We start from the raw sequence: 72,089 nt of genomic DNA on the forward strand, positions 1-72,089 counted from the left end.
AGTTTGCTTAGTTAATTCTATTAGCAAAGTTTTTATCCCGTGAGTGTTAAAATGGCACTTTGTCCAATAGAACAAGCAACATTTACAATCAACCAACAGTAGTACAAGGGCCCGGATTACAGAATAGAGATAAGAGAGGAGTACTGCCACAATGTGACTGCACCAGAATAGAGAAGGTGCTTAGAGAATGAACAGCAGGATTCTGTTCTGTTGTAATCTTTCAGGTGACCTTTGTAGTAGGTCTCTCATCATAAATACATTCATCATTATATTAATAAACCTCCCTTCTCCCAACATTTATGTCAGTAAAACCATGAACAGTAACAGTTGAAGAATGAACTGAATCAGAGACGTAGACTTTTAAACGTAAGCCTTGGAGCTGCCGGTCTCTGACATAGGAGCTGCTCTGTAGATCTTGTGGTCGGTGGTGCTGTAGTTGTAAGAGAAGTTCCTGGGACAGGAAACAACACAAACATAACAGGTTGTATAAAATATATACATATTATTTTATTTCCTTTTGTCCTCCCCCCGAATGTAGTCGTTATGCTAATATCCCCCCACGTTCGTGTGTCACTGCTAACCCCTACAGTTGGTCATGTGGCAGGGTGTAGACAACCATGTGTCTCCGATACACGTGAAGTCGCCTGACAGTGAAGAGTTTCACCGGGAGGACGTAACGCATGCAGAAGAATACGCTATTCATCCTCGTTCTGTTCCCCACTGAACAGGCGTCCCGACCAGCCTGTATCAGCGATAGAGAAAGTTCTCCCGGCCTAATGTTGAACCCCATCCATATTCTGGGGGGAATATTCACCCAAAATTGGCAGGTCCACAAGCATGTGAGCTTGTAGATGGAATTTAAGTGATTTAAGTTAAGACTGTTTAAGTGTTACAAGAAGCTCCTGGAGAAGACTCAACACAACACGCAATAGAACCACAAACAACATGCAAAAGAAACGTGTCTCTAGAACAGAATGTGGAGTTTGTCAACCTTTATCCAGGGACGGTTTACTGACCAGCACACAGATGATTTATTTGACTGCTGTCCATATTTATGGTTGTATTATTATTGATTTTACTCTATACATGAATAATATCAGACTAACCATTCAACCAAAACATGATTCTTATCGTGGTACCACCATTTGTTCTTGTTTTTAAAAGCGTACAGGCTAATTCTTAATGTAAAATCAATCGCACGAGTGTCACTTATACCTAAAATAACCAATGTGATATTCAAGCCAACAAGCCTTAGCCTGTAGATCAGTTCTTCATGGAGTTTAAATGAGTGATGTCAGTGTTCATTACCCTGCTGGGGGTCCTGAGGGGTCTCTCTTACAGGAACAACACAGCATGGAACCACCCAGCATGGCCAGAGCAGACGCTCCCCAACCCAGATACAGACCTGTTCCCAACTCAAACCTAAACACACACAATAAATACACTCTTTGTTAGTATTACCAGGGTTGGATTTGCTAGGGAGGATGGGGTATAGGATCCATTCCTCTGTTTTTGATATCCTACCGCCTGATCATTCATTTTTTTCTGGCCGGTGGGGATATGTTTTTAGGCTATCCCTGTTTCTGGATGGACTAAATCAAATAGATGCTTTTCCTTTTGGAGAATGTAAACTGTCGAATCCTGAGTATTATTATATAAAGTAGATTGAATTGAATATTAGCCAAATACTTACTTGACTCCTCCATAGAAGGGATCATAGAATTCCTCGACAACTCGAGCTGCATACCACGACACTGCTATCAAGGTGCATAGACCTGTTGTAAAAACCAAACACAACTGTCAACATACACACACCTGTTAGACAACACAACACAACACAACACAACACAACACAACACAACACAACACAACACAACACAACACAACACAACACAACTCTCAGCATGCACACACCTGTTACACAACACAGCTGTCAGTGACTGTGTTTACATGGACCCTAACACACTTATCTTCAGAATGACATCTCTATCAGAAAAAAAAACGCTTCATGTAAACACCTCATTTGGAAGAGAATATTCCGATCCAGTCTGATTGGAATGAATGTCCATTCTGGTTGAGAGGGGTGGTATAAACCTTTTGGTATTCAGATCAACAGGAAATATCAGCATGTAAACACTTATTCCGATCGTTTCACTCTAGAGTAAAAAATAAAATAACATTCCCATTAAATGCTTTGAAGCATGAAAACAAGGAATAACTTTATTTAGCGTCCATGTAAACAATTACGTTCTGTGATCGTAATGATTTCATTCTGAATTAATAAACTATTATTGTCCATGTAAATACAGTCAGCATGCACACACCTGTTTTGACAACTTTTCACATTTGTGGTGCCCCGTATGAGCAGAAGTGAAAGTGCTTTTAGGTTGAAGTGCTGTATAGAGATCTCTCAACATGCGATTCCAAGTTGGGGATGATTGGATGTTGCGTTCATGCTATACGGCGATAAAAAAGAAGAAAATAAATAGGCCCCTCCCAGTAATTTTGGCCCTATGGGTCTAAGTAAAAAACCCTCTTGGCTCTGCAACGTTTAGAGGCCTTTAATGTGTGATTAAAATTTGGTGTCAATCGGACGATGTGTATTTTTCTTTGTAGACAGCTGAGAGCTAATCGGTGTGGAATATAAAAATCTGCATGATGCATGTTTATCACATGACTCCAGAGATGATGTATACCTATGTGTGAGTTTTGGACAAAATGTGAAGGAGTAGTAGGAAAAAGAATGTTTTGAAGAATATGCTTAAATGGTGGAGAATCTAGAATCTAGAAATTGATCATATTACCTATGGTTCAAGACAAGTGTTATAGCTGGAATGGCCTACTGGCAATGTGCAGTGCACAAAAAGTTGAATGTTTGGAAAATTAGCTCCCGACACGCACGCACGCACGCACGCACGCACGCACGCACAGCTCTTTTAAATTGACCTGTTGGCAGGTCGGCACAGTTTTGGTAATGTTCTAAGTGGAAAGTTGTCTGACTGGGCTTTCCAGTACTTCTCTTAGTAACCTTAACTGTTGTGCCGTCCCTGGCAACTGAATTCCCCCGCCAGGGCGGGATCAATAAAACTGAATCTATCTATGTTACAACAACAAAAGCTCCACCTCCATTTTAAATGATATAATCACAGTGCTGCTCAGTTGTCTTCACCTGACAGGATAAACAGCACGCCTCCAGTGAGGGCTATCTTGCCCTTGGCGAGTTCCGACGTCCTGCCGATCTTCGTACATTTGAGTCCGAGAGATGAGACCACGATAGAAGCCAGACCCACTAGGAGAGACATGATCATCAGAGCTCTGCAGGCCTGGATGTGACCTGCACGGGACACAAAACAACATTTTAGTGTACATATAGTGGGTCATTTGATCAGGACATACCTACTGAATTTAACATTTAATATCCTGTGTGTGTACGGGCTAAGAGAAGAGCGTCTCTTTTCTCTTATTCACACACCAATGCAACCGTGCACGTATGCACTTACGCACGCACACAGGTCTTAGGTCTCTGTCCTGAGACTATGCTGGCATGGTCTGTCACCTTTCATATATAGGTTAGTTTAGTTCTGTTTGTCTTGTTTTATTGCTCACTATCCGTGGGGCAGACCTGTATACATTTCACTGCATTTTAGAGATACTACTTTTTTTTAATTGTATGTGACGAATAAAGGTCGATTTATAGCTGTACATCTCTTACATGCCATGGCTTTTCAGTGCCATGTACAATTGACTGTTAACTTATGTAGCCGTATTACAGATCTTACTTCCTCCTGTAAAAGTACTCGCAATGCCCCTGTGTGGGCCAGTGCAAACCTAATACTAGTGCAATTCTCAACCTTTGATTGACATAAACATAATTCATATAACAATCAGACTTTTGGGGATTGCAAAGACATTTGAATGACAGAAATCTGACCAAAAAGTGGAGAGAGGTAGACAATGAACGTGTACGACAGAGAGAAGAATGAAGACACAGGTACTACAGGTAATCATGTCACACTACTTTCATCGTTGTAGGTATACAATTCACTGCATACTACTACGAAGGACTCGACTGAGCGCACCTTTCTACTGATAAACCTATTACATTATGTTAAGTATAAACCATCTTACTAATTATATTGCTATATGTTCTTATATATTATCAGAATCAGAATCAGAATCAGGTTTATTGTCACATCACAGGTTTACAAGGTAAAAAAGTGGGTGAAATTCGTTTTTGTACATCACTCCCATCGCAACGTTAGATTCCGTAGAAAGAAGAGTGGGGAGAGAGAAGAAGAAGAGGGGTAGGGGGCAAGTGGGAAGGAGATCAACAAGAGAACAATAGAAGGCCAAAAACAAGTTATCTACATATTTACAAAGTACCTGAGATAAGAGACAAACTAAGGTGCCTGAGCATAGCAGCAATGTATGTATACTGTGCATGATATACTTATAGACGCTAAGGTGCTTAGAGAGAAAAAAGAGCACAATAATATGAAATAAAAAAAACAAAAAATGTTTGTGCGTTATACATGGGGATTAAGGTGCAGAGGGTCAGTGCGTGTTCACCTAAGGGTGGACTGACCCTGGTATAATCCGCAAGTAGCTATATATTTCCCAGCAGTTTTAAGAAACATATTCAAATAATAGACATTTAGAAAGCACATGTATTATATTATATTATATTATATTATACCCAGTACAGCACAACAAGCAACTTCCTCCACTCGTGATGTCATTACTGTGATGTCTGTGATGCTACCCATACCGCTGCACTTTCAGAACTTTTCCCAATTTAAGTAATATCCATATAATTACATAAAAATATGCAACTGGTATTGTTGTATAGATTTTCTGTAGTATGTACTGTAAATATCTGAAGGTATCATTTAATCTGTTGCCCTAAACTATTTCCCTGTGAGAGAGAGAAGCTGACAAACAGCTAAAAGACATCCCACACCTTCTAGGGCTGGGTGCTGGATCAAAAAAAGTTTAACAGTAGCCTATGTAAGAATCCACACACCAGTATTGCTGCTCCCATAATGCAATTTAACTTACTACGCTTCGAGCCACCAGGTCTGAGGAAGAGCCTGGTGGCTCGAAACCTTACCAAGTAAAATTGCATTATGGAAGCAGCAATACTGGTGTGCAGATTTCTAAACTATTTCTCTCCCATTAAGTCACGTACCGGGTAAGGCCAGCAGGGATTCAAACTCGCGACAGTTCTTGACACCGGTGCTGTCCTCAGCACAGGACCGCCACAGGTTCTGGAACTGTCTTGTGGAGATGATAACGCTCCCTGACACGGAGGAGAGCTTCCAGTACTCGTTGGTCAGGCTCATACCCGTTAGCAACCAGCTCCCCACACCCAACATAAACCCTGTTAACTCCAACGATGTTGTCATGGTTACAGTACAGATATGTACGTCTGTCTGTCTGTCTGTCTGTCTGTCTGTCTATCTATCTATCTATTCCCTCTCACACGCAGACCTCGCTGTCTTTTTCTCTCTTAGCGTATTCTCTATCTGACACTGCCCTGGTGTGGAAAGAAAACCATTCAGCCCTTTATACAGTTTTTCTGACTCTCTCTTTCTCTCTCTCTCTCTCTCTCTCTCTCTCTCTCTCCAGCAGTAACAGCGTTTCGATACTTCCCCCACCTTGTTCTTTTTTTATATGGCACTACTCTGTGTTACTACACCTAGTTTCAGGTGTAGGGGAACTTTACTCTTTGTTCAGGGCTCATAAAACAAGCGCGCCTCCTCTGAAGCCATCATCATAATCATGAGGACACAGGAAGTGTTGGCTGGTGACTTACAGTACAGTAGGTCTGCTCTACATAAATGACACACAATCCTACTGGTCGTGTTGGTCCCTCAGTCCTGTTCCACTGCCGTTTCTAAGTAACCGGCTGAGTTTATGCCAGCTTAGGCTTTAGAATGTTATTGTAACAGGCTCAATTGTAGGACAGACGACAGCCAAGGTTTTGAGATCACAAAGTTCTTTATTCCGTGAGCTATACAGAGTCACAGTGCTGTTTGCTATGTGCCACTAGTTGGAATAAACTGTACAGCTAGGTGCATTTGGGGTCCCAGGGGGATTGCAATTGCCACTACCACTCACGTTCACATTTAACCTCAACTAGGTTTGTCTAGTTTGATTCAGGCCAAGTGTTACCATATTTATGTTGTATTATTTGTACAGTATATATTTGTAGATATATTATTTGGTATTTTGTATTATTCTGTGTTCTATGAGGTGGAGAGTTGGTGGAGGTGGAGGGTTACATGGCGGCTTTCCGACATGTCGCCTTTCCGACGTTAACGAACCCTATACCTAACCCTCACCCTAACCCTAACCGCACGCGGAAGCCACTAGTCGGAGTGGCGAGATGTCGGCATGGAAGACGGTTACCGAGGTGGAGACAGGGTTAATTGCCAAATGGACACTGACAGCGTTTCTGCCAGTGGCAAATTGATAGATGTCAGATTGATGATCACCGGAGCTCGCCCCTGCCTGTGGGGAATTGGTCTCTGTCGTTGGTTGGCTCTCTCCGCTAATGCTCCAATGACACCGACGCCGCGGGTTGGCTGGGGCTGCTCACCGTTTCCTACAAAGACCACACTTGGACTTGACAGCGTGGGAGGACTGACAGCTCAGGCCGTGGAGAATCGATCCCTCCGTCCTCCCACCCAAACCAAACCTCGTCTTTTGTTCACTTGTGTCTTTGGAAAAGACTTTGAGACTAATGTGTTAGCCTGTGTGACAAACTTGCATACCCTGATTGCTGCCAGAATACTTATTAAAACCAGTACATTTGATCATATCACTCCGGTCCTTAAATCCCTTCACCGGCTCCCTTGACTTCAAGGACTTCCTGTTAGCCTATAAATCACTACATGGGCTATAGCTCCACCATACACCTCTCAGAACCACATCATCCCTTACTCTCCCTCCCTCTTCCTCCAATCACAAAAAAAAGCGCCCCATCCTACATGAAGGCCTCCCACTCACTGGCCCAGGCCCCTCCCAACATAATCCCCCCCATTCCCTCTACCCCCAACTCCCCCACATCCATACCACCCCACTCCCACAGCCCCCATACCCCCAAACCCTACCCCACCCAGTACCCCATACACTCATACCCCCCAACTCTACCCCACTCCCAAACCCTCATGAGACACCTCTCACGTCATTAAGTACTGTATAGCCTATTATATTCATCTACGGTGGGAATAGTCACATGATGTGATATCTTTCCCAATGTGTTAATTTTGTTCCCAGCAATGTAAACACAGCTACATGACAGTACTGTTTGGTGATTTGTTGTTTCACCTGGTGGTCAGTGTCTCACCTGGTAGTCCCAGGATGGTCTTGTATTTGTTGCACTGAATGGCGCCCATGGAGGTGGCAGCGCAGCTCATCCACAGCCCCTCAAACTGCCACTGGCTGGTGGTCACCGAGTCCGCGTGGCTCCGGACCTTCCACACCTGGGAGCTGGTGCAGCTGGATTGGAGACACCAGGACAGCACACCCAGAACCAGACCCACCACCTGGATGGCTAGAGCCATGCTGCTGCTTTGGACTGGGCTTTGACCTATGAGAACAGGAAGACGTGGTGGTGTCATCAAAATGGGACCAGTTCTTAAGGTCTTTATACACCCTGGAGTGTGATGAATAAACAATCTGATAATACACCAGTGAAATATTTAGCATCACATTATTAATATAGTTGATGCTTTAATTTGTGCTTTATCGATGCATATATATTATGTGGATGTACTCTAGAAGAGGACTATCTAAATGAGACCAGATCTTAGACATGATCTACAGTTAATAATAACAACAACAACCCATTTATTAAACTTTAATGTAATTTTATCCACTTTGAGTATGTTAATACAATATAACTTATACAATTGGGGTGGTTGTATTTTGTCTCCCTGCTCTATCGTGTCAAACGTCATGTCTCACCTAGACACAGGATCTGACACGAATTATGACCTGATGGTCAAGATTCAATTTATCCAGCAACCGGGTTCAAATCCAGGGTGGAAGAAGAAAGTTACATGCTGCTTTAAGGTGCTCAAAAGTGCACTAAATTAAAAAGGACATGTTCCTTCTGTTGCAAAAACAAACAAACAAAACTCAATTATCACCCTTCTGCTGCAATGTCCCTTCCCGCGTGTTGCTACCTTGTCGCGGTGTGGAGGCTTGTGTGCCTCTGTGACTCTGAGGGCTATACCGGCAGGGGTCATGCCCCTGGCACAGGTTCAACCAAGCCGGGCAGGTCTCAGGGGAGAGAGGCTCGACGAAACGCAACACCTGGTCCTCCAGGTTGGAGGTTGGGCGTGGGGCTAACAATTCCAACCCGTAAAAAACACCTTGTTACGGAAATGCGAACAAGAGGCTCAGAGCACTTGTCCGGGGCCTATGCCCAAAGTTGGGCTGTGATAAAAGAAAGCAACCTATCATTGTAGATGAGTTGTGGTCTGTTCTTGTTCCTGTGGAGACTGAACACCGCACACAAACTAAAGTACTAAATCACAGGTACAACGGCCCAAATTCTGATCTTGGACACTAGATCATAAGGCATAGGGAGTTTCAAACACGATATATAATGAATACTGTATAACATGTAATAAGCACTCAAGCCCTATACTTTGTCATACGACGACTAGCAAAAATAGTAGATCTAAAAGCTCACCACACGACACATCATGACCTGTGGTGATCTTGCAGATCTTCTACTTACGCTGTTTTTGCTAACTTTGAACAACTTTGAAAAAGTTTCAGAAATGTTTGAAACTTTTGGGGGAGGGAATAATTTCCTATAATGATGTGCCCGTTATAGTTAAGTCACAGAATGACATATTTGCTCAGATCAATACATTATTTTAGGAGCAGTGAACATATAGCAGATCTTACCAAACGTTCCTGGACCAGCCTGGATCTTTGACGCTGAATCTCTGCAATTTGTGTTTTATAATGTGTTCTCCTCCTTGGTCTAGTTTTTTGTTTTTAAGTTCCTCTGAACTGGTTTTCTGAATTGGAGATGTGTCTCTCTGTTGGTTCCTGTGAAACTGACTCTGTGAGGGGGGGATTCGGGGAGAGGGGGGGGTCAACGAACTCTGCAAATGAGCAAACTAATGTCTGACATACAGAAACCCACGGTGAGATCTGTCACGTAAAAATGTTCAGGGTTGAAAACGAATTACAGCGTGTTTTTAACGCAGTCAGCGGGTGATACCGGCAGATGAAAACGTACATTAATTTCTACTTTGATTGTTCGCCTATTTTTGCCGAATGTTCACCTATGCTATTATTATGACATGCCCAGAATAGGGGTGCTGGGGTTCATGTGGTTAAGACATAAACAACAGGTGGGGTTGTTTCTGTCCTACAGTCAAACAAACAGCAGATACTTTGTGTATGTTTTAAAGGTCACAGATCATAATGATAGGGTTTAGATTTGATTTCAACAAAAAAATAGGAAATGTGGATCTCAGGATGTCAAGGATCTCTGACTTCATGTGGCCAGTCTGTGACATCAGCCATCTATGATGTCAATTATCTATGACATCAGTAATCTATGACATCAGTCATCTATATGACGTCAGTCGTCTGACATATCTATGACTCCAAATTTGGGCAAGGTTTCAGCCCGATCAGAGCCCCATTATGAACTTGAAGTTATTTCAAAAAGCATAAAACAAGCAATCTGGGAACCCATCGGCAAAAAAAAAAGAAAAAACCCCGCCCAAATTCCCTGTGTAGAGACCGGATGTCGGTCTGTTGACTCTCCTTCAGCCCTCCTCTTCCGGTGGTGCGCCTTTGCTTTCATTCCTAATAACAACAACTCTACACGTTGTAAAGGGAGTTGTCAACAGATTCAGCTGCGGATCTCTGAATCTGTCTTGAGAGATTATAAAACACGTGACAAAATAGTGCCGGTACTTCTGTGGCCTATACTGGCAGCATGGATACAAAGTAGAGTCATAAAAACTGTAGAACGTTCATTATCAGATGTTGTGAGGAAAGAACGTCTGTTCCAGGAAACTGAGGAGGATGATGTCACACTATAGTATCATCATATCATACCACCTTGTGTCACACTTGTTAAGCCTCACTACTTCCTGTTGTGCAGTGTCACCTGACCACTGCACTTGCTCAGTAAGTGCTCGCTGGTAGGAATGGAAGCTGAAATTCAGTTTAAAGAAGAAATGTATAGAGCTTTATAAAAGTGATAGATTTTATTTATTTATTTACATTTTATTTTATTAGCATTTTGTTGAATTGTGAAAATAGCAGATTTACAAAGTTTCACTACTTTTGAAATAGGGTTTAAGTAGAAACTTTTATTGCCAACCCCCTAGTCTTTTTTGTGAAATAACGCCTTTGGACAAGCATTTGGTGAATGAAGTAGAAGGTCTGCTGGTTTTTGTGTGGGACAGTGAACAGTTACTGGACTTTACACTTCAACTACAGAGAGATGTTTGTTTTCAAGCAGTCGATCAGTATCACTGTTCTACAATCAATACTGTCCTATACAGGCAAACAGCAGGAATGCTTTCTCTGTCTCAGTGCTTCTGAAACGTTTTTACGCGGACACCCAAATTGATAAAATATATTTGGCTGCGGACTCCCATCAGAAAATATTTTTTCAAGATTTCTAGAAACAGCCGAAATACAAGCTCACAACGTGCCGCATAGCGGTGCCTTGTGAACTTGTACAGATATGCCATTTCAAAACTTCACATGTCCTGCCATCGCCAAGACAGTACATTTTCAGGGGATTCCCAGGGCAATAAGAGGGACAAAGAAGGGCATTTAAAATGATGAATTATTTTGAGGATCACTGCTTTTATGATGCTAATTAATTTGAGCAACTGGTCAAGGACCTCTTCAAATCACCTTTCGCCTCATAATGAGTCTGACACCTTCAACACACATTCTTTTGTTCTCATGTATATGGGTGTCTGTTGAAGGGAAAAACGGGGGTGTGTAGTGACAACTTCTTTTCAGGGGCAAAACAGTGCAATTTTAAGGGCAGAACAGGGAGGAAAACATGCCTTTTCAGTGCACTTTCAGGGAAAGAACAGTAACGTGTGAAGTTTTGAAGTGGCACATCTGTAGATCGGCTATTTTCAAATAGCCCATGTATAGGTTTAAAGTGGTTAATCTGATTGTTTGATGTTATAATAAGTATAATTTTGCTGCGGACCCCCTGGAACCCCTCAAGGACCCCTAGGGGGTCCCCAGACCCCACTCTGAGAACCACTGCTATATCTCATTTCTATCATGTGGTACGACAAACCTCATGAGCCGTTTTTCCTTAACCATTTAACTAACCATGCACATTAAACTGTGACTTCATCCTTGCTGCATTTCCGCCTTCTGTAGTGTCATCTATCCAGTGATATTTTTTAATCCTTACTTATATTGGACTTTGTGTATTTGATTTGACTGCGTCTTCCTGTTATTCTGTGTTCTGTGTTCTTTCTTTTCTTCTCTATTCTATCTTTCCCTAATTCAAACTCTTCCTGTAACTGCGATGTTGAGAGCTCAGCCGGCATGAAAACAATAATTTCACGCGCTCTTGAATGATTCTGTTGATTCTGGTTCTGCTGTCTTTAAAACCCAGTTTCTGTTAACCTTTACGGAAAAGCATCTGAATAATGAAACTGATAAATGAAACTGATAAACTTTAGTCTTCACCTGTGACATTTATGTATACAATACACACTATAACTACTCAAACCCTATCTTCATTTACTGGAGTCCCTCTATGAAAGACCCTTTCCCCTACATGTACACCAAATCTTGTCTTGTCTATTAAGATCACAGGAGATTGTAGATCTGTTATTTTCTCCAAATGAAAAGAAAGTCGTAGAAAGCCGTAATAGGGACGCTAGGAATCATGTGGTTAAGAGTGGTTCCATGTGTTCTAAATGTTCATCTCACAACTGAAACTCAGATCTTGGTTGATGTGTTTGGAGGTCAGAGAGCTCTATGTTTCCTGCTGCTGAACAATAAAGTGCTGGTGGTGTTTTTTTTACAGCTGGTTAATGGTCAACCGGCACACATCAGATACAAAGACGGACAAAGTCCACATGCTACCGTCGGACAGGACTATAAAAAGATCAAATGTAAAACACCACTCCAAAAAACCACTGGATGCACTTTTGTCAGGTTAGAAAACCAAAAGACCGCCCAGGACAATCTGGGTGGGGAAATGGATGGATGTCCTCGAACAAGGAACTTCATCAGCAAAACTATAGTCCAGTGAGCTGCCCAGTGGTTTAATGAAAGTTGTACAACAGGTAGTTCCTACCAAATCTGATCGGTTGAAATAGGCTCTCCGGCTGTGCTCAAATGAGCATGACAGCACACCCAGAGCTATTGAGATAGTTCCAACACTCCCATAGACTTCCGTTTTTCTTGACTTGACTTTATGTGCTTATTGGGAAGGGCATTTATTAATGGACAATACATGCATGATAATATATCACCTTCTCAATGAAGACACAGTTGGCTGATTCTATGGAGTGGAGGGCACTCACAAACTGCATGGGATGCAGCACTGAGATGTTTAATGATCGGTTTAGCTATGTATCCACTCCTCTGCCACCGTTGATACAACAGGACGGATGCTGATGATAAGTGCCTGTGTCAAATGTGGAGCAAGATTATTATTATTTTTTATGTGTAACCGTGGCCGCCTTCCACGTTGACGGTAGTCTACTACAGTGGTTCTCAACCTTTTCAGGCTGTGATGCCCAAAATAATCATATTTGAACCGGGGACCCCCCAAAATAATCATATTTCATTTTGAACTAGGGACCCCCCAAAATTATCACATTTGAACTGGGGACCTGAACTGGGGACCCCCCAAAATAATCATATTTGAACTGGGGACCTCCCACCCTGTCAAGCACTTGGAATGTAGGAGTTGAGGCATTACATTTAGTTTGACTATAGGTTCCCCAATAATTATTGTGAAAATAGCAAATCTACAAGCTCACAGATCGGGGGTTGTAGATCAGCTATTTTCAAAGAAATGTGCCTCTTTCTTATATTATTTGACATTGACAATTTGATCAATGTTTGACCAGTTTTTATAGTATAGTTTATTGATTACTTTTGATGCAGTATGTACTTTTTTCTTTTCTTTTTTGGTATTCAAAAGGTCTTAAAAGTCCTTAAATTGTCACTTTACTGTCATTTGAGGACCCTCCCAAAAAAGTGGGGGGTCCAGACCCACAGGCTGAGAACCCCTAGTCAACTATATTGTGTCTAATCGACAGGTTAAGCAGATGTGTAATTGGTTGCTATATTGATTCCACATAAATAAATAAAAAAGTTTGTATCAAGAGATTCAAGCCCATACACATGTTTGGCTTTAGAGCATTTTAAATAATGCTACAATACTTTTTGCTACTCAATTCAGCCTCTGAGAAAAAAATATGTAAAGTGCTAGCAAGGGCATAGGGATCCTTCACCAGTACATCATGCATTTTTGGTTCTAATTATTCTGTCTGTCTTTATTGATGTAGCCTACTAGTGTACTGCCAAACCCTTTTCCCCATTCCCCTTACGCTCTCAATAACACTGATAAAGAATTTTGCTTTGGCCTTTCTTATGAACTGTATTACTTGTATGGGTACATTTCTGAGACTAATGATTGTTTCAGTAGCTCATCTCTCCTTTTCATTAGGCTTCTACAGTCACCTTCTAGCCAAGGCAAGGAAAGTCGTTGCCCTTTCCTTCGGTTCCCTCTCGTGGTGGGGTGAAGGATTTCATGACCTCGTTAACTTTAGTTAAATCATTTGGCAACCAATCTCGGTGTCATAGATATCACTCCAGTCAAGCCATTTTAGGGCTGTTGCAAAGTTGTTGTTGTTTTTTTTGGTATAACACATGCATGGGGTCTAAAATATTTGTTGACACGTTGTTTTATTCATGATATAATACTTAATATTCAATCATTTATTGCCAAAACCATCTAACAGTTTTCGAGACATTGACGCAGGCAAATGTGAGAGCGGCCCCTAAGGGACACGCTTCAATGGCGTCAACAAGCCACAAGGGGACACTCCACCCCTTTGCTCCCATAGAGTGGAAGAGTGAACATTGAACATTGTTATAAAATAGGAAGAAATGGAAGACACATGAGAAATACAGGAGGATCCATAAGCAGAAGTGTCCAGACCAAAGTTATCATTAAATATCTTGAAGTCATGTGTATTCTACTGTAATTCATATAGCACAATGCCTCAGGAGGACTATTAGGCCACAGTGCCAGGTGAGCAAGTTTGGCATAGATTTGGCAAAAAAGGCACCTTGTGCAGTTCTTGCCTGAATTGGGCGTGTGGGTGTCGCACAAATTGCAAATCTACAAGCTTACAATGTTTTGCATTGTGATACAGAGGTGTCATCTGATTTCATCAAAAAAAGTGATCACTTGAGTCCTATATTTCAAAAATAAGACGGCAGCTGCCGTGTTAAGTGGGTCAGATGGGTAGGTTGAGAACACTCAAGGGGCCCTAATCCAGAAAAGGTTGAGAACCACAGCAATACATGAAGGCACACTCCTTCATGAGAATATCTATCTATATGTATACAATATTCATGGTTTCTGAACTTGAATATTTCTCATTGAAGAGAACAGTACCAGAGGAAGCCATCTTACGTAAACTTCTTGATGAAGCGTAGTTTCAGGTAGGCGATGATAAGGAAGATGACAGCCATGACAATCAGAGCCACCAGATTTGCCAACAGATCCCATGTGGTGTATTCAACTCCTAGATAGTCCAGGTACTGTTCTCCTGTGCATATTAGGCCAGCTAGGCTCTCATTGCAGTTGGTGGAGTCAGGAGACATGGTGGCGGTGGGCATCACAAGGTCCTCACAGAACTTCAAACCCACAAACTCGTTGATCTGGAGGACAGCCAGACCATAGCGAGGAATACTGAGGTACTGGGCCCAGGCCAGCCAGTACTTGACGCTGGGGAGGTGCACCAGTAGACCAGAAAAGATCATCATGGAGGCGAAGGTGATCATGATCAAAATGTTTGCTAGTGTGATCACGCTCAGGTCTGCTGACATGGCCATGGTCATGGCTGCGGCAGTGTACCCCACCCCCATCACTGTCAGTGTGAAGGTGATAAAGGCGGAAGCTGTGGCTTTCAGACCAATCATGAAGTAGACGATGCAACAGAAGATGATGGTGGGGATGGTGCGCAAAGTGATGACGTCAGCCAGGATCCTAGACAGGAAGTAAACAGACACTCTGTAGTAGCCACTGATGTATTCATGCACGAAGAGCTTCCGCCCAGTAATGAAGAGTTCAGCTGCAGTCACAGTACTGAAACACTGGAAGGTGGAGATGAAGAAGAGGACTCCCATCCTGTTCTGGATCCCACTCTGGTCATCTTTGACGTCCAAAAAAATAGCACCCACAACGAGAGCCAGGAAAATGTTTGTTACCAGCTGGGCCACTGCGGTCTGTGGATTCCGCACAAGATCCTTTATGGTTCTCTTGAGCACCCAGTGGAGCTGGTGAAAGGAAGAGGTGTTATAGGTGAAGGTGTGGGACGTTGGTGGGGTGATGGACTGTTTACACTGGCTGATATGCTCCAGCTGGGACTGCGTATCCCTAAAGTAGGAACTGTTCCTGTACTGCTCCACCAGGCACTCTTCAATGCTCTGTTCAGGGCTGCTCGGCTCCTTAGACAAGCCCAGTTCTTCAGAGCCCTGCATCTTGGTGATAGTGGTGCCAGTAGAGTCTCCATTGATGACATCTAGAAAGAAATCTGCTGGGTTGTTGTGAGGTTCACAGGAATAGCCAATGTTGGTGAAGTAGTCCAAGGCATTTAGTGCAGGCCCATGGTACACCATTTGGCCACCAACCAGCAAGGTCAGGCTGTCAAAAAGTCTGTAGATGGAATACCGGGGTTGGTGGATGGTCATGATGATGGTGCGTCCATGACTGGCCATCTTTCTCAGCAGTAGCAGGACAGAGTTGGCAGTGCTGGCGTCCAGGCCTGTGGTGGGTTCATCCAGAAAGAGAACAGAGGGGTCGGTGATGAGTTCCATGCAAATGCTGGTCCTCTTCCTCTCCCCGCCTGAGATCCCCCGGATCAGCTGTGTGCCCACCTTGGAGTCGGCCACCTTGGTGAGTCCCAGCTCTCTGATCAGGTGATTCACACGAGCCTCCTTCTCCCCCTGAGGCACTGAGCTTGGGAGACGCAGCGCTGCAGAGAAACTGAGGTTTTCCCGCACCGTCAGTGTGCCCATCACCACATCATCTTGAACCACATAGCCTGAGAGACACTTGAAGTTGGGAGGCTGTGGAGCTCCGTCTATGAGAACCTCCCCAGAGAGACCTGCCGGGTCCTTCCTTGCGGCGAGGATATCCAGGAAAGAGGACTTTCCGCTTCCTGTCGGTCCAAGAATAGCGTGCAGACCAGGTCTCATGACTCCATTGAGGTCCACCAGTACTTTCCTGGGTGTGGTTTTCTTGCAGAGGAAGCCAGACTTAAGCAGCACTTTGTACTGGACGTTGTGAAAGCTCACAGTGGAGCCAGGCGGCTGATTGGCCAGCTCCACATCTGTCACAACCTTTGACAGGGCTGTCTCATTGGTGTTAAGATCTTCCACCATGGCAATGTGCACGTGATTGGCTGTATCCATCACCCTCTCTGTAGAGAGAACCCCAATTTAGAAAGACTTGGGGAAAGCCACAACCAATGGGGTGGATGTGTAGCTTGGAGGCAATAAATGTATCTCTGAATTTAGATATATATAAGAGTGCAAGAAGGGCCACGCCACTATCTAAAACACCTTTCACATAATTATGTTCTTCCTTGAAATATTGTACATAAACTTATAAGTCAATAGAGATCTTTAATCAGGTTGAAATCTTGTTTAAATATGGAGTCATATGTCATAGATATGTCATGCGGAAATGACATCACAGGCTATACACGTGAAGTCCGAGATCCACAAGATTTGTCCTTTTTGAGGGGTTGTCTGTGTGTATTTCAATGTGTTTCATGAGCTAATCTTGCATACTGCTAGACTGATAAGCTGTTTCTTCACGTAATATGTTATATACTTTTTTGAAATATTTAAAGGGTCTACACCATGAATTTTAACTTTTTCTTCATTTTTGTGTGTTTTTGGTCTCCCCCACCTCTCTTCTGTTCCAACAAATACCCGACTTCGAGCATGCAGGCTTTCATAGGCTATCTGTGGTTTTTATGTAAATTGGTCTGAAAACAGTCCGTCAGATTTGTTCCCCCACCCTACGTCACGTCTGGGAACAATTCCTCCCGTTTTTCAGTTCTAAAAAAAAAAAAAAAATCCAAAAAAAAAATATATATTTTTTTTTTCTTTTTTTTTTTTACTTTTTCCACACAGAACCAGGACATAACATGCATACAAACTGGCTCAATAGCGCCCCGTGCCAAACAGGACAATGTGGTATTGCAGGTGAAAGTGCTTTATAAGCCAGAGAGAAGTTAGTTGGAATGAGTATATCTGAGGCTTGATTTAGGCTCAAACCTTTTGAAAAACATTTGAGGGACATAAACAATGTGATATCAAATATTATTATTATTTTTTAAATTCATGGTGTAGCTCCTTTAACTGAAATTTTATCATGGTTTCCAGGTTCCTCTTTTCCTCTGCACACACGTCATGCGAAGTCCGGCCATTCAGATTTCAACCACTAGGGATCTGGCAGTACCAGGTCTCCTGGTTGTAGTTATTTATTTAACAGGGACAATACAAAAAAACTACTGTATGTATCAAGTGAAAAATCATGAAACAGTTGCATGGTATTTAGGGTTTCTAGTCGAAGCTATTTTTCAACCCCTGTGCCTGGTTAGGCCTTTCTATAACAGAAGACATGTACAGTACATTGCAATCTGTTGTGTGGTTATCTTGCAGACAGAATATTAATAGAATATTAATATATCTATATAATACAAGTCATTATTCATGACTTGTGTATGACAAAGAGAAAGCTGAGTGTTTCTTTGTCCAGGTAATTTGATATTGTGGAGTGCGCTTATGTTTTGTTCGGGCCACTACACGGCCCTCACATTTACGTCACCCTGCCAATCTGACCGATATGCCCATATATGAGCATATATATGGGCATAATGGAGATCCAGTTCTCCAGAATCGCTGCTCCGGCCGACTTCAAAGACGGCATGCGTATTGTCGAGGATGCAAGGGAGTGATGTTCCCAGTGGGAAGTCAGTCAGATCGGCAGTCTTTCTACAAAGAATCGGGAGGACCGGCCGGCCGGCGGACCTCTGATGTCACACTCATGTCACCATGACTCAGCGATAAGCATTAAAAGGAGTTCCCAATGCAGCTACGCCCAAATATGGGCATATATGTCTAATATATGGGCAATTATTACATTAGACAAGACTCTAATGATAACCTTACTCAACCGTAGTCATTTATAAGTCAAAACATGTTTAATTAACACTGCTTATATCCAATGATGGCTGGAACAGCTAGGTCTTGCCTTGGCTTCAGTTGAGCAGTGCTGTTTTAAATTTTAATTTTTGCATCAAGGGTGGGAGTTATTGCTTTGCTCTTTTATCTTTCGTATAGTAGTATTTAATTTGTATCCATTTAAATTTCATGTAGGTGTGTCTGGATGGTCGCGGTGGACGGATGGTGATGATGTTGAGTACAGTTTAGTGTAAAGTCTTTTCGAGTCAAGACTCAAGACAAGCTGCTGTCAGGAAGGAAAACGTCGACCAGACTTCACAGTGTCTTATTGGAGAGCCATACACGAGGAACTTATTGGAGAGCTATACGAATGTAAGATCATGACAATATCACGTGTGTGTGTGTGGAGGCAGCAAAGTTCCTACCATGATTATGAATTAAGTTGCATCGTCTGAGGACGACCTAGAGAGAGATTGTGCTCATGTAGGCTAATGAGCCTACTTATCAACTTATCGTCTAAGTTCAACTGAAAAGTTGAAATATATGGACATACACGTCTCTGCCAGACATAGACGATATGTAACATTATTTTGGAGCCAAAGACCCATTTAATGAATCAATGCAAAAGTACCAGAGAGACATCAGTCCCATGGACAGCACCTACTGCTGGTAAACTGATGAATGGACGTTATGTTCAGCACCAGTGTATTATACAAATATAGTATGAGTCAGTAGAGCAGTGGCTTTACATTAAGCTTTTATTTGGTTCAAATAAGAAACATACTTTACATCACCTCTATATTAAACTTTACAACCAGCTCCCGTCTTTCAGCTGAAAATAATTTGGAAAACGTGTTCAAAGTGATGATGACAAACGTAAGCAAATCAACGCTGTGACATCACTGCACAACAACAAACAAAGACAACTTCTCCACTCTGGAGAAATAACATTTCACATGTTTCAAAATCCACCAAAAAATACCAAAGATTCATTCAATAATATATTTGGGCTGAACCTTTCCACAATTACATCTTCTGCCATGTAGGGGCATCCAAAATATATTATTTGGCCACTTCAGGTAGATTTTGAAACATGAGGTATATATTCCTGTATACTGTATAGTAGGCCTATTGGTTCCTGTGCTTAATTAATTAACTACGTTGCTTCCTAGCATGTGTGTGCATCCATGGCTACGTACTTTGTTAGATTTTGAAACATGAAGTATACACATACAGTATAAGTACAAATACACATGTGTGTGTGTGTGTATATATATATACTGTATATCGTTGCTGTCCGGCAGGAAGCATCTAACTCCATTTTTCCGCTTTTGCATTTTTTTCCATAAATCAGGGCCATTGAACACCCTTTACGTCTGTGTGTTGATTAAAAAAAATATTGAACTAATGAAAAGTATTAAAAAGTGCTTCTGACAAAACCAGCTAACTCCATTGGATCCTCAAACTTTCTGCTAAAACAGCTAAGTTCACCGAAGGGGGATGGAGTTACCTGGTTTAGCTGACTCAAGGCTCCACCCCCTTTTGACCTCAAACTTCATTGTGAGCTTGGAGGTCCATTCAGCTGTTCTTATCAATTATGAACAAAACCTCCTAACACACAGAGAGAGAGAGAGAGAGAGAGAGAGAGAGAGAATATGCAGTACATACTTTTATATAATATGGTTTTGCTTGAATTGACAATGTTGCTTCCTAGCATGTACTGTATGCATCAATGTCCACATTAAACAAAAGTTGCTTAATTGGTATTTCTCTTTTTATATTCAATTTGTCCCACGAGCCTACCCACAACTGGCATGAAGCGCGTTGGGACTTTATGGCAGTGGGTCGGCTGTGGGTCGGGACCCCTAGGGGTCCCCCACATGATGGGGGGGGGGTTGATAGGCTATTTTCAGAATATTTACCAAGTCAAACTAAATGCATGCCTCCATTCCAAGTGCTCATCAGGGTGGGGGGTCCCCAGATTAAATATGATTATTATTTTGGGGGGTCATGACCTGAAAAGGTTGAGAACCACGAAAAATCTCGCCTGCCCTAAATGTAAATCCTAGGGACGCCACTGTTATGGGGACATTTCTCTGGTCTCCTTGAGGGAAAAGGACATTTTCATAGCCAACAAAGGTCTTTCAAGGCAAGGTTAACTTTAAAGGTTAGTAAAGGTTGTGTCTGTGTGTGTGTGTTTGGTTGTCATATATTCCTACATGTATTTCTATATACAGCAATATGAGTGAGATGAGATCACAGGCCAGTCCAACAGAGAAATCATTCAGAGAAATTATTCATCAACACATTTTTTAAATATACAAATACACACATAGAAATATATGATCTAAATCCAAAATGTGCGAGTGAACCCTCAGGACATTTTGTATTTGATTAAACCTAGAATCCGCAAATGTCTTTTTTTTGTGAATTGTTATTTTGTCTCATTTGAATGGTAGAGCACAACTGCTCTTCTAGTTGAAACATTTATATTCTGTGGTCAAGTAGGACACCTACTGGTTGACAAGTGCTATTGCATGAATCTCAAAAGCTCAATATATCCTCAGTCCACACAGAAGACCCTGATTCAGTACCTAGTTATTTGCACATTAACATAACAGTCTGCAGCTTTACAGTGCAGGTTGCATTTTTTACTTTTCTCTGCTTCTACCCAACCAGTCAAATGCTCAGTATTAATTTAACTATGAGACTCTACAAATAGAACCAAATGGACCCATGAGGGTTAAATCTCATATCTACACATTTTCTGGACAGTACTTTAATGAGACTGTATTCTTGCGAATTATATAGTAACTTAACTTATAGTAAAATTACTAATAACATTTCAGTTACCCTTCCCCAAAAAGTAACTTATTACAATTTTCACGCACCTTGTTGGAACGGCAGACCGAGATGTGTGATTTACGTCGTGTTGTTAGGATTTTGATTTTGTCGGGTGACAGACCGGCAACAGCGCAATCATTACAAGACTTCTGTCTAACCCCCCCCCCCCCCCCCCCAACGGCCCACTTCCATCTCGGCATTAAAACTTTGAGCATCTCGCTCACCCCTCGCCCCACCCCCCCCTTATTTAATTTAAATGAATCTGTTAAGCTCCGGTCACAAATCTGCATCAGACGCGCCAGCTTCCCCGTTCACCTCCATTAGGAAGGAGAAAGGGGTGGAGCCTCCCATTGCGGTGCGCTGTAGGCACTGAAGCGTCTGACGTGTTTGAAGCATCGGTTCAACACTGGTGAACCTTGACCTGGCACCAACCAATAGAAGCGCTGCGTGTCCCGGCACTGCAAGAGACTGCATGGGAAATGGATGCATCTGACACATCGGCGTGCGTTTCAGATGCGCTGACTCTGATGCAGATGGGTAACCGGGCCTTAAAAAGTCCATTTGGTTCCATTTGTGCAGTCTCCGAGTTAAGGGGAACCGTCATCGATTTTTTTTTGCCTGAATCCTGTTCATCATGACGTGAGGAGAACATACCTGTATAATACAGTGTGGGAAAATATACCCTTATGTCTTCTTCTCCCGTGAAATACATAGGTGTACAGTATGCCTGAGACATCAAATGCATCGCCTGGCGTCATTGGGCATGTGAAACCATGTGTTTTGACGTCACAGACGCACACTTCCGCATTTGACAGGAGCAAATACAGGTTAGACATATGGCATTATTTCCCACCCCATGGCATTATGATCTCACATCAGAACAATGTGATTTAGGTAAAAAAAATCTGCCAATTATTTTCCTTTAAATTAATATTGTGAATTTGACAATACTGTATGTGTGAACTCAGACCTGAAGCTTGTGTGTGTAGACATAAATCATTCCTATACTTTGATGTTACAGACATGTACCTGGACACTCTCAGGTTAAGCGCCCTGCTGTCCAGGTTAACAATCCTTCATGGCGTGGCTCCTGATAAAAAAAATAAACACTAATTCATAAATACGCTGAGTCATAGCACCCCTCTAAGACCTGGTCACCTTTTGATGACATTGTAGCCAAGAACTGGTCTTCCCTTGACGACACTGTAACTAAGGACATGTCACCTTTTGATGACATCACAGCCATGTAAGGGACTGCTCTCCTTCTTGGTCCTTTTCTCGTCAAGTACAGGTCAGTGCTGGTGGAGCCGGGGGTCAAAGGTCAAACGTGTCTCTAGAGGGATGGTCCTCAGTTATCCCCGCCCCCTGACCCCCGTGTCCGCAGGTCATGCCAGATCTTGACGAACGGCTCCCGGTTCTTCCAGATCAACTCATGACCAAACATAATGTACCAACTAGAGACACACAGAGACACACAATAAATACACGTCGCATGGAATCTGTCTTCAGTGTTAGCATTAGACATTTAGAGGGGTTAGGGTTATACAGCATACTCAGTTGTGCGTCAGTGACAAGCTCACAAAGCATTACAGCACAACATGTTGTGAGCGTGTACAGTAGATTTTCAGCTTTAGGGTTTGGGTTAAAAAATACCAGTCATAAAATTGCCATCCTAAAATGTTGGTGTCCTCATAAGTATAATAATACAAACGCGTGTGTGTGTGTGTGTGTGTGTGTGTGTGTGTGTGTGTGTTTCTCACATGCCAAACAGCGCTCCTCCGAGATGAGCAGCATGGTCAAAGAACCTCCATCCCAGCACCACCCCTGCTGCATCCATGGCCAGGATGACCTTCAGAGCCTGGTGGAGAGAGCAACGTTAGAACACACAGACAGACAGACAGACAGACAGACAGACAGACCGAGTACTAACGTTTCCAGCAGTGAAGGTGAAGTCAGGCAGGAAGATCAGAGCCAGTTTGGATTCTGGCATCTTGGTACAAACAGCAGCCAGGATGGTCATGATGGCTCCTGACTGCACGCACGCACACGCACACGCACACGCACACACACACACACACAGACACGCACACACACACGTTATATACAAGATCTCTGTACCCAGTGTGTACCAGGTGCATATATATCCGTGTGTACAGGTATAAAACAGATATTAGTATATATTATAGTTTTAAGTCAAATGGATGGCAGAGTTCATACAAACTATATAAAAATACAATGTAGAAAGATATAGTTATAGTGCTCAGTATGAACGACCCTTAACTGTGCATCCAGGTGTAGTATTGTGTGTAGCAGGTGTGTATCCAGGGTACCAGGTGTAGTATTGTGTGTGTGCTCACCGCTCCTAGTGAAGGACCAAACCTTCCTGACGCTGTTTTACTCATGTAGCTGGCAAACGAAGAGATCACACCTAATGACAATAGAATAGAATTAATAGAACATATAATAAATATAATGTAATACATAATATAGGATAAAGCATGAAACAATGTGGCATAATATAATACTGCATAGTGTATTATAATAAATACAATAGAATATACCCTTTTATTAATTCACGAAACCTGTGTGTGTGTGTGTCCTGGGCATAACTCAGGCACCATCCAAACAAATGACCTCAAACTTGGTGTGTGTGTCCCATATGATCCGGAGGTGAGCCGTGACAAGTGGCAAATCGATTGGACCAAAGGTTTCCGAGAACAAGAAAACAACTATCTGAACGCACTGAATCTCTGTGTGTTTAAGGGAAGAGGTTGGGGGACTGTGATCGGTGTACCAGAGACAGTGTAGGAGTATGCCTTGCTTATTATTGCAAGTCGCTCTGGATGAGAGCATCTGCCAAATGCCTACATTGTGCATTGTACCTGCAGACATGTAGACAGCCAGGAACTGCTCTCTGCCCAGCATGGTGACAGCGGTGTTGGAGAAGCTCCACAGAACGTACATGTTAGCAGCTAGGTGGAACACACTGTGGTGGCTGAACGCTGACAGCAGCATGGGACTGCACACGTTCTCTGTAACACACATACACACACACACACACACACACACACACACAAGTTATGGCATTTACATGGATTAAAGCAAAATAAAATCTCACGACTGAAAATGTTTGTATGACCAAGTCCTAATCTAAAACAGTATGAAAGGAGCCCCCTACACTAGCGCTGTTTCCTAAACAATTAACACAATACAGTATGTAAAATCATGATGTTTAGTAATATTGCTCCTGCTGCCAACCAGGTGAAGAAAAATAGACGATTTACAAGCTTTCAATGGGTCGCAGACGAATTGAAAAGCTCATTTTGAAAATGTTTTCATGATCATTAATCAAAACTGATTGAAGGCAGATGAAAACCTAGGCTGATTTTGTAGTTTGTTTCCCAGTTCCGGTTAAAAACTACATGGCCAGCTGCGTAAAACCTGGTAATGTACTCCGTCCAAATAGCCGAACTTTGTTCGGACTGGGTAGGAAATAAGTACAAAAAAAATATTCAGAACTTCGGATGGGTCTCTCAAAACTTTCTTCTGCTGTTCTTGCACCTCGAGATGTTCTGACTATCCTAAGACAGTTCAGCTAAATGTTTAGCAAATAGCAGCCGTCTTTCTAATGAACAAGAAATGTATAATAATTACAAATTACTTTTTTAAATAAATTGTTTTAATTAATAATTGAACTGATAGTATTAACTGAATACAATTTGTATTACTGGTTAATGGGTAATCTCTTTTGTGATTTTTACCAATTTTTCTCCCCAATTTAGTCGTTGTGCTAATTAATTCTTCCTCACACACATTTCTGTGTCGTCACTGCTGTTGTATCCTACCGACTCACCTGCCTGTGAGGAGCCCCCACCGGGAGGACATAAAGCCTTCATCCTACTCTTCCTGCCCAACACTCCCTGCTGACACGTGCCGCCCCAGCCCATAGGAGTATGTGCAGTGACAAATATCACCCTCCCCGCCTGGCTTCCCTCCCCTTAACACGGGCCAATTGTGTTCGGGTAGACGCTCGACAAAGCCGGATGCACCACGATGGATTCGAACCTACAACCTCTGTGGTCGTGGGCAGGCACTTTTCCACTGCTCCACCAGAGTTAATGGTTAATCATAAACATCCCAAGATGTCAACATTAGTAACCATGAACAACCACATACGTGGTGAGTGTGAGTGTGTGTGTGTGTGTGTGTGTGTGTGTGTGTATGTGTGTGTGTGTGTGTGTGTGTGTGTGTGTGTGTGTGTGTGTGTGTGTACTGACTAGAGGCAGGGTTGGATGTGAAGTATCTGATCATGGTTGGTTGTAGAGAAGGAATCCTCCAACAGCACAGCACCAGAATGTTGGCTGCTATGATGCCTGAGAGAAAGCAAAGCAGAGATATTCCAAATTAAAACACAGTGTAAGAGCCATTATAATTCTCACACTCATTTGTCAAAGGGTGCCGCTATAGCACTCAATTGAAAGTGCCAACTTTGAACAGGTACAACTCATGCCCTGTTTGACCTACAACCATGAAACTTCGATACACACATGCGTCTCTTCATGCCCGACAGCTGAAATGCTGAAAATAGCCGATCTACAATCTCAAAACTTTTCAGATAGCAACGTGTTTCTGAGCTTGTAGATCGGCTGCTTTCACTGTTTTTGGTTGCGAGGAGACATACAATTTCTCTATTGGTAAATGGTTTGTGAACGAGTGATCTTAGTGTTGGCTTGGTTCATGACAGAAGGCAAGAGTGTATGATCTTCAACCTATTCCGTTTCCATGGCGCTCTCACATTTTCTCTCATTCTTCAGAAATACTCTGTCCTCCAGAAATCCTTCATTCTGAGCTGATCGATAACAGTAGAATACATTAAGAGACGCCCTCATCTCACTAGACAAGCACTTAAAGTTTAATTTATATTCCATCACATGACGGCAGCTTGTAGATCCATTCTTTTTGGCGAAGTGACAATGTCAAACTACAGCGTTATAAATTAGGCTTAAGTGGTGACCTCGTACTTCTTGGACCTAGAAATAATCATTTAAAGCCCACTGTCAGCAACACAGACATATTCACTATGTCAGGGGTCTTCAACAGGGGGTCCGGGACCCCTAGGGGGTCCTCAGAGTTACTATGGGGGGTCCGCCAAATCTTTGTGTGATGATTTTTTTTCTTACCTTAACCACTTGAACCCTAGCATCCCTTTTCTGAGACTTTTGCCAAAAATAGCAGATCTACAAGCTGCAAAGAGCTATCGGTGTAGAGGGAAAAAAGAGCAGACCACGTAATCAAAAAAAGTTGAATCTGAAACACAATTTTATACAATATAGAGGGGGTCCATGCTTCATCTCTCTCTCAGCTAGGGGGTCCTTGGGCTGAAAACGTTGAAGACCCCTGCACTATGTCCATTATTCTCACCCTTTTTGATAGGCATTAGGCCACATACCACCATTGAATATGATTTTTATGGTGCAGCCTCTACCAGACGGACGGACAGATTACACAAATAGATAGAGACAGACAGACAGACAGAAGACCTACCAGTAGCGGTCCGCTGGCCTTCACTCAAACTATTCCACCATTGGTTGATCTAAAACATAATAAACAGCCAGTGAGACCTGGAACAGGAAGTCGTGGACATATTATATCACTGTAAAAACCGAGGGTGACACGATGTTTGGAGTCTCACTGACCTCTTTGCGGAAGTCTCCTTGCTTGCTGTTCGGCCGTCGTTTCTCCAGCCAGTCTGCTATGGACTGGTCAAAGTAGCTCTGGACCCGAGACTTCAGCGACTCGTACTGCCAGATGGCAGCCGCACCGAATGAACACCCTGTAAACTGACCTGGAGTTAGGGCTGCTGGGCAGTATAGTACCTCCATATTATAGCCATGCAATGAGACTAGATATCATCTGGCATTTTGGATATGTCTACAAGCTCACAATGCTTCGCATCGTGAAACGGGAGTGTGTTCAGAACTTCTATTTTGCAATTTTTTAAAGGGATTGTAGGGAACATTAAGCCTAAATTTAAAAAATATTTATATATATATTTATTTTGCATTTTCTCCCCTCTATCAGCCACTATATAATGATGCTGGGGTGTTTTCCTGCATTGAAACACAGTCCTCTGTCTGAAATCCGTATTTTCCCTACTGTCTATGTTTATGTTACGTTTGTCCGGTACGTAAATTAACGCACGCATGTGCGCGTCCGTGCGCGTCCGTGCGAACTTTTTACTTTCGGTTTTAAAACGCTCTCAAACTTCTTTTTTGGAGGCACATAATTTACTTTTAAAAAATCGTTTGGATAGAATTTAGTTGTTTAACTTCATATATGTGGTCAATTTATCATGAAAGAGCCTATTTAAAAATAATAATTCAGAGAACCGTAGGGGCGGGCAGTTCCGCGAATTGTATCCGCATAAGGCAACCTATTTTGGGCATGGTCCATTTAAAAAGTATGCCCTGCGTCACCCCCTGGTGGTCGGGGAAAAGAACTGCTGGAGGGGCGGTGTTTGACAACAGTTTTTTTCTTTGATTATGTCTGAACTCACCTACAATCCCTTTAAAATAAAGATGTATATTGTCGTCACAACAATATTAATATCAAGGTATTTGGTTATACAAATTAACAACGCCTTGCGATGCATTGCTAGCTTGTAGATCATTTTTTTTGGCAAGCGTCACCGACTGTCATACTACAAAGCATAATTTACTCTAGTATGTAGGTTTCGAAATTTGGTACTGAATGACAAAGCAGCCGTAGAGTGTGCGCACGCGCGTGCACACACACACAAACGATATTTCAGCATGTTCTGAGTCTGACAGTGATTCTCAACCTGTGGGTCGGGGCCCACTGGTGGGCTGTGAGGATATTGCAAGTGGGCCCCCAAATTATTGGCAAAACGCTAAGATTATATTGATAATATGACATTAATATTAGAAAATGTATGTAGAAAACCAAAGTCATGGTATTTTTTATTTAAACCTTGAATAATGAATTTTCATTGCGATACCAACAATTAAGAAATATGTGATCCAAGCTGGAACACAGTTGATTGATTGATTATTAATAAACATGCTCTGAATATGTGTCGGCTGCCGTTTTAAGTGGGCATATTGGTGGGCGTGGGCCGTGAACACTTTCGAGTGGGCCCTGATCCAGAAAGGGTTGGGAACAACTGTGTTCTATGAGTTATGATTGCTCGTCTAATCAAAGTGGTGGATATGTCCTACCCCTACAGTGAAGACCAGTGGTTTGACCAGCGTACTGAAGCCTCTGGTGTGGAAGTTACGGGGCCGGAGGGGCACAGGGGGGACGGGCCCTTTGTGGTGGATCAGATCCTGGGCGTTGTCTGTCTGGCTCTGGGAGGGGCCTGGCTCCTCCACTTTCTTCACCTCGGGCTTCTTGGTTGTTTTCTTGAACCCACATCTCTGCTGGAAACAGTGCCCCCACCTGGAGACATACAGACACAGAGCTTTTCAATCAATAGGCAACATCTTTATTAATCCATTAGGAACGGGAACGCATCTGTGTCATTTTTCACATTTCTTTGGGCTATTAAAAAAATAGCAGATCTACAAGTTCATAGTGCGGCACTCAGTGCCACGCTATGAGCTTGTAGATCTGCTATACCAGTGTACAATACATGTATTATGAAAGGGCATTTAATACTTGTTAGGATGTGAACCATTAATAATTTACTCAATTAAATTAATCACTTAAACAATGAATTGAACATTCCAAAGTTCTGATTTCCCAGTATTCATTAACGCAAACAATTGCTACATGTTATCTGAGCAGCTCAGCATGTTATTATCCACAAATGGTTTAACCGCTACTGCTTTGCACTGTGTTGTCATGCAAGAATTATATTGCACCTGAGAGGTTAATATCTTACAGGGGCAATTGTGTTGTTAACTTGTTTGGTTATATTTAAACACCTGCATTTTCAGGGCACAAATGTTTCAGAATTGTCTGTCTCAGATGCTACTATAACTATGCAGTTTGTACTTGTTATAGTACATTCAGGTTCTCAGAAAATCACTGCTTATGAATTAATCAATCAATTGATTGATTAATGATTTAATCAATAATTTGCATCCGTAATACTTGGACAACATTTAACTTGGACTTTAAAGCAGCACTACAGTATGTACATGTAGCTTTCCTCTTCTACCCCGAATTTGAACCTGGTTTCCTGATTTAAGTGCTCTGCTGACATTTTTTAATAGAGCCTGCCTGCTTGCTCAGGGGATTCATTGAATCTTGACCATCAGGTCAAAATTCGAGTCAGATGCTGTGTCTAGGTGAGACATGACCTTTGACACGATCTAAATGTCTCAATAGAAGAGCAGTGAGACAAAATACAACCACCCCAATGGTAGTTATATTATATTTACCCCTTTTGGGCGGGAACCCCTATTTGTAACTATACCTTTCAGGACGGGAACCCCTTTTGGGGTTCCTGTTGCTATGTACAGTATATAGAAACAAACATTGTTGTAATTCTTTTATAAATATTTGAAGTTTATCAGAAAACGTAGGTCAGGATTTAGAAGGCGTTTTTAAAATGGGCCTCAGGTCTAAATGGGTTAATATGCTCTACCATACAGATTGGACACAATTACATTTTATTCATTAAAAAAAGTTACAAAGTGAGGCTTAACAGGCTTTAACCACCTGAACCCCAGCACCCCCCCCCAGCAATGTGACGTGTTGCGTCGCGTTGTGAGCTTGTCAATCGGCTAGTTTCAGCGAAAGCTTTCCCCACAATTACAGAAAAGACAGTAGTATTGAGCCCTGAGGGACTATGGTTACCCATATGGGGCTTAAGTGGCCAACTCCCCCTGGCCAAGCATACTAGAACATACCGTAATCAGAACCTATAGCTGTGGCTTCTACTGTCTATATATATGGAGAATGTCACCTCATCATGGGTTCATATCCTATATGGTTCACGTCAGGACAACACCTGCCTCAAACACACAACAACTGTGTGTCTGTCTGGCACCCAGCCTACTGTGGCTAGAGGTGAGGAAATAATAAATCACATTATCCTGGATGATTCTATAGTTTATATATTTGAATGAAAAACTCCATATATGACACATCTCAGCTCTCATTTAGTCTAGTAGGTATTAATATTGTCATGAGACAATTCAACAGTGTGTGTTTCTGTATCTTCACAATGTGAATAACATTGTGATAAGTTAAAGGTGTTATTCACATTGTGAAGATACAGAAACACACACTGTTGAATTGTCTCATGACAATATTAATACCAGGTCTTGTTTTGGATCAGACATTTTCACTGACAAGCGGTCAAATAAAAGAGTGAAAATGCAGGGAAAAATCAAAACATTATAAAGTTGTAAGTTGTTTTTCAATGAATTGAGTACAAAGGACCCCAATGGAAACAAGCCATAGTGCTTTATTTTTTGACAAACTGTTAATAGGTATTCAATCAATCAGTATCTTTAATTAATTATTAAAATAACCTTTTTAAACAGGTTGTTTAGGTGATGAAACATCTCTCTCTAACATGTTGTCTTTAACACTCATCACATGTTGTCAAGTAATAACATTACATGAAAGTTAACGGTTTTGACCGGTTAAGCGCTATTTTAAAAAGAAACTCGAAAATAGCAGATCTACAAGTTCGCAACGCCTTGTGAGCTTGTAGATCTGCTATTTTCGTACATTTCCCCAACATGTCCCCCTACAATGGCATTCCCCAAACCAGGGACGCCAGGGTCGGGGTGATTACATGTAAAGATATTATTATTATTAAATGTAACGTTAAGTCACATACCCTTGTGTTCCCGTGGTGTTATTGAAGGTTTGCTGCTTCACACTCAGCCTGAAAACACAGCCTCTCCACGCCATCTTGTACTGACCTGAACGGTTCTTTCACATCCGGGTCAAGTTCATCAAGTCCAACAAACAGAAACACCGGCTGGTTGGGTGTTGACGCAAGAGGGACTGCGACATCTGGTGGACAAAGATGGGGATTGCAGACCCAGAAATGTATTAGTAATAAATGACAATAATAATAATAATAATAATAATAATAATAATAATAATAATAATAATAATAATAAAATAAAATAAAATAAAATAATAATAATAATAATAATAATAATAATAATAATAATAATAATAATAATAATAATATTATAGTGTCTGTCACATAATTCCCTACCCGAGACAGAATTGTTTTTTCTTTTTTACTTTTTAATGTAATCAAAGCACATTTTATGTTAATGATTCATATGAAATTAAATTATAGTTAATAATTAATGATAATTTAGCACGCCTCGCCACCCAGCTCTATGAAGTCATCAGGAATATAATTCCTGGTCTTCAAAATTAAAGCCAAATACGTTACCCTTTCTTAAATGACAAAAGTATTATAATCATAATTTAGAAAAATAACACATACAACTGTAATAATAATAATAATAATAAGAAGAAGAAGAAGAAGAAGAAGAAGAAGAAGAAGAAGAAGAAGAAGAAGAAGAAGAAGAAGAAGAATACTTTTATAACAATAATAATGCAATTTCAATTTCAATCAACATCGCCAGGAATATGGTGTTATTACACGTTTTCATCGGTCAATTCAAGTTTCTTTGATTTCTCAGATAGAACCAGAGAGGAAAATCACTTTCAATGTTAGCATCGGAACCTCTGAATCCGCGCTCCATCCATCCCAGCATATGTGTCGATGAAATGAAATTTGTCCCTGAGCAAGACTCTTAACCCCTAATTGCTCACAGGTTCTCATTGGAAACAAGACCGCAAGGACTTTCATGAACGACCTGTTAAAAGGAATTATCCTTATTTATCCGAGATGAGGTTCCACGTTTGTCGGTGCTTTTTTTAGCGGGACATTTTCGAATATTTTCCACTTTACATGTTTCTTACCCCTTTTTGCACATTGTATCCAAAAAGTAAAGGTTTTATGTAATGCTCTCAGATGTTTTAACTTTTAGCGCGCAATAAAATCTATCCAACGAGTTGAAAAAAGCGTTTAAATAGCTTCTCTCCTAAATGTTTTTAAGACATACCCGGAAGTAGCACCCGCAGAGGTAACATTACTGATTCCCCTACTGGTCAAATGTTGAATTGCATCTTCTAGTGCATAATATTATGGAACCGGCTGAGGAGAGAAGCTATTTAAACGCTTTTTCCAACTCGTTGGATGTATTTAATTGCGCGCTAGAAGTCAAAACATCTGAGAGCATTTCAAAAAACCTTTACTTTTTGGATACGATGTGCAGAAAGGGGTAAGAAACATGTAAAGTGAAAAATATTCGAAAATGTCCCGCTAAAACGGCACCGGGCCACGTAGGACCTCATCTCGGAGCTACATAGTGGAGGGAGAAGTTCTAAATGGGATTTTCTATGTATGTGGTAATTTTTACATCTACTATTACTATATAAAAATGTCAAAATCGATACAAAAAAATACATCTACGATGCAGAACCTTTATTGTGTAAACCGGAAGCAGCAGCTCCAGGAGGGGTCCTTTCAATACGAGTGTTGCCTTGACGACGCCAGGCTGCTGTTCCAGTCAGATCAGTCCCAGTGAGGCAGCAACATGGCGGCCACTCTGTCCAGTCGGGCTGGTTCTGTGTCCAGTCTGCAGGGAGGCAGCAGCAGCACTAGTCCCACCGCCACTCCCTCCTCCTCCAACACCAACAACAACAAGCTGCAGCATCTCGGCGTCCCGGAGCTGGACTTCAGGTCCGGCTCCAGGATGGAGGAGCTCAACACACTCATCCAGGAATTCAGCAAACACGACCAGAGGGAGTATGACGACCAGCGGGCTCTGGAGATCCACACGGCCAAGGACTTCATCTTCTCTATGCTGGGTGAGATCTATGTTTGTTATTGTGTTATTATGTGATATATAGATCCACACGGCCAAGGACTTCATCTTCTCTATGATGGGTCAGATAATATGTGTTTTACTATCTTTAGTTATGAGTAGGCTATGTTCTCTATGCTGGGTCAGATTATGTTTTTACTATCTTTATTTATGAGTATATTCTCTATGCTGGGTCATATTATGTTTTACTATCTTTATTTATGAGTATATTCTCTATACTGGGTCAGATTATGTTTTTACTATCTTTATTTATGAGTTTATTCTCAATGCTGGTCTGACATAATGTTTATTATTGTGTTATTATTATATGATGATGATGGGATAGGTATATTATATAATTTATGAGCATAATTATATTCTTAGTGATGGGTGAATAAATATATTTATTATGCTGTTATTATGTATGATCATCTTCTCAGTGCTGGTTGATATATGTTTATTATTGTGTTATTATCATCTTCAATATGATGGGTGAATATATTAATATGATATTCATTTATTTATGATCATCTTCTCAAAACTGGCCTGGGTGAGTGTATTATGATATAATTATATGATTATATTCCCAATGCTGGGTGATATATACTTATTATATTTATTATTACTTTATTTACGATTATCACCTTATCATGCTGGTCGACATGCTGCCAACTCTATACATAATTTTCTCAATACTGGTTGAGGACATTTACATTATAAGTATTATATAATTATTTGTGATCTCAAAAGCTGTGTGTGAACCAGCCCTTCTACCATAGATAGATAGATAGAAGGGATGGGACGATGATCGTTATTATCGTTTATCATGATAAAAAACTGTCACAATAATCGTATCGCAGAGATTTTAAGTTATCGTGAAATTGTCCTTCATCATACACTAGGATGAATTGAAGCTTTTGTTGAGTTGCAAATTCAGTAAACTTCAAAAAATAGCAGATGTACAAGCTCACAACATGTTGCGTTGAAACGCGGTGTGATCTTGTAGATCTGCTATTTTTGGTGAACGTTCCCACCAGAATAGGGATGCTGGGGGTTCAAGTAGTTAACAAAAGTGGCATTTTAAGTTTTAAGCATATTGATTATCGCGATAATATCATTAATCGCAATTATTTTTGCCACAATAATCGTGACATGTAATTTAAATATCATCCCATCTCTAATAGATAGATATATAGATAGATAGATAGATAGATAGATAGATAGATAGATAGATAGGATCTATGGATGCAGGGAGGAGAACTCAAATGTCTTGGGCTTTCCTGTCAATATATTGATTACCAGTTCAATTAGTGTTGTGCTGCGTGTGTGTGTGTGTGTGGGTAATGATTTTGTTAACGGTTTGTTAGTGTGCTTTTTAAACACTGTTGTAAATGGTAATTGTACAGCCTGCTTCTCACCATGCAAGTACATGTCTCTAAACCACAGTCGTTATTTTCTGAAAATAATTCCACATAGTCATCCCTAACCAGCTTACACATGATACTCATGGTGTCTTCACCTTGAAATGGTCCTCTCTCTCGCTGATGTCAGCACGATGACCATTTTAATCTATACTTTATTTAACCCATTAAGACTTGAGGCTGATTCTACAAATGCCTTCTAAATCAGTAGTTCTCACACTTTTTTTTGCCAAGGAGCCCCCACATTTATATATATATATTTGGCCGCGGGCCCCCCTTCTGAAAATGTTTTTTTTTTTAAATCACTTTAAATTTTAACATTCAAGATTTTTCAAAAATGTTCAAAAATAGCAGATATTTTTGAATAGCCAATGCTAAAATCTAAAATGACACAGATGCTTTCCCGGTTTTAATTGGTTCAATCCAGCTTTTTCATTGTAAGTTGTTGACAGAAAGTGAATGTTTGAGAGGAGATTGTCAGGAGCAATTTGGTTCCATTTGTACACTCTCAGAGTTACAGACCTGTATGTCTCAGAGTTACAGACCTGTATGTCTCAGAGTTACAGACCTGTATGTCTCAGAGTTAATACAGACCTGTATGTCTCAGAGTTACAGACCTGTATGTCTCAGAGTTACAGACCTGTATGTCTCAGAGTTACAGACCTGTATGTCTCAGAGTTAATACAGACCTGTATGTCTTAGAGTTACAGACCTGTATGTCTCAGAGTTACAGACCTGTATGTCTCAGAGTTACAGACCTGTATGTCTCAGAGTTACAGACCTGTATGTCTCAGCGTTACAGACCTGTATGTCTCAGAGTTACAGACCTGTATGTCTCAGAGTTACAGACCTGTATGTCTCAGCGTTACAGACCTGTATGTCTCAGAGTTACAGACCTCTAAGGGTCCATTTGGAACTCCCTATAGGAATAGTTAAAGGGAACCGTTAAGGAATCGGACCGTTAACCATTCAATCAGGGAACGCATCTGTGTCATTTTAGATTTCTTTGCTTCTGGGGAAGCAAAGATTTGAGTTAAATATTTTCGCTTGAAAAAAGATATATTCAAAGATTTTCTAATAGCAAATATATATATTCAAAGATTTGCTCATGCTCATAGCTTATGTTTTGAATAGCCTAAGAAATCTAAAATGACACAGATGCTTTCCCGGTCTTAATGGGTTAAGAGGGAATCGTTAATGAACCGGAATCTTTGAACCCCTAAACGATCCCAACCATAGATGTAAGCAACACAGTTGCAGCAAATCTAATCTAATAATGGCAGTGTTCGATGTAGTTGTGTGTCAATGTGCATTGACAATACTGTGTTGACTACTGACTCACACCCATGGCTCTGGCCACACCTACATTATTAATTATTAATTTGATTAGCTGCAGCTGAGTTGCTTACAAATGCCTGCCATTGTTTTTAATGTGCTGTAGTTTTTAACCTGATCTGGAAAACAAACGTCAAAATCAGCCTAGTAGGGTTTTCATGGCCCTTTAACAGCAGTCATGTAGTTGAAACATAGTCGTCATAGTAACAGTAGCCTAGGCGATGTGGTATTATTGAATTTGTACATTATCCTTGTCAGCTCAGACTAGGGCTGGGCAATTAACCGAAAATATATTGAAAGCGGTATTTACTGTAGAACCAATAACTAGGTTAAACTTGCTCAAGTAGGTCAATCAAATAATCAAGAACTCAGTTTTTTTGTGGCAATCCTTTAAATGTCCTAATCAATGAATCAATGAAAAATGTGTATTCAGTGATTGGTTTTTGGCCCTGCTGTGGGAAAGCATTCTGAGAATCAACCCAAAATGCATGTCTGACTTAGCCTGGCTCCACCCCCTGAATCGTTTGCCTCGCATTCAGGGTCTGGTGACGCTGTCGAAGGCGGGTGTTTCTCGATTGAAAATCTGTACGACGAATCGGGATCGGGATAATCCAGTATGAACCAATCGCCAAAGAGTCTTTGAAAAAAAAAACGTTGGCCACGCCCCATCTCAGAAATCGGCTGCATTGAGAGGGCTTTCAGACTGAATAATGGAGTGAAACGAAATGAAAATTCAGGCTGAGTGTCAGGCTATGACTGACTATTTACCACTGCCGGACTTTTGAGGAGAGAAAACAATACATTTCCAAATCCACATCTATTCATAGAAGACTACAGTTGTTTCATTATATCACACGGATGATTACACGGTAAATAGCATTCAGGTAAATATATTTTAGGCAAATAAATAGCTCAGGTTCTTTTTAACCAGACAAATGGTTTTCTATCAAATCCAGACATGGATCGGCACTCAGCAAAGCACCTCCATTACAGTGTGACACTATTTATAGATCAGGCTCAGGTTGGGCTCAGGCTCATTGAACTTCTCTCCTTTCATTGACAATGAAAGGAGAGAGAAGATCAATGAGTCTGTTTTACGTCTGAAGCCTGACGAGTGGGAGTGAGAATGCATTGCTGGATGCGATTTTTCTTCTTCACAACACTTGTGACGCAAAATAAACATTGAATGAGTCACATACAACGCATGTACAGTAGGCCTTCAATGATTTCTCTGCGGAGGAGGGTGTTCTTCTTTCGGCTAATTATTCCCATTGGGGTCGCCACAGTGGATCATCTCTTTGAATCTGGTTCTGTTTTCTGCGTTGTCCTCGGTCACTACAGCCACCTGCGTGTCGTCTCTCACTGTCTCACCGCATCCATGACCTTCCTCTTCTCCTCTTACCTGGCAGCTCCATCTTCAGCATCCTTCTCCCAATGCACCCCTCATCTGCACATGTCAGAACCATGTCATCCCTTGCCTCTCTTGCTCTATCGCCAAACCTGCTAACATGGGCTGATCCTGTAATGTAGTCAGTTCTGATTATGTCCTGCCTTGTCACTTCTAAAGAAATCGCAGCATCCTCAATTTTCCTGTGTTTTCGTCAGTGCCACCGTTTCCCAGCCGTACAGCATGCCGTCAATCAATACATCTGCCCTCTCACTCTTGCTGTCACCCTTCTGTCACAAATCACTCCATTTGTACACTGAGAGTGTACAAATGGAACCAAATTGACCCGTAAGGCCCCATTTGGTTCCATTTGTACACTCAGTGTTGTGGGGGGTCTTTGAAATTAAATGGCTTGAGAACCACTGCTCTAGTGCAAACACAGATGATTTAAGCGTTCACACGAGCCCAGCTCAGGACAGAGTGGCCTCGTTTGTCCTCAGAACCGTCAGGCTAAAAGTGTTTCATAATCACATTTATCTCTAAATACAGTCTGACACCGTCGGCCTAGAGATGAACATGTACCCACTTTATCAACTACTAGGCCTACTGTATGTCTCTCAGATGATAGATAATAATAAGCAGCACTTGCCGTAGCACTTGCCCTAGCCTTAACGACCTTGCAGGCTTATGCCAAGGTTAAAATGTAATTTAGATAGTATGTTATGTATAGACAGATGGCAGGTCATTTGTAGACCTGGCATCCTATAGTTATTTTTTTATATTATATTGTTACTTTAGACTGATAATTGGTTTACCTATGATCATAGATTTCTATCTCTATGCATTTCATGTATTACCTTGCTTACTGTAAATCGCTCTGGATTAATAGGTCTGCTAAATTGTAATTTGTAATACTGACTGTACATACTGGACTAAATACTACAGTATATATAATCTAAGACATCTATCAGCTTATAGATGAGAAATACAAAAAACGCAAACATTAGGACTGTGTGTCTTAGATTAGAACTTGGTGATATATTGGAATAATATCGATATTGTGATATGAAACTAGATATCACGTTGCATTTTGGTTGTTAGTTATATTAGATGCCTTTATTGATCCTGCGGGGGGAAATCAGTCGCCCAGAGGCAGCACAGCAGTTAAGAGTTACAGAGTTACAGGTAAAGAGGTAAAGAGTACAGTAAGTAAAGAAAGTACTATCATATACAGCAATATATTATATTATATTGTCAATATAGCTTAAAAGGTCTTGTATACATCATGGGCTGTATACATCATATCTGCAAATAACTAGTGTTCTTTTTCTGTGTGTGAATTTGGTCTGAAAGAAGCAGTAGTCAGCCTCAATATGCTGTAACATTTTCTACATCGAGGTTGCCAATATCACCCAGGCCTTTGTGTGTGGAGGACAGCATTCATTATCATACTGGATCTCCTCCAGAACCGGATTATAAATCTACTAGACCCTGTCAGCAAATCCCCTTCTCTGTAACGCACACACGCACACGCACACGCACGCACGCACGCACACACGCACGCACGCATGCACGCACGCACGCACGCACGCACGCACGCACGCACGCACGCACGCACGCACGCACGCACGCACGCACGCACGCACGCACGCACACACACACACACACACACACACACACACAGAATTCCTCTGTCTTTAGCTAAACAGGCTGACAGACGTTGAGAAGGGTAAATCTGAACTGATACAAACTATAAAAATACTATACTATATTGTACTACTACTACTACTAGTTTAGTTTAGTTCGTTTATTTCGATCCACATAAACAGTATCACAAGACATAACACACTGTAATCTAATGATTCATTCTGGTTGATAAAAAAGGCATAGGTTGAAGCTCAAAGCTTATTTATGCCTATCCTTCATGCATGTTGGTTTATGTTAGTTACATAATTTACAAAGTTGAATGAATATTGAAAATATTGAATGAACACTCAAAATATTTTGTAATTACATTCAAGACTACTTGCGTTGTTCGTAGTAATCGAACACTCGAAAATATTCAATATTTACATTCATGTCTTCATACTGATACACACTATTGCACACAGATATACACCCGAATGTGTGCATATACCCATATACACACATTCTAATATACATACCGTTTATATACACACACACACACACACACACACACACACACACACACACACACACACACACACACACACACACACACACACACACACATAATACTACTACTACTACTACTACTACTACTACTACTACTACTACTACTACTACTACTACTACTACTACTACTACTACTACTACTACTACTACTACTACTACTACTACTACTACTACTACTACTACTACTACTACTACTACTACTAATAATAATAATAATGATAATACTTTATTTATGCATTCATATTTCTGTGAGGGTTGTTCTCCTGTTTTGTTTTTGTATGTTATTATTTGGTGTTCATTGTTCATGGATCTGAAATCAGTCCATACAGTAATATCTCAGGTATGACTTAATTCAGCAGATAAATCGACTCATTCCTTGCAGAAAAACCTTTATTATTCATCGCCGCTGTCAGGAAGAAAAAGGAAAAATGTCCTCAGATATATTTATTATTAATAATATATAATAAAGGAATGTGTAATGCTCCCAGTAAGACACATTTCACCAGAGTACACCTGTCTGCATGATATGTAATCTAATGTCTAATAAAATAGGTCAGACTCATCATTATTGATAGCTAAGATCAAGAATATATAGCAGTAATTATGGTCATCATTTCTTTCCACAATCATGTATCTTTAACATTAACCCATTCAATCCGGGAACGCCTACTGTGTCATTTTAGATTTTTAGCTAATATTTTATACTTTGGGCTATTCAAAAATAGCAGATATACAAGCTACGAGCTCGTAGATCAGCATTTTCTTTTTAAATGTGCGAATTTTTTTGCAAATCATTGAATATATATATTTTTTCAAGCGAATATTTTTAACTCAAATCTTTGCTTCTGGGGATTCTACAAATGTCTTCTAAATCTAAATCCTCTAAACAAATATGTTGTTATAATATCAGTGGTTCTAAAACTTTTGATATCTAAAAAATGATATGTATTTGTCCACGGACCCCCATCTCAAAATATTTTGTTCCAGAAGCTGTGATGTGAGTTAAAAATGTAAATACATATTCAAAGATTTGCACACATTTTCATTTAAAAAAAAAAAGTGTAGATATACAAGCTCATATCGCTGCACTCAGAGCCGCGCTATGAGCTTGTATATCTACTATTTTTGAATAGCCAAATAAATCTTAAAATGACACAGATGCTTTCCCGGTCTTAATGGGTTAAAATGGACGACTCCTCTCCTCTCCTCTCCTCTCCTCTCCTCTCCTCTCCTCTCCTCTCCTCTCCTCTCCTCTCCTCTCCCCTCCTCTCCTCTCTTCAGTGTGTTAGTCAATCAGTGCCTCTCTGTTTCAGCTCAGGAATGCTGTGGGTTGCTGCCAGTCTCCTGTTTGTCACCATGCTGTGTCTGTGCGTGCGTGTGCGAGCGTGTGTGTGTGTGTGCGTACGTACGTGCGTGAGTGCGTGTGTGCGTACGTACGTGCGTGCACGTGTGGAGGGAGGGAGGGAGGGAGGGAGGGAGGGAGACAGTCTGGAGTCAGTGGAGAGGAAGTAACCGGCGATATGCAGAGAGAGAACATCCTCTCTCATCATGTCATCCTGACATAATAAGAACAGAACAGAATGAACCTAAATAGATGCTGGTGAGCGCAGCAGATACATCCTGCTTTATCTATCTGCTGTGTTCACACAGTCTCTTCTCTATTATTATGATGATGATTATTACTACTCTTTATAGAACATAGTTGTCCTTGAAGTTTTGTTTCTCGACAATCAGTTTGTTAATTGAGACAACAAAGCGGCTTGCACACTGGTCTGTATTTTTCATCTGAAATTCGTTGCACTTAAAAAAAAAACAAATAAGACCTTTAATATGGCTCCAGTATAGCAAAGCACCAAACTGGGCAATGAAATAAACATTGAAACAATCGGGCTAATCCCACAGCTGCTTAATCAGAACGTTAAACTCTCCTTGCTTTTTAGTGATCTCAGAATGGACCTAATATTTCCTCTCTTTTTTTCAAGTGAGTGGAACACACAATCGTCCTCACTGCTTGATGAATATTTTGTTTTGTTCTGCGAAACTTTCCGCACTTAATAACCCACATCAGACTCAGTGTGCAAGGTGGGTTTGTGTAATGTTTTCTATCGGATGACGGTTAAAAAGAACGCATACAAAAAATACTGACTCAGTAGCAGTGGTGTAAAGTAACATAGTACATGTACTAAGTACTGTACTTATGTACAATTATGAGTTTTTTTTACTTTAATGGAGTATTTCAAATGTTCAGTACATTTACTTATACTCCACTACATCTCAGAGGCAAATATTGTACTTTTACTCCACTACAATTATTTGAAAACATTAGTTACTAGTTACTTTGCAATTATCAATTATTATATTATAAAACATACATTAACCACTTAAGCCCTTTTTTATACATTTGAAAATAGACGATCTACAAGCTCACGACGCGGCGCATCGCGACGCGTCGTGAGCTTGTAGATCGTCTATCTTCTTATCTATCTTGTAGCCCTATTTTCAAACATTTTAGTACTTTTACTTTTGGTACTTTAAGTACATTTTGATACCAATACTTTTGTACTTTTACTCAAGTCAATTTTGAATTCCAGACTTTCACTTGTAACAGAGTATTTCTAAATTGCAGTATTGATACTTTTACTTAAGTAAAATATCTGAGTACTTTTTCCACCACTGCTCAGTAGAAAGCTCCTGAACTCTCTCTATCTCTGTCTCTGTCTCTGTCTCTGTCTCTGTCTCTCTCAGGCATGGTCCAGAAGTTGGACCAGAAGCTCCCGGTGGCCAACGAGTACCTGCTGCTGTCGGGCGGCGTCAGGGAGGGTGTGGTGGACATGGACCTGGACGAGCTGACCCCGTATGCGCGCGGCGCCGACTACGACATGGACTTCACGCTGCTCGTGCCCGCGCTCAAGCTGCACGACCGCAACCAGCCGGTGACGCTGGACATGCGCCACTCGGCGCTGTGCCACTCGTGGCTGAGCCTGCGGCTGTTCGACGAGGGCACCATCGCCCGCTGGAAGGACTGCTGCACCATCGTGGACCACATCAACGGAGCCACTAACTACTTCTTCTCCCCCACGCTGGTGGCCGACTGGTTCCACCAGTCCATATCGCTGGTCCTGCAAGAGGTACTGGAGGTTCTAGGGGCACAATGGTTGATCGAACTAATCTTTGTGATCTATTATACATCCTGTTGTATTAAATATTAAACAGGTTCAGTGGTTAATTAGACAAATGAAATGTAATATTTTCGCATCGATTTGTTGATCTATAAAAATAAATACATAAATATATATATATCTACTTATATAATCGGCGAGTGACTTCCGAAACAGTTTCGTACCGTTTACCGTGCGCACCACCGACACCGAACGGCGACGGCTTTAGCCGAAACAACACGAGCGGCCGCCATTGAACTCTGCGCATCTCCACAACAACACACAAGCAGGTCCTTCGCTTCAACCCCCCCCCCACCTTCTTACGTACCTCTTTTGTTCCACCCAGGCCGTTACTTTCACTTCACTCATGTCTCGATCACAATATGTCCGTCCTTCACGTGCCATGTACATCCCAAACACACAAATAAACGGCGACGGACACACTACAGCACGTTGTCCTGCTACATCTGGTAAACAAACCAGCGTAGGTTCATGACACCAAAGGATTCGACAGTGATGTCATCATTATGCAACCCGGAAGTACAAATACCAAGGATACGTCAGTGATGTCAGTCGGGATGCCAGGTTTTCAAAAACAAGCGACAGAAACAAGCAAGGACGTTCATGAAAAAAAAAAAACAGCCGAAGGGGTCCGCCATGTTCCAGGGGGGTCCCCGGGGGTCCCAACACTCCCAGGGGTCCGCGGACCACCACGTAAAAAAGAAATATAAACATTTTTGTTCATTTTTTTTAATTTATTTTTTTACTTTTGGACAGTTCTATCCCACCATTTTGGTACCCCAAAATAAGCGCGCCCTCACAGCCCTAGAGCCCCGTGCGCGGCTGGGGTCGAGGGGGGCGTAGCCCCCCGAGACTCTAGTATACAGTGTTGGGAAAGTTCACTTAAAATATGAACTAGTTCAAAGTTCAGTTCACAAATTTTAAAATGAACTAGTTCAAAGTTCAGTTCATAATTCAAAATTTTGAACTAAAGTTCATGGTTCAAAAAATGAACTAGTTCAGTTATTTTTCGTTCTTTTTTTTCAATATATATTAGTGCTGTCAGGCGATTAAAATTTTTAATCGCGATTAATCGCATGATTTGTGTAGTTAATCGTGCGATTAATCGCATATTAATCGCATATTAATCGCATATTAATCGCATATTTTTTATTGGCTCAAACTTGAATGATGAACTGAAAAGCAGTGCATTGTATTGTATATGGAGCAGGATGCATCCAAATATATTATTTATTATTATTACTATACTTTTATTATTTATCCAATTCATTATAAAACCAATGTTATTTATTTAATTTTCTTATACATTATATCCTCTCTGGTGTACATACACAAAGCACCCTATATTTATTATTTCCAGTGGTGTAAAGTAACTAAGCACATTTATTCAAGTACTGTACTTTATTTTTAATTATTTCAAACCTTGAGTTACTAGTTACTTTGTAGATTTTACAAATACATGAATCACTTCAGCCCTATTTAAGTTTTGGCTATTGGAAAATAGCCGATCTACAAGCTCACAACAGGTCACGGTGCGACACAGTGAGCTTGTAGATCTGCTATTTTCTAAAGATTTTCATTCATCTTGGGGGGGGCTGGGGGCTTGTCAAAGTGAGTGTATGACACTGTTAACATCAAAAGCCAGGTGCAGAAGTCCACTTTTAATGCCAAAATAAAGTCGGGTCGGACATCCAGACTACAATATGACGGTCATTCAGAGGTTCGGGGGCCGGGGCTACCGTCCTAAAGTCGGCTGTTAGGCTACGGTGCTACGACGCATCAGCCACGTTGTTGTTGTGACATGATCCCAAACTCATTTCGCCGTTCCGCGGTGTTTACTTATTAATTCAGCCCAGCTTCAAGTTAATTTTGTCGGCAGTGAAGCCAAGGAAACAACACCGATACTTTGGAAGAGACACAATTCAACTTCCAAATGCTTGTGGCCGGGAAATGAGCTTCGCAGAGCGGATAAGGTGTCAGCTCTTCGCCCTGGCCGAGTGGCCGTAAGTTCTGTCTGTGCTGCTCGGACTAGTCCGCGCTGCGCATATGAATGTTAGACACAGACTTGCTTTTCTCTTTTTTTGGCTGATGGTGCGTTCAAGACGCCTCGGAAACACAGAATAGGATGAAATACAACATGACAAACCGATGTAACCATGGAAATTTGGGAAACTCTTGAACGAAGTTGAACGAAGAGAGAACGCCGTTCACAAACGCCAGAATGAACGCGTTCACGATAACGTTCATCTATCGGATATACAGTACGTTCAGTTCACGTTTGCCCAAAATATGAACGAGTTCATGAACGATCGTTCATTGAACGCGTTCAGGCACAACACTGCTAGTATATATATATATAACATCTTCTCGATTATTCAATTAACAAATATAGTTTTTGGATAGAACAATGGGTAAGAAAATAATGGATAGTTTCAGCCCTAGTAGGTTCTATCAGTCCATATCTGGTAATACTGGAGGTATATCAGCTCATCATGTTATTGCGACCGTAGGTCGCACTTACTACAGAAAGCTGCTCCAGGTGTCCGTCCGTCACTCCGTCACTCCGTCACACACGTCACACTTTTGCCCTGCTCATATCTCCGCACCCATTGCCCCGATCCATGCCACATTTTGCACACACACTCCTTACCTGCCAAACTACACCCTCCAAGGACCCCCGGAGCTCCAGGGACCCCCAGCTGCCTCGGGGACCCCCAAGTGTAAAAAATGAGCACATGTGGACAAATTACCAAATGACCACCCCAACGGGGCTGCTCACGGGGCATTCCCGGGGACCACCCACTCCTGGTGCTCCAGAACGGATGCAAAAGTGGTGGCGCCCCCAGTGGAGGACCCCCTGCCACTGCAGCTCACATAAAATGCCGTAACTCGGGGGCTTGAGCCCACACAACTAGAAACCAATCGCCGTTACAGCCCTCTTCTGTATACATGTGACCTACGGTCGCTTATCTCCCGATTAGGGAGTCTTACTGGTTAGAGCCAAACTGATGCTATCAGCATATATACATAATATCCATAATCCATAATACTAGCTTGTATTTACAATTTATAATAATAATAATATAATATAATAATAATTACTGCAGGGATATTTATATATTCTGATAAAGCTGCTGCTTTATTTCTGCATGTCAGAAACTCTTTATCAAGGACATCCTATCGGATCATTTCATTCAGCGCTCATGTAAATTAATTGGATTGAATGAATTACTGTTGTTGCAGCTGACAAGGACACACATGGGATTCAGAATGAGTTTTGGGTTACAGTGTGCAGCTGATAATAAAGTGACATAAGTAGGTACATAAAGGTCCCAATAGTTCATGGCCATCTGATTTGTGATAGTTCTCCATGGCACACTGAAATGCATTTTCATTTTCACAACTGTTCACATGAATATAACTCAAATCAAATGAACAATTATTGGAATTAACGGCCATTATCAAAGGCAAACCTACAGGCCCACAGACAGACAGACACATTGTATTGTGTTGTGGCGTTGTGTGGTATAGATCAGTGGTTCTCAAACTTTTTCATGTCAAGGACCCCCAAATCGACACTTATTAGCCCGTGGACCCCCATTCGAAAAGATAAGCTGCAGGGACCCCCATAAGAGAAGATTTTTACGGCTCTCTTGCAGTTATTCTCAACCATTTTAGTTTCAAGGACGCCAGTTTGACATGCATTAGGCTACGGACCCCCATTTAATGGCATTTCTATCCTGGGACCCCAATTTATATTGTAAAATCAATGTTAATTTAACTCTGAGAGTGTACAAATGGAACCAAATGGACCCGTTAGCGTCCATTTGGTTCCATTTGTACACTCTCAGAGTTACAGACCCATAAGGGTCCATTTGGTTCCTAACTATCCATCATTTACTTGGGGACCCCCTGGAACTTCCTCAAGTACCCCTGGGGGTCCCCGGACCCCACTTTGAGAACCGATGGTATAGATCCAGAAGATATTTCCTATATAGACAGATCTGTCAGATGTCTGACACATTGTAATGTGTTGTGGTGTTGTGTGTGTTCTAGATCCAGAAGAAGCCGCAGAGAGGCATGCCCCGGGTGGAGAAGGTGGAGCGCAACGGGACGGTGATCTCGGTCATCCTGGGCGTGGGCAGCAGCCGCATGCTGTACGACATCGTGCCCGTGGTCTCCTTCAAGGGCTGGCCCGCCGTGGCCCAGAGCTGGCTGATGGAGAACCACTTCTGGGACGGCAAGATCACCGAGGAGGAGGTGATCTCCGGCTTCTACCTGGTGCCCGCCTGCTCCTTCAAGGGCCGCAAGGAGAACGAGTGGCGCCTGTCGTTCGCCCGCAGCGAGGTGCAGCTCAAGAAGTGCATCTCGTCCAGTCTGATGCAAGCCTACCAGGTGAGCCTGCGCGTGTAATGCGACCACGTTTTTAGTTTGTACGGTCTATGGTGTGGCTCTGCAGGAGTCTAGCCGCCTGTAAGAGGGTCTGTCAGGGTGCTCGGGCCACCGCGGAGGTTGTGGGTTCGAATCCACCGCGGTGCATCCACCAGCTATGTCGAGTGTCTATACGAACACAATTGACCCGTGTTCGGGGGAGGGAAGCCGGGGCGGGGAGGGTGATATTTGCAGTTACACATACTGTACTCCTACCTGTCAGGGGAGAGTGTTGGGCGGGAGGTGTTGGATGAAGGCTCTACGTCCTCCCGGTGGGGGCTCCTCACTGGCAGGTGAGTCAGTAGGATGCAACAGCACAAATGTGTGTGGGGAGGAATCAATTGGCATAACGACTACATTTGGGAGAAAAGGGGGTAAAAAGCAATAATCAATCAATCAAACTTTATTTATATAGCACATTTAAAAACAACCGTAGTTGGCCAAAGTGCTGCACAAATTAAAAAACAAAAACAGAGCAATAGATGCGAGCAAGTATTCATAGAGCATGTAACCTATGTGTGCACGGGAAACACACACAGACCTATCGTTAGACTCAAGTACAGACATAGATGAGGATGAAAGATTAGATCAAATTGAAGTTAGACTCAACTGTCGGTAAAGGCCAGGGGTTTAAAAAGAAATAAGAGATTCTGTCTGTCTGTCTGTATGTGTGTCTGCAAACCGATGGGCCGATTTTATAGATTTTATTTCCCATTATTGTTTTTTACTATTTCAAATATTTTAATTTTATTATGGAATGGGGCTCTGATCGGGCCTGCCCACACTAAAAATGAATCATGCAAAAGTTACAAAAACTAAATCATCATATCTGATGTCATGCATTCTTTCATCCTAACCCTTTTCAGCTTCTGTGAATCAAGACTTCCTTATGATACCTGAAAAACTAAATAAATACTAAGTTTAATTAACCCTATACCACAACTAAAACTAGTAAATTTCTAAACCTAAAACGACTTACCAGACTCACCAGTAAAGCTAATTAAAACCAAACTAATCTACTAAACTAAATAAAAAAACGAATACATATTTCTAAACTATAATAACTCTTATGAGTAAGGAACATTGCATTTGTAATAAAACGTAGAGATGCATTGGTGATTCATTCACTGAATGAAGGCCTTGTAAAACAGATGAGGCTGCATGTGTAATATACAGTCTGTCACCAACATAAGCAATCACAGACATACACAACATGTCACCATAATAAATCACAGACAGGAAAGTAGCTTCCACAAGCTTTTTCTTGGCATTGGAAGTAAAGCTAGATTTATTTCTGAAATCAAATCCAATCCTTCACTTAAGCTCTGTTCAGATCAAAGTTTAGTTTTTTGGGGATCAATAGTTTTTGTTGTTTTGTTTTTTTTGCCAATTCCCCCATGTGTGTATTATAGTCCCTGTCTCTGCCAACCCGTATTGTTTGGTCTGTGATGGGTTTAGGCTGCTGATTTACCCCGCCCACCCAGTCCCGCTGGATTTCTGACCATTATCGCTCATTCAAGCGATGATTTCATCCCATACCAGCACTAGCAGTTTATTTTCGACCGGCCTCTCCCCTCTGCAGTAAAGTTTAATCCACTCAATCCGGGAACGCATCTGTCATTTTAGATTTCTTTGGCTATTCAAAAATAGCAGATATACAAGCTCACCGAGTGCCGCACTATGAACTTGTAGATCTGCAATTTTTGAAAAATCATGAACATTTGTGCAAATCTTTGAATATATATTTTTTAAAGCGAACATTTGTAACTCAAATCTTTGCTTCTGGTGGTCCCTGGATCAAAATATTTTGAGATGGGGGTGTAAATCCTAACAGTTTTTAAAAAAAAACCTATGTTGCTACAGTATATCAGTGGTTCTCAAACCTTCATGTCAAGGATCCCCAAAATGATATGTATTTGGCCGCGGACCCTCATCTCAAAATATTTAGTTCCAGGGACCCCCAGAAGAAAAGTTGTGAGTCACAAATGTTCCCTTTAAAGATATATATATATTCAAATATTTCAAAGACAAATTTTCACGATTTTAAAAAAATTAGCAGATCTACAAGCTCATAGTGCGTCACTCGGTGCCGCACTATGTGCTCGTATATCTGCTATTTTTGAATAGCCCAAAGAATAGAATAATGGTTATAGCTAACATCTAAAATGACACTGATGCGTTCCCAGATCTAATGAGTTAAGTACCGCCTGCTTCAGGTGGTACTTAACCGCCTGAAGCAGGCGGTTGAGAGGGACAGGATTTGACCATTTCAGCACCCCGGACAGAGACACAGTGGGCTGCCCTCAGTATTAGCGATATCTAGAGAGTTGCGTCATGCTTTGATCTCGCTGCAAAGCGGGATGTTGCCTCCTGTAGTTCCAAACATTGGAACTTCCTCATTGAGATAGATAGAGAACTTCCGTATTCCATTCTTACAATGGGAGTCTATGCTAGTGTCGTCACTCTCATAGTTATATCACGCTGTTCAGTACTAAAGACCATCTGAAATGGAAACGTATATCTCTGCTGTCGGGTAGAAACCTCTTATCTCCATATTTTATTTTTTTGTACATCGTACTACAGCATCACACAAAAGTAGATCCACAAGCTTGTAGATCTGATACTTTTGCTGTTTTTGAATTTGAATCCTAAAAAGTAACAGTTTTGGACATATGGTTTCCACCCGACAGAGATGATATAATATATACAGTATTTTGCCCCTTTCGAGCATATTCGTGGTCATAATGGGGACATACTGTAGTTAACAATAGATGTAATATCAAAATATGTCATTGTCAAAAGTGCAATATTGAGTACTCCCTATCAAACTAAAATGTCATGTGTGCTGCTTACATCAGCAGGTACCAACCAATTTCAGCCAATAATATGTGACAAAATTTGACTGGGAGACATCTAGTCATCTAGCATTTTTTCATTCTTATTTTTTCATGTCATATGAAAGCAGGGAATCATAGCAAAATAATGATACGCACACGTTTCGGTCTATTAGACCTTCATCAGGTTATCTTAAGATAACCTGGTGAAGTTCATTGTTGTATTCCCATTAAATATCTTTCTTGCATTTGAAGAGTTTTTTCTTTCAGCCAATAATATCATGACATGCGTCTGTCAATCAAGCCTCCACACAGAGCTGTGATTCATTATTCTACAAACACCAGAGGGCAGTGCTGTGTGCTATATGCAATTGCCGTATCCAAGATGGACGGAGGATGATCTAATTTTGAAGCTAAACAGTACACTAAAAATGTGTTTATGAAAACGTTTGAGGTTAAAGATGCAGTGAGAAAAGCGTTAGTCAACAGTGCACTGCCTTGTTTGATATGTTTCACTTTGTGGTCCGAGCTAGGTGACCTCCAGGCGGGGTCATTGTACTCTCCATGCCCAGGATGAGTGCTCATAGCCGGGTAAGAGACGTGCATACAGCCGCTGCTATAGGTGCTCCTAGATCAAATAGGTGCTCCTTGATCAAATGCGATAAAACATGAAAAAAAGATCCGGGCACCCAATAGTAAAAGGAGGAAAAATCCTTTATTAACCTAGGGCTGTTTTTATTTGGCTGATTAAAATCCGCTTGGCTTTTAACCAGCCTTGTATACTTTGTCGTAGGATGAACAGTAAAAATAGCAGTTCTACATGCTCCCAATATGTAAAATTGTGACGCGCTAAGCTTTTAGATTAGATTAGAATATTTTTTTAAATAAAGTGAGGTTTCTCACCTTCAGGAGTATGGTTACAAGGACCAACACTGTTGGTCAAATTACATAACAATATTAATATGCGAATACAATGTGTGGAGTTGGCACACGTCCTGTCCCCTTCTAAATGTGTCAATCTTAGCCAATTGGACCTGAACCAAGACACTTTTGGAAAGGAAAAGAATGTTTATGTGCACTGACAACTGGCAATGCACTTGACAATGACAACCTACCTTGCTACCGCTACTACGGCTATAAAGTGTTTTTATTGGCTGGAACGGACCCTTTTCACATCAGACATGTTGACAGGTAAACAGCTGAAGGTAATAAAGTTAATAGTGGGTGTGGTTTCATGTAGGTGTTTCCGTGTGCCAGCAGGACGTTAAATGTACAGGAGTTGTCCATGCTGCACACAGTAACATCTAAATAAAGTAAGCAGGCTTTGTTCAGGCTGCAGGCAAAACCTGATTTGTTTCTCAAATCTGATCTTTAGGACTGACTGTCCACAGTCACACCCCAGACAATTTACATTGTGGTCCTCTTCACAAAAAAACAAACAAACAAAAACACAGCACAATACATCAGACAGATTGCAGTCAATGCAATTTAACCACCTAGGCATGCGGTTCAAATCTGATTCACAAAAAGAATCGTACTATTTGTTGTTGTGTTTTTTGTTTGCTATTGAGACTTGATAAAACCAATCTGATCTCAATCTGGATAGGCCAAAAATCATATTTGGCCAGCATTAACAAAATAATAATCATAATAATAATAATAATACATACAATTCATACAGCACTTTTCTTGATACTCAAAGTCGCTTTACACAACAAAACAAATAAAATCAACTACTTTATTAAGAGAATAACTAGTTAAAGGCTAAAAACTAAGCAAAGAAAAAACATTAAAACAAACATAGCCCCAAGCTGTGCTACTCATATGCTGAGTTTGTGGAACTGAAACACACCAACAATAATGTTATTACCTTCAGCTGTTTTTACCCATCAAAATGTCCTTTCGGAAGTTCACAATGTCATTTTTGTGTATTTTCCATTTTCCAGGAAATTACAAACTATTAAATTACATCAATGAAACCTTGTTTTATATATATAGAGAGAGTCTGGCGTATGCCTGTCCATCAGCCCATGACAAATATTCTAAACGTTTTGATTCCATGGGTTTTTGAATCTCTGACTTCAGATGATCTGAAATGCTGTATTTCACATGACAGACATTATCCTCTGCAAAGTTCCTAAAGGAATACTTTACCCCAAAAGTATTTTTTTCCTATGAGCCTTGAATTCATGGAGAATACATGATGAATTGAAGACAATAGGGGACCATGATTAACAGCTAAACTATATCAAAACTCACACAACTGTCACAGTATATATATTTCAGTACTGTATGTCTTGTATCCAGTACATGTCCTCATTATTTCCAAAACACCAAAAATTGCTCTACTTTTACTATTTTAAAAGACTTCCAGAGTTAACAGTGTTCCGTACGAGCGAGGAACGCATGCGCAACACCCAGGCACGCTCCTCGTTCTTGCATGAGCCTATTTATCTCCTGTTTTTAAATAGTGAAGTTTAAGCAACATTGCTGTGTTTTGGAAGTATTGAGGACACAGACTGGATACAAGACACTTGGGCTGGAGTTTATAAACAGATTTCTGATGTAGTTTTGCTGATCCTTATTAACTTAGTATTCTCTTAGTCTTTAGATTCTTTATTTACCGTGAAGGATTACAACACAAACAAAAAATCTTCATTAATTCAAGGCTAGATTTTTTTTTTGCCATTTATTTAGTAAGAGTAGCCCAAAAAAATGTACCCCCTTTTTCTCCCCAATTTAGTTGTTATGCCAATTGATTCTTCCCCACACACATTTCTGTGTTGTCACTGCTGTCGTATCCTACTGACTCACCTGCCAGTGAGGAGCCCCCACCGGGAGGACATAGGGCCTTCGTCCTACTCCTCACGCCCAACACTCCCACCTGACAGGTGCCCCCAGCCTGCAGGATTAGGTGGAATGACCAATATCACCCTCCCCGCCCGGCTTCCTTCCCCCGAACACGGGCCAATTGTGTTCATATAGACGCCCGACAGCGGCATGGGGGAGGAGGCGGGGCCACGGTGGATTCGAACCCACAACCTCCGTGGTGGTGGGCAGGGACCTTAAACCACTGCACCACCCAAGCGCTGACAAATGTTTTAATATTTAGAATAAACCTCTCCAGTCGTGTTGGACTTAGTGAACACTAGCTGATTTCACTGCAATCAATGACTTCATCTGGTGTGGTGATGGATAGGGGTGCAACAGTTAATCAAAGTAATTGATTTAATTAAGAAAAATAATCAATTTGAATAAAATAATACATCTTCAAAAACACAGAAAATAGGCTAAAAATAAATAAATATGTAATGACAAAAATGTGCTCCTTGATTATTCGATTAATCAAAAAGAAATTGATATAATAATTGCTAAGAAAATAATCCATAGTTGCAGCCCTGAAACGCATCAATAACTTCATCTGGTGTGTGGTGGTGGTGCCGGAATCCACTCAGCCCTCCATGGTGTCAGTATGATCGATGCTCGCAGACCTTGCAGAGGGTGGGCGGACAGTAACTCATCTCCCTGTCTCTCCTCTCTGACAGGCGTGTAAAGCCATCATCATCAAGCTTCTGTCGCGCCCCAAGGCCATCAGCCCGTATCACCTGCGCTCCATGATGCTGTGGGCCTGCGACCGGCTGCCCGCCAACTACCTGTCCCAGGAGGACTTCTCCGCCCACTTCCTGCTAGGCCTCATCGACGACCTGCAGCACTGCCTGGTCAACAAGATGTGTCCCAACTACTTCATCCCGCAGTGCAACATGCTGGAGCACCTGTCGGACGAGGCCGCCATGCTGCACGCCCGCAAGCTGTCCTCGGTGCGCTCGGACCCCGCCGAGCACCTGCGCACCACCATCGAGCACGCCAAGGCGGCCAACCGGCAGACGTCGGACGCCCAGTGGCGCGGCGGAGGCAGCGGCGTGGGGGGAGGAGGCGGGGCCAACGGGCTGCCCTCGCCCTCGCAGTCGGACGCCGGCGGCGACAGCCAGCCCGACGACCGGCTGGCCAAGAAGCTGCAGCAGCTGGTCACAGAGAACCCGGGGAAGTCCATCTCGGTGTTCATCAACCCCGACGACGTCACGCGACCTCACTTCCGCATCGACGACAAGTTCTTTTGATCCTTTTCTCCTTCTTCTCTCTGAAGACATGACAAGAGAGGGAGGAGGTTCTACTTCTGTTTGTGCTCCTCTTCGCACTTCTCTCCCTCCTGTTTATTTGTCCTTCCCTCCGTTTTTCCTCTTAGAGGAGGAGTCTTCGAGAGGAAGGACGCGTCCTGTTCCTCCGTTCCGTTTGAGGTGTCCTTCAAAGGACTTTCTCCTAGACTGAATGTGTCCCCTCCTCTGTTGATGTCCTCCTCTCTCTCTTCCTCCTGGTTTAATTTGAGTGAAGTCAAGTGAGGTGATCGTCTAGATATGTCTGCCACTTTTCTTAATTTTTCTATCTTTTTTATATCCTCCCTTCTTGCCTTCTTTCCTGACTTCCTTCCTCCCTCACTGCGTGCCCTGTGTCCTCACCTGCTGAAGGCCTTCTGTGATGAACAAGGTGAATTTTAACACTGTAGGTTGGAGGTGAGAATCCACCTTTAAAATACAGTTCACACGTCATTCCACCTTATCCGCAGCTCAGTCGAGATGATGACATTCCTAAATGCATTTTATTCTTTTTCTTTTTTCACCTGAAATTCAGGACTCAGATATTTCAAACGTCCACGGGGTGATGACTGGTATCTGTAAGGTTATGTTCACACTGGCAGTCCAGATCAGATTGTTTTTTATCAAGCCTGAACTACAGAAAAAACACAAGGAAACAGATTTCTATGTAGATTTGAACCACATTCCTAAGTGGCTTGAAACGTGATTCAAATCTGATGTCTTAGATTGATTGAATACTTTATTAACAGTTTGCAAAAACAATTACAGATGTACAGTTATACAATAATGCTAAAAGGACAACACAAAAAGCCCATTGTGGTCCTGTGTATTCAATTCACCAAGAATCAATAAAAAGGTGTGTCCCAGTCTGGACACTTCCAGTGTGGACAGTCAGTCCTAAAGATCAGAAACAAAACCGATTTGTCTGTATAGTCTGAACAAAGCCCCAAGTTGCAGAAGAAACCTGCAACATTCAACTCTGCTGTTCACGTAGTGTTAGTTGTTTGAGAAGAGAAAGAGACAAAATGTACATCATTAGAATGACATCGCATAATCACAAAAATATAACGGATTTATGTTCATACGTTAAACGACGAAGCTGACACTCTTATCAAGAGAAATTTGAAACAAGTGCAATTGTAGAATAGGCTTTAATTACATCCCCACAGCCATCGAATGATGTAGAAGACTAGTAGGGACTCTGAGATTGAACCCTGTGGAGAGCACCAGAAGAAAGTGGATTGTGTTTTGGGGGTTGAATTGTAGCTGTTTGAAACCCGTTTAGAGGACGGTTGGTGGTACTAACACTAGATGTAACTGTAAATATATACATAGAATGAACTGAAGAGATGGTGCTTTGAACACGTAGATAGAGACCGGCTAAGCCCAATTTATACTTTGTCGTACGATAGTGTCACGTGCCTGAAATAGCCCATCTATAAACTCACAACACGCCGCGGATATGACACGTTGTGAGCTTATAGATTGCCGTATTTTTGGTATGTGGCGCCGTCGCATGATGGAATTAGAAATCAGGGTGGACGACTCGGTTTGATTTTGCACAGAATGTTAAAAAGAAAAAAATACAAAAAACAATCTCCCTTTCTCTCTCTCTTTCTTTTTCTCTCTCTCTTTCTCTCTCTCTCTCTCTTTCTCTCTCTCTCTCAATACTGGTCACTCGGTGTTCTGAAGAGAATTGTGCAACTATGAATCATAATTGTATAGATGTGTCATATCTGTGAGAGAGGGAGATGTTTCTTTTAGACCCACACTAAGATAATGTCACATTGACCTTTCTCCCGCCACTTTTCTCTCCAGTGAGCTACATTGGTTTGTATTTTATGTTTTATCAGAGTTATGCGTTTCAGTGTACTGTAACTTGATGAATTTACCGTTTCCTAACCTCACTGTAGTTTCTGTCCGGGTTGTTTCTCTGTTTTTGTATTTGTTTTTGTTTGTTTTTATGATGGAACCGTGTTCTGTTCACCTTCCAGTCCACCACTAAATGCTTTTTGCTCACTTCGTCGGCAAAAATAAACGGTGAATAGTGTCGACTGAACAGTGTTGATGTGGAACATGTGCGTTCGGTGAGCTGTAGTGGAGCGTGTTGTCGTTGACGTGACGTGTTGCAGTCACACCTACAACCACATATATTAGGTAGTAGGGACTAGTCAGTTTTTAAGCTTTTTTTTTGGTTCATATTTTTTCCAATTTAGTCATTATGCCAATTCCTAATGGGCTCTATGTGCAGCAGCCAAATTAGAATGAAATTGGGCCTCTTCCTTACTTCCTTACCAATGATACTAATTAAGGCTCTGTTCCATTCTGGTCAAACAGAGTCAGGGTGCTGATATTGTGCATTTTCACTCACTGGAAACACTCTGTTGCACCCCTGGGTCTCAAAGTGTTCCTTGAGGGGGTTCCAAATGGCCCCTAATTACGGGTGTGTAACTCTGAGGGTCCATTTGGTTCCATTTTTTGTATAGTCTCAGAGTTATGATGGTCCTTGAAATTAAAATGTTTGAGAACCACTGTGCGACACCTAATGGAACAGAGTCTTCAATTAGTATCATTTAGGTAACACCTGTGAAGGAAGTAAGGAAGAGGCCCAATTTCAATGTGGCTGCTGTGCATAGAGCCTATTTCCCCCACTCTCGCGTTGTGCCTGTGAATGCTGTTGGTCGCGTGGAAGGGTGTAGACAAGCGCGTGTCTCCTCTAATATTCGTAAAGTCGGCAGCCTCTTCTCACTTGACAGTGGAGTTTCACCGGGAGGGCGTAACGCATGTGGAGGAACACCCTGTCCTTATGCCTGATTTATACTTGGTAGCGTGCCGGACGCGTTGTGAACTTGTAGATCGACTATATTCGATGCGTGACACGATGCACGCAAGTAGTTACAATATTCTCCCTAACAGATTTACAAGCTAACAAGGTGACGTGTTGTTAGCTTGTAAGCGACACCGTTGCACTACGGAGTATCAATTAGGCTTAAGATGGTGCCGGTACATTGGTCATGTGACCACCATCCGCTTGTGCGAAGGTCGCCACCCGAGAATGACTTATCTGTCGGCGTGCGGTGTCTGTAGAGGTCTTAAAATGTTTTAAACGTAATTATATGAATTAATTCATTCAAGGCCTTTGATCAGGGGTCTTCAACAGGGGGTCCGGGATCCAGTGGGGGGCCTCAGAATAAACTACAGGGGGTCCGCAAAATTTTTCTGTGATGGGGAACATTAGCCGGAAATAGCTGATCTACAAGCTCACAACGCCGTTGTGAGCTTGACCAAGTGAAAAAGAGCTGATCAAGTAGAGAGCCAACGGTCAAGTTGACAAAATAGTGAGGGTTTAAAAGGTTAACTGTCTGAAAATACACATTAACAGGAATACAAAATATTAATAGAAAAGATAATGTATGTCAAACAAGTCGATAAAATATCTATGAAATCCATGAAAAAGTTGAATCTGCAACACAGTTTTATACAATATGTAGTTGGGGTCCCTGCTTCATCTCTCTCTGCTAAGGGGTCCTTGGCCTGAGAAACCTCTTGAAGACCCCTGCCTTGTTGATTCAACCAATAAATATAATAATAACCCAAATAGAGCAAAGTACATAAGACCTGCAATCTGGAAGGTGTGCTTTTGTATTCAGGTTAGCATTGGGATTAATTAGGCTTTACCTTTATTCTTTATTCTGGTTTTAAGACGGTCTCGATGTTGTAGTCTCTGGAACAGAATGAATGCGTTTCCATTTGCATGTATTGCTGACAGTCAACCCTGTGTTTAGTTGAACTGATCCCAGAACGGTTCCTGGAAGAAGGAAAGAAAAAGGAAATGCCAAAATACTTTCAGAGAACCGTCTGATGTTCACCACACCCTCGTCCTCAAGTGCAATTAGTGAATACACACACACACACACACACACACACACACACACACACTATGCAGATATGCACATAGACCTACCTGTGTTTCATCAAGGAAGGCGCCTTGAAACATGCAAAACTATGTAATAATACAAATAATAATGCTGATAATAAACACATCTCTCATTAATACCATATTAACATACTTTTAGGACAGAAGAACCACACAACATGCCCACCACACCCTAACACACACTACTGCATCAAACAAGTGCCACATAGACACTCCTGATTGGTTGAAGATGACGTTGTAATGGATAATGTCATCACGGTGTTGTTTATGTTTTTGTTTATGTTCAGAATCCTGCTGCTGTTGTTTATTAATATTATGTTGTATATGATCCTTTTTTCTCTTTTTTTGAATGGTTCAACGTTACGTTTATTTGGTTAATGCTTTAAATGGCAGCTCCTCTCTTCCTGTGTTCGTGATGGGATTTACAGCATGATATATGATGATCATATACTGATTAGTACTGTATATGTTAGAGCTTGACTGATATATGGGTTCGGCTGACATATCAGTCATTATTTGACTTTTATGACTCTGCGATTATGCAGCTGATGTGTCCTGATTCTTAAACCACTTTCAACCTGGCGTCCCTATTTTGGGCATATCGTTATAGGAGAAAATCTTCAATAAATGGTTTTCAAAAACTTAAATATGGGTCAAAATATCAGTAATCTGTGGTCTAGGACGCTCCAGCATCGTACACGAAAATCTGGTATCTGGCTGTCTCTACATATGTGTATGTGTGTTATTGTATGTCTTCAAACTGGTATATGGAAGATAGTTGGGTCAGATATCATGTTCATTCTTGTCACCAAACCACTTTAAAACAATGCAATCCATAACATTATTTAGTATGGTTTCATACATGATAACTAACACAACTGCAGTGGTTGTAGTTGGTCTACCTGCTCTTCTATTGAGACCTGTAGATCCTGTTGGGGGTTAGGACACCCAATGGTTTACAAGAGGTATTGCAACAACAAAACATCAAAGTTATGGATTGCAGCTTTAGCTCTGGTGTCCCTATTTTGAGCTTGTCCTTTACTTTGCCATATACTATAATGAAAATAGCTTGTCTACAAGCTTACAATGCATCACATTTTGAAGAGTTGTACGCTTGTAGATGTTATTTTCACTATTCTTTAGGTGGGGGGAATGACATTTTATGAGTATTTTTGAAAAATGTGCCCAAAGTAGGGACACCAAGTCCCTGCTTTGAGATTGTGTGTTTGGGCGTACACAGCTGTTATCATCATCTAATTACACTCTTGAGACGGAGAGAGGAGCTGTTATTCACAGCGTTAAAGGACTCCTGGTGTAGCTACTGTTGTAAATAACACTGGATAAAGTGCAGAATGGTCTGCCTCATCAATTCTCACAGTGTGCGTCTCCCTTCATTTCAGGACACATGCTTTTCTTTTGTGTCTCAGAAGGTCAGCGTGTCCCACCTCAGCAAGCTTTAGCAGGTCAAAGCACTTTTATGGGCTAAATGAGTACATTTGGCTAGTGCACATGTAGTAGGCCTAGTAATAATAATAATAATAAAGAAAAATAATAATAAAAACAACAACACATTTATGGATTTGGTGAGCGGTTTGCAGAGCTCATTTAGAACACAACAGCAACATTAAAAGTCATTAAGAATGAAACAAATAGTTTGACTTTTTTTATTTAACTTTCGGGAATAGAGGATTTTTATTTTAACTGGATATACTCTGGCTTTTTTTCCGCACACCTAGATTAAAACATAAAAAATTGTGTAAAAGCAGGTGCGTAGGCAAAAGGCATTAGACAACATCAACAATAAAAAATGTACCGCACACTGCCTGCACGGTACAAGAAATAATTTAATAATGTCTGCCTGAGGAAGGTCCACACGACCGAAACGTTGCCTATTAAATTCTTTATTCTACCTTGCAAAATGCCAGTGAGCGGGTAATTTTTTATTGTTGATCTTGTAAACTGGATATACTCTAAATTAAAATCGATAATTTAGAGTTCTACCCTGCAAGTCTATTAGATAGAGGTCTATTCCGAGATTCTATAAGTCTATAGAGGTCTGTATACATCTATAGAGGTCTATTCTTTAAGTTTCTATAAATCTATAGAGGTATATTCTTTAAGGCGTTACAGTATGTAACCGTAGGACCAAGTCATTGCTGTTATAGAGCAGTGGTTCTCAACCTTTTCAGGCCGCAACCCCCCAAAATGGTAATATTTGAACTGGGGACAAGCACTTGGAATTGTTGGAGTTGAGGCATTACATTTAGTTTCACTGGGTTCCACAGATAAATATTGAGAAAATATCTGAACTACAAGCTCACAACGCCTCACAATGAGACGTTGTGAGCTTGCTGATCAGCTATTTTCAAAATGTTTGCCTCTTTCTTATATTATTTGACAATTTGGCCAATGTTTCACCAGTTTTTATAGTATAGTTTGTTGATTACTTTTGACACGGTAATGGTCTTATTTTATTATAAGTACTTAAATTGTCACTTTAGAAATGTGCAGATACCCTGTATACACCTCTGTTAATGTTGCACATTAAGCAAATCATCTGGGGACCCCCTGGGGGGTCCTGACCCACAGGTTGAGAACCAGAGTATGACAGCACTGGGACTTTTAATTATGAAGCCCTGTCACTCCTCTCCAGGTGTTGTTGTAATAATAACCTTAACGGGTTGTTAGGCTGTTATACTCATCAGAGTCACACGGTGCCACCAAAACGACTGTCAACAGACGCATATTTCACTGGCTGCACAAATGAATAAATGTAAAATATCAAATGAGAGGGATTATTGTTAATGAGCACAGCTGTGATTATACGACCAAATGACAGCCATGCTGGCAAACCGTACAGCATCACTGATCACTCCCTCTCATGTGATATTGTTTAAAGGAACACATCACCCATTTTCAACCTTATCTCCAATTGGTCCTCACTAATGCTCATTACAAGATGCCTACCAATGACATCATCATTGTGGGGATTCCAAGCTAAAAGAAACGACAGCCTTTCTCTTCCTGGAAAGTTAGCAAGCTGAAATAGAAGCCATCAATAAAAAAAGAAAAGAAAATCTGGTTCGATATTACCAAGCCTGCCTACTGTTGATGTCATTGGTAGGCGGGTTTCAAATTCTTTACAGCCGTCATCTGAGACAGAGTGACTAGACAGCAATGGTGCCACTGCCATCTCACAATGAGCATTACATTAGTGAGGACCGATTATATGAAGATAGGTTGAAAATGGGTGAAGTTCTCTTTTAAACAAAAGATCTATTTACTAAGTCAGCTAAACTTTTAAAAGTCATCATGTATCCCCTGAGCCAGTCTACATCCTGCTTACCTCCAGCACTACTAGAGGAGGAAGTATACAAAGTGTTTTTTAATATTCTTATATTTACCATACATTAGCATAAATTGTTACCAAAGGTATCAGCTGATGCAAGGTTATATAGTGCTTTGATTCTCAAAGTGGGGTCCGGGGACCCCCAGGGGTCCTTGGGGCGGTACCAGGGGGTCCCCAACAAAATGTGTTAATATAGCGTCACAATCATTTTAACCACTTTAATCATATTTGGCTTTGGCTATTTTTGAAAAATCCCTGGCACAAAAGATTTTTGAGATGGGGGGTCCATTTTGGGGGTCCTTGACATGAAAAAGTTTGAGAACCACTGATATAGTGCATGCGTTCGCCGTTCATGCATGTGTGTGTGTGTGAGAGAGAAATAGAGACGGAAAGAGACCGAAAAGAGCAGCTGAAACTGTAGCTGATTCAAGGTTACAATAATTGTGGCTTTTGCTTGGCAGCAGCCCTCACTCAAGATGTCTTCCTGTACGCCTACAGAACTCAATCACCAGAATAATTACATCAATGGTGATCAGATTTCCCAGTTATTATTCATCACTTTTTGACTTTTCTTAGTTTAAAAAATAAGTAATGAATTATTGTGTAGGCAGGACTATGTTCCAGACAAATTTAACGACCCTGCTCATTTCACACACTGTCAGTTATTATTATTTTATTTCTTTAGGAACATTATCCTGAAATTATGAAATATGATTTGTTACACTATGGGTACATGCATTTATTTTTGGAAATGAGACTTCATTCCAGATCTACAAGCTCACAACGCGTTGCATGGTGACTCGTTGTGTTTCAAATATTTTTATTGTGAAGCACAGGTTATAGTTGTACATTTAGCTTCCTTTTTTTTTTTAAACAAAAACAAACAGACATAAACACAAAACAGACAGGTAACATGAAAAAAAAACCAAAAAAAAAACAAAACTCAAACTTAAGCAAAAACAAAGGGACCCTCCCGCCTCCCCTCCCCAGAAGTGCTGCCCCAGATTACGTGCGACACGGGTCATCCACAAGGATTAGCCTTTCAACCTTTAAGAAAGGAGACTAAAGGCTTCCAAATCTTTTCAAAATCTTTCAGTTTATCTTTGAGTATATATTTGATTCTTTCTAAATGTAAGGATTCTGTCATCTCGTTGAGCCAGAGTTTGATTGTGGGGTCTCTTTCTTCTTCCAAAATAAAAGTATCAATTTTTTTGCTGCAATAAGGCCGTATGAAAGAAGGCGTTGTTGAGGTAGTTGTAGTTTCTTCATCCCTTCTGATACCCCCAGGATGACTAACACTGGGTCTGGATCTATCTCTACCTCTAGTATATTGGAAAATAGTCTGAATATCTCTATCCAGAAATTCTGTAGGTTGGGACACAGGGCATAACTGTGCAGTAGAGTTGCATCTGCTGATTTGCACTTATCACATTGGGGGGAGGTGTCTGGGAATATTTTGTGTAATTTTACTTTTGAGTAATGTAACCTATGTAATATTTTGAATTGTATTAAACAATGGCGTGCATTAATCGAACAAGTATGTATGTATTCCATACTGCTATCCCAGATGTCTTCAGTCAGTTGTACGCCCAGTTCCGCCTCCCAGTTGGCTTTAATAGAGTCAGTCGAGACCGGAGTCATGTTATGTAAGGTGTCATACAAAAAAGAAACGATGCGTCTAGTCTCAGCTGCATGACTTAAACACCCATCCAATTTGTCTGGCCTTGCTAATTCAAAACCAGGAATATGTTTTCTCACATAACTCCTAATCTGTAGGTATCTAAAAAAATCTCGCTGCGGGAGGCCGTACTTCTCTTTTAACTGTATAAAGGAAGCAAATACCCCGTCCACATATAGATTTTTAATGCAAATTATTCCTTTCTCCTTCCAGTCAAGGAAAGCACCAGCTAGCTTAGAAGGGGCGAACGAGGGATTTGCTGCAATGGGTAGCAAAAACGACATTGCCCTAAGCTTGAAGTGATTTGTGACTTGTCTCCAAATACGTATAGTGTTATAAATGATCGGATTATAATTGTATATCTTTTTGTGTAGTAATACCGGTGATAAAATGACTGCCCTATGGTAAACGGTAGACAATCCTCTCGCTCCATTTCCAATCCATCGGGCAGCAATGCTGTATCATCCAACCAAAAATTTGGAAGAGACAACCCCCCATTAATTTTGGACTTGCAAAGATGAGCCTTCCCTATTCTATGTGTTTTATAATCCCAAACAAAATCAAGAATAATGGAATCCAATCTGGTGACTCGTTGTGAGCTTGCTGATATCTGCTATTTTTTTTTTTAATTGAAAAACTGTGAAACATTTTTAAATGTATGGGGTCCTTGGCACAACTCTTTTCAGATGGGGGTCCATGGCCAAGAACATTATCAATTTGGCGGGTCTCGACATGAGAAAGTTTGAGAACCACTGCCCTAGGTCAATCCACAAACTGTACTAGACTAGTAGCTCACTTCAGCTGATCTAAAGTCTATTGTGGTCTAATTAAAGGTGGGGTAAGTGATGTTCCTTTTTAAAACAAGTGTTAGGTCGGGATACCAATTTCATCCAATAGAGAACTCACACAGGATACAGATTAAACAAGTGAATTTGGAAGTGATGACACAAAGAAATTACCTTTTTGTTTTAACCAAACAATATATTAATTTAAACCATAAAATATCCCTAGCTTTAAGTCTTCTATTCTCAGTTTATGAAATGCTCAGAGCAGGAAGAGCAGTGGTTCTCCATCTGGTGGGCCACCAGGGTATTGCAAGTGTGTACCCCAAATAATTGGCAAAACAAAGGTTTTAATGATAAATACTGTAACATTATTCACACATTTATATGCCCCCCCCCCCCTGATCCAGTGTGGGCCCTGATCCAGAAAGGGGAGGTTGAGAACCACTGATCAAGAAGGAATTGGGGTGTTGCTGGCCTAGCGGTTAAGGCGCATATACCACATGCGAGTTGCAGGTTCAATCCCCAAGCCCGATGACCTTTGCTACGTGTCACATCCCATCTCTCTCACTGTTTCCTGTCTCGCTCTATTGAATACTATCAATAAAGGCAGAAAAGCCACAAAATAAATCTTTAAAAAAGAATCATATAATTTATGGTCACCTCTCATACAAACAGCACAGCTCAGAGTGCAGCACAAGGACAAGCAGACAACAAGACGAAGTAATAAGTTTATCACCACGAGAGAGAATATAACTTATTTCCTACTGTCTCAGGTATATAGTAGAGTTTATTCAGACCGCTTTAGCTTTATTCAGCATCATGCTGATGTGTCTGACAGGTGGTAAACATTTACCTATACAGTACGTGGGTGGGCTACTAGTATATGAATCATCACAAAGGCTATTTTTAACTATACTGGGACAGAGTGACCTTTCATTTACTGTGACCAAACACTGTTTTAAACATACATCCATATGGATGGATAGATGGATGGGTGGATGGATGGATGGTTAAATAGATAGATAGATAGATAGATAGATAGATAGATAGGTTTCTTTCTTGTCAATATGTACACCAGTGTCTCTTTCTTGTCATGTAGACACCAGTGTCTTTTGTTGAGTTGATATATATATATATATATATATATATATATATATATATATATATATATTATATATATATATATATATATATATATATATATATATATATATATATATATATATATATATATATATATATATATATATATATATATATATATATATATATCATGATATAATATGATTGTTGATTCTGAATTCTTAACTCCCCTGAGTTCCCATATTTAAACCAATCCAGTGACTTTGATTGGTGCAGGGCTGAGCATGGATCAGATTGCAAATACCATAATTTATTTATTTCACTGCAGAAATTTAAAATCATCCTTAAAGGAGGAGTTCACCCAAAAAAGGACTTATTTTCTATCAATTGCACACCCCATGAAGCCTTGAATTCATGGATTTATTTTTGTTTTTGTGGCATTCCTAAGCCAATAATTTGATGGCCGTGTGTATTTCCGGTAGGAGACACAAATAATCTACTTTGTGTCTCCTACCGGATACATTAGCCGGTAGGAGACGGGAATCAAATTATTAGCTTAGGAATGCGACAAAAACAAAAAATAATCCATGGATTCAAGGCTTCATAGGGTGTGCAATTGATAGAAAATAAGTCATTTTTTGGGTGAACTCCTCCTTTAACCCTAAAATTCTTGTTTTATTTAATGGCCTTCCTGCCCTGGCATTTGGCCTTTGTGCCCTAAAAAATGGACAACACCAAAGGCCAAGTGTCCTTGCCCCTATCCAGGCCTGGATAATAGATAGATAGATAGATAGATAGATAGATAGATAGATAGATAGATAGATAGATAGATAGATAGATAGATAGATAGATAGATAGATAGATAGATAGATAGATAGATATAGATAGTTTGTGAACTAAAGGCATGTTTACAGATTATTTACATAATGATCTCTCCTCTCCTGTGGTCTCAGCACCTGTCACACACCTGCTCAGTCACATGACCCTCTGTGCACCTGCTCCTCCCTCTATTCATCCACCACACATCTCTATTCATCTCTCTCTCCCTCTCTGTGTCCCTTTCTCTCTCTATCCCTCCCTCCCCTTCTCTCTCCCTCCCTCATCCTCCCTCCTTCTCTCTCCCATGCCCTGCCCTCCATTATCCCTTTCCTTCTCTCTCCACTCTTCCTCTTTCCAAAGGCTCAAAGAGATTCAACTTATTTAAATAGATTTTGAATGTTTGTATGTATTTGTTTATCAATGGAAACACGCAGCGCTCCACACAAATCAAGGACATATTTGAAGGTGTTATAGTGCTTATTTTATTTTGAATAGTGAATAGTGTTTGAAAAGGCACGACTGTATAAGCACTAATTTCTAAAATAGCTGATCTACAAGCTCACAGCGTGTCACATCGCAATATGTTGTGAGCTTGTAGATCAGCTGTCTTCACAGGGATCATGTGGTTAATAGGCGTGGGTGAAAACAGAGATCATCCTGGATCAGAACCATAACAGCAGACAGACTATAGTCAAGTTCAATTCCTGTCCATCAGCAGCCATGTTGGAATGTCCTTGAGCAAGGCACTGAACCCCAGCCAATTATCTCTGCCATGCAGGGCAATGGCTGGGGATGGAGATTATGTTTTCTCCCGTGTTTGTGTGTTGTCTCGATTCCTTGGATAATGCAGCACCCCACCTAGGCAAAGCCACCCTATATATTTCCAATCGGCCTCATGGTGGCGCTGTAACTGGCAGATTTCTGTTAGCACCTAATCTTCAGCACTGGACTGATCAGTGTGAAACTTTGCATGCACACTCCCTGGAGGCCAAGGAAGAACCTCTACCCCATTGGCTTATTACGCAACTCCCCAAATAAGCCACGCGGCCCACTACCATTTCCACCTGTGACTGGATTCCAAACTTTGCAGGCAATAGGCTATACTGGCCTGGTGGAGACTAGTTTATATATATTTCATGCAGATAGGCTCTAATTGGCTTCCGAATTGGCCTACTTTACAAAAAATGCCTCCAAAAGCACTTTCACATCTGACCATATGGGGTTTCTATAAAAGTGAAAAGTTGATCTGTTATATTTCCTCCCACAGTTTCTACTGAGTCCTGTGACTTGAGTAGGCCACCAGGCCATGGTGGAGATGTTCACCCCTCTAGTTTAAAATAACTGTCATTTTCGGCGAGCAACAATGTCATACTATGGAGTGAAAATTAAAAAAAATGAAAATAAAATAATAATAATTATTATTACTATTATGATTATTATATCATTATGTCATTGGTTCTTGGCTTCAGCAGCACAGCATGGTCCCACCAGTGTGACCACGTGGTCTACAGTATGTGTAGGCTAAAAGGCAACGTGTTCATTAATATGACATTTTATCATAACATGTCACCTTAATAAAAAGGCTCCTCCAGTGTATGACGTCACTCCAGCCATGAGAGAGCTCGAGCCTCGCGCCTCCCGCCGCCGCAGCAGCAGGAGCGCGAGGAGGACAGCTCGTGACGGGACGAAAAATGAACCCAGAAACGTAAATGACTGAAATAAAACCTGTTATACTGTAGCCTATAGAAATATAAAATAGAGGTCGGCTATTTTAGGCTATTTTCGCTTTAACGCACGAGTTAAACAGCAACAGGAGCAGCTGAAAAATAAAGCCAAATAAAACATAAGTAAATGACTAAAACGGGTCGAGGCTGAGGGGAAAAACACTGGCAGACACGCAGCAGCAACAGCAGCACCGGCTGCCGTAAATTAACGTAACCTATTACTATTATAGCTACTAAAGATTATTCACAAACCAACGAACTGACGGTGGTGGTTAACTCAACAGCTGCTGTGCTGATAACAGACTGAAATCAGCTGGGAGGGTGGGAACACAGTCGTAAGGAAGGGACAGGACAGGAGACAGGGAGGGAGGAAGGAATTATAAAGGGACGCAGGCAACTGGCTTTCTGACGGAGGAGAGAGAGAGAGAGAGAGAGAGGGGGGGGGAGAAAGAAAGAGGGAGAGAGAGAGAGAGAGAGAGAGAGAGAGAGAGAGAGAGAGAGAGAGAGAGAGAGAGAGAGAGAGAGAGAGAGAGAGAGGGGTAGAGAGAGAGGGGGGGGGAGAGAGAGGGAGAGACAGAAAGAGAGAGAGTGAGAGAGAGAGAGAGAGGCAGGCACATCCCAGAGCAGAGCAGAGGAGGTACCTACATCTTAAACAGCCGACCTCACCTCCTCCCTGCAAGCAGAACATCTCAGAGCGACAGACAGTGAGCCAGCATTCAGGACCATGCCTCTACCTCTGCCTATACCCACCGTACTATCGGGGGATGACGCTAAGCCAGGTAAGAGACCACCAGACCCCCGCTGGATGGATGGATGTGGGTGGATTGATGTGGGTGGATGGATGTGTGGGTGGGGTGGGGTGGATGGATGGTGAGTGGGTGGATGGGGTGGATGGATGGTGAGTGGGTGGCTGGGGTGGATGGATGGTGGGTGGGTGGGAGGCTGGTGGATGGATGGGATGCAGCAGTAAAAGTGGGGCTGAGGCTGAGAGAGAGAGAGAGAAAGAGAGAGAGAGAGAGAGATGTATGTGGCGAGAGCGAGTTATGTGTGTGTGTGTGTGTGTGTGTGTGTGTGTGTGTGTGTGTGGGTGACGGTGTACTGCGGTATTATGAAGCTCCACACAGGACAGCCCAGGCTGTGCATGTCGCTATTGCAGCTGCCTGCGCTGCTTGGGAGTTTTATAGGTGTGGTTTTTCTACGGGACGATCTAGGGCAGATGTGTTGTGTTGCCTGTGTGTGTGTGTGTGAGTGTGTGTGTGTGTGTGTGTGTGTGTGTGTGTGTGTGTGTGTGTGTGTGTGTGTGTGTGTGTGTGTGTGTGTGTGTGTGTGTGTGTGTGTGTGTGTGCGCGTGTGCGCGCACAAAGTGTATGGTTTCTTTTGACTGTAGACCGATATTGACGTTTGTTTGTCTGACGGCCACTCTAGAAGGGCTGGCAAAACCTGGTTTGTTGTGGGTGGATCTTTACACACACACACACACACACACACACACACACACACACACACACACACACACACACACACACACACACACACACACACACACACACACACACACAGCTGATGCAGCAGAATGGACAGTCTCTCTCTGTCTCTTTATCAAATTCTATATCTGTTTGTCAGAGAGAGAGAGAGGTTGAGGAGGGGAGGATGAGACAAGAGAGAAAGAGAGAGACAATGGGAAGACACGATGCAGGTAGAGACTAGAGACATGCAGACCAAAGAAGGACAAGAAGGCAAAGAGACAGACATGTTTGATACAGATAGCAGGACAGGACAGTCACAGACAGACAGACAGACAGACAGACAGACAGACAGACAGACAGACAGAATGACATGTGCTCAACTCATGTTTATTGCCATCATGTCACAGGCTTACATGTGTAAAGAAGTGGGTGAAATATTTGCTGTACAAGCTCCATCCTATCATTGCGGTTTCAAGGTGGAAAGAGACAGAGAAAGAACCGAAGATCAGATATCAACATGGCAGTGTGAAATATACGTATCATAAGTTGCATAGTTACAAATAGCAGTGGAATGAGTAAAAATAGCATCAGATGTAATGACATACAGTATATGTACATAAGATGGGTTTAGGAAAAATCAATAAAGTCAAGCAATTAAAGTGGCTGATTATAACAACCATGGCAGAGTGTGCAGGCATACTGTAGGTGGGCTCATCGCTTGTTCAACGGTGTGATGGTAGGCAGGTGCACACTGTTCAGAAATCTGGTGATATTTCACATATAGCACTTGCCTGGCCGTGGCCACAGTAGCACCACAGATTGTGGCTGGGGTGGTGAGTGTCCACTGTCCACTACATTGACAACACCGTTTCTCGTAAATTCCCTGGAGGGAGGGAAGCTCACTTCCAAGCATGCACCGGACCATCCTCACCAACCCTCTGTAGGGCTTTCCAATCGAGGGGGTTGCAGTTCCCATACCAGGCAGTGATGCAGCCCATCAGGATGCTCTTGGTGGTGCTCTTGTAGAACAACCAGAGAATGCGGGGAGTCACCCTGAATTTCTTCAGGCGCTGGGAACAGTACGCTGCTGAACCCTTCACCGTGTGTCGTATGTGTTCCATTTGAGGTCCTCAGCGATGTGTATGCTAAGGAACTTGAAGTCACTGACCCTTTCCACTACAATGTCATGGATAAAGATAGGGGCGAGCTCTCTCTTTGGCCTCCTGTAGTACACAATCAGCTCCTTGGTCTTGTTGACATTGAGAGAGCGAGATTGTTCTCCTGACACCAAAATGTCAGTGATACTGTACTTGGGCATCCTACTGAATGAACCATACTGATGTTAGTGACTGCATGGCCAAAATCTGCACTTTTCTGATATTTTAAAAACGAATGCATTTATTGCCATGGCTTTTCTGAACATATGCTCCCCAGAGGAAAAACTGTTTATATTTTTTGAGGTATTTGTACTTTACTTGAGTATTTCCACTTTCCAATACTTTTACTTCTACTCCACTACATCTTGGATCCAAATATTGTACTTTTACGCCACTAAATTTATTTGAAAACTTTAGTTACTAGTTACTTAGCAGATATACATTATTACATTACAAAACATACATTAACCACTTTAGTCCTATTTTATACCTAGGCTATTTGAAAATAGCAGATCTACAAGCTCACAACGCGTCGCATCGCAACGTGTTGTGAGCTTGTAGATCTGCTATTTTCAAACATTCCACTACTTTTACTTTTAGTACTTTAAGTACATTTTGATACCAATACTTTTGTACTTTTACTCAAGTAAATTTCTAATTCCGGACTTTTACTTGTAACAGAGTACTTCTACAGTGCAATATTGATACTTTTAATTAAGTAAAACATTTAATTACTTTTTCAGAATCAGAATCAGAATCAGGTTTATTGTCACATCACAGGTTTACAAGGTAAAAAAGTGTGTGAAATTTGTTTTTGTACATCATTCCCATCGCAACGTTAATTTCCATAGAAAGAAGAGTGGGGAGAGAGAAGAAGAAGAGGGGAGGGGGGCAAGTGGGAAGGAGATCGAACAAGAGAACAACAGAAGGCCAAACAAGTTATTGACATATTTGCATATTTCCACCAGTGGTGAAACATTTGTAACTCCCCAAGGCTCTAGAGCTGGGAATCCCTAGAGATGGGATTGTTGTTTGCCATTTGGTTCGTTGTGGGTCCCAGAGGTAAGGGTTTGGTTACCATTGTGTCTGTTACCCCAGCCCCCCGATTTGGGGCTACTATTGCTGTAGCATCTAGATAAACGCTCTATATATAACTACACTACTGCTGGTTTAATATAGTGTAACTTTACTACAATACCACTACAGAGCTTTCAGTTTAATGTAATGTCACTACAGGAGTATTATCGTCATTTATAAAGAGGCCAGTGCTGTACGTGTGTATACACAGCTGCACACAACAAATATGAGGGCGTGTGGCAGGAATTAGGAAATCTCTACTGTCATCACATTGTCACTTGCCTTCTTAGCACGACAATCCACAACCACCGGTAAAAAACAAAAACAAATAACAATAATGTGTCACATAAATTATATAGTCTCGTATAGACGAATCCACAAAGCGACAATCATAACTGCGGCGTCAAGCGGGTGCCGCTCCACACCTATGTCCGCACCGCACACCGCAGCTACATGCAGCGCTCTGTGGATTTGTCTATAGCCAGACCTTTCACAGCTAGGGGACGCTGTGGAGAGTCTGGCTATGCGAGAGCGAGACTATACATTATGTAACCCTCCCTTCCCTGAGACAACCTTGTCATACACAGGCAGATGGACGGACAGACAGACAGACAGACAGACAGACAGACAGACAGACAGACAGACAGACAGACAGACAGACAGACAGGCCTTTATTGAGAGAAATTCAGTTGTCATAGCAGCACCACAGTAAGGATGAAACAAAGATGCACTTAATGCCTAATTTATGCTCCGCTGTACAAAGGTGTGAGCTTGTAGACTTATTTCTGTCATAATATGAACACCGTCATACCCAGAAGTATGAATCAGACTTTAAGGGTAACAAGTACACATAATACGGTGGAATAAGTAGTACAGTTACACAAAT

At 41.4% G+C, this 72,089-nt stretch overlaps 5 protein-coding genes and 1 long non-coding RNA gene across 6 annotated transcripts in view; 2 read left to right on the forward strand and 4 right to left on the reverse strand.

Moving 5' to 3' along the window:
* Positions 1-330: 330 nt before the first annotated feature.
* On the reverse strand, positions 331-7,568 carry cldn15lb (claudin 15-like b; the record flags this gene model as incomplete). The annotated part of the gene is made up of 5 exons (XM_084064943.1): positions 331-451; positions 1,309-1,422; positions 1,694-1,775; positions 3,170-3,334; positions 7,352-7,568. The coding sequence occupies 5 exons, from the start codon at positions 7,566-7,568 to the stop codon at positions 361-363; spliced, it is 669 nt and encodes a 222-aa protein (XP_083921069.1). The 3' UTR covers positions 331-360.
* Positions 7,569-14,685: 7,117 nt separating this feature from the next.
* Positions 14,686-16,692, reverse strand: LOC311050518 (broad substrate specificity ATP-binding cassette transporter ABCG2-like; the record flags this gene model as incomplete). The annotated part of the gene is made up of 1 exon (XM_084064603.1): positions 14,686-16,692. The coding sequence occupies one exon, from the start codon at positions 16,690-16,692 to the stop codon at positions 14,686-14,688; it is 2,007 nt and encodes a 668-aa protein (XP_083920729.1).
* A 2,522-nt stretch (positions 16,693-19,214) lies between these two features.
* LOC311050984 lies at positions 19,215-20,127 on the reverse strand. Its single transcript, XR_014601346.1, has 2 exons — positions 19,999-20,127; positions 19,215-19,955 (listed from the first exon to the last, which is right to left on the reverse strand). It is a non-coding gene; the product is annotated as an uncharacterized lncRNA (long non-coding RNA).
* Positions 20,128-21,580: 1,453 nt separating this feature from the next.
* LOC311050975 (presenilin-associated rhomboid-like protein, mitochondrial) lies at positions 21,581-31,221 on the reverse strand. Its single transcript, XM_084065270.1, has 10 exons — positions 31,136-31,221; positions 28,557-28,776; positions 27,015-27,158; positions 26,863-26,911; positions 25,596-25,691; positions 24,201-24,350; positions 23,676-23,746; positions 23,249-23,350; positions 23,079-23,176; positions 21,581-22,772 (listed from the first exon to the last, which is right to left on the reverse strand). The coding sequence occupies exons 1-10, from the start codon at positions 31,207-31,209 to the stop codon at positions 22,667-22,669; spliced, it is 1,110 nt and encodes a 369-aa protein (XP_083921396.1). The 5' UTR covers positions 31,210-31,221; the 3' UTR covers positions 21,581-22,666.
* A 1,684-nt stretch (positions 31,222-32,905) lies between these two features.
* Positions 32,906-59,436, forward strand: LOC311051110 (nucleotidyltransferase MB21D2). The gene is made up of 4 exons (XM_084065510.1): positions 32,906-33,198; positions 42,279-42,661; positions 46,769-47,107; positions 53,523-59,436. Exons 1-4 carry the CDS (start codon positions 32,925-32,927, stop codon positions 54,093-54,095), a joined length of 1,569 nt encoding a protein of 522 aa, XP_083921636.1. The 5' UTR covers positions 32,906-32,924; the 3' UTR covers positions 54,096-59,436.
* An 8,723-nt stretch (positions 59,437-68,159) lies between these two features.
* Positions 68,160-72,089, forward strand: part of LOC311050234 (fibroblast growth factor 12-like) — a gene marked incomplete at its 5' end in the record, with an annotated part of 97,292 nt that continues 93,362 nt past the window's right edge. Inside the window, one exon of the mRNA XM_084064228.1 lies at positions 68,160-68,282. Coding sequence (XP_083920354.1) covers positions 68,228-68,282 — 55 coding nt within the window. The remainder of the gene's footprint in view (positions 68,283-72,089) is intronic.

Source organism: Gymnoscopelus microlampas (assembly GCF_963454915.1).
Source record: "Gymnoscopelus microlampas genome assembly, chromosome: 8".
Taxonomy (NCBI): domain Eukaryota; kingdom Metazoa; phylum Chordata; class Actinopteri; order Myctophiformes; family Myctophidae; genus Gymnoscopelus; species Gymnoscopelus microlampas.

Excerpts from the sequence above, each read along its gene's own strand:
- LOC311050975 (XM_084065270.1), bottom strand. The coding sequence starts at position 31,209 with ATGGCGTGGAGAGGCTGTGTTTTCAGGCTGAGTGTGAAGCAGCAAACC. Across the intron at positions 25,692-26,862 it reads AGGCCAGCGGACCGCTACTG|GCATCATAGCAGCCAACATT; the intron begins GTAGGTCTTCTG and ends GCTTTCTCTCAG. Across the intron at positions 23,177-23,248 it reads TCACCTTCACTGCTGGAAAC|GCTCTGAAGGTCATCCTGGC; the intron begins GTTAGTACTCGG and ends TCTCTCCACCAG.
- LOC311051110 (XM_084065510.1), top strand. The coding sequence starts at position 32,925 with ATGGCGGCCACTCTGTCCAGTCGGGCTGGTTCTGTGTCCAGTCTGCAG. Across the intron at positions 42,662-46,768 it reads TATCGCTGGTCCTGCAAGAG|ATCCAGAAGAAGCCGCAGAG; the intron begins GTACTGGAGGTT and ends TGTGTGTTCTAG. Across the intron at positions 47,108-53,522 it reads GTCTGATGCAAGCCTACCAG|GCGTGTAAAGCCATCATCAT; the intron begins GTGAGCCTGCGC and ends CCTCTCTGACAG.